The 72,089-nt window shown below is 37.6% G+C and overlaps 1 protein-coding gene across 1 annotated transcript; it reads left to right on the top strand.

The window, feature by feature from the left end:
• Positions 1 to 39,838: 39,838 nt before the first annotated feature.
• On the top strand, positions 39,839 to 69,667 carry LOC111158321 (F-box protein 33). Its single transcript, XM_022520299.1, has 4 exons — positions 39,839 to 40,452; positions 64,751 to 64,861; positions 65,381 to 66,066; positions 67,639 to 69,667. Exons 1-4 carry the CDS (start codon positions 39,839 to 39,841, stop codon positions 67,908 to 67,910), a joined length of 1,683 nt encoding a protein of 560 aa, XP_022376007.1. The 3' UTR covers positions 67,911 to 69,667.
• Positions 69,668 to 72,089: the final 2,422 nt, after the last annotated feature.

Below are 72,089 nucleotides of genomic sequence, written 5' to 3'. Positions count from 1 at the left end.
CCACTCCTATTTCCAGAAAAAGACCAACCATAATTCTAGAGGAGCTATCCCCAGATGGGATAAACTTATCATATGAAGCAAATAGATGATAATGGAAATTGTCAGGATGCACTATCCAGGACTTTTTTTTTTTTTTAAGATTTTATTTATTTGACAGAGAGAGACACAGTGAGAGAGGGAACACAAGCAGGAGGAGTGGGAGAGGGGGAAGCAGTCTTCTCGTCAAGCAGGGAGCCCCAATGTGGGGCTCAATCCCAGGACCCTGGGATCATGACCCAAGCCAAAGGCAGATGCTCAACAACTGAGCGACCCAGGTGCCCCTATCCAGGACTTTCTCGAGGACCAAGGCACTCTTCCCCAGGTATGAAAATACTGTATGCAACAGCTCCTAACTAGCTTCTCCCCAGGATTGCTCTCAATTGAAGGGAGCTTCCTCACCCAAGGTTATGCACCCTTTCCAAAGGAAGCCCACATCAAATAAACGGACCATGAGAGGCATAAGGGTCAACCCCCTGTGCCTCAATTCAGAATTCTGAAGGCCATCTCAGGTCCAGAGTTTCACATTTAGAAGATGAACTGCATCACAGTTCAACTTCTCTCTCTTCCAGACCTGCCTTATTCACTCCCTTATGGGTATTTTTCCCTAAAGTACTCTCACACAGATCTGCATGCACTCTTCCCTTTTGACAGGAGCAACTCTGACTTATGGCATGTTAAAACAATGCAGGCTCACCTTCTGCTTTTCCTGCCCTCGAATTAGTTATTTCTAAAGAAGTAGTATTCTTGAATTAGAAGAGAAAGAATGTAAGAGAAATTGGTGAATCTAGGTAAAAGCCTTTCAAATTTCTATCTGAAAAATCTTCAAGTTGAAAGCTAGAGAAATCTGAATACTTCTTTAGAACTTACAGTAAGCATTTTCCAACAGTCTGTCATTATTCAGTGAGATTGAACCATATACATACATATATATATATATATATATATATATATATATATATAGTCAACTTTGTTGCTTACCACTATTTCCTCTGTTTTTTATCTTCTCATATCCTACAGTTACTATTCACTTTTGTTAGGTTAACTCCTCAAGACTTCCCTAATTTCTGAATCCTTGCATATCTGTAAATATCTCTCTCCTTAACAAGTAACTGACAGTTTAGTCCACTATAGGATTCATGGGGTGTAGTTCCCTCACCACTCCTATCAGCTTCTAGTCTCCAAAGTTGCATACAGGAAACTCAATCTCAGTCTGAATTTTTTTCCTTTGCAAGTAACACGGTTTTGTGTTGTTGTTTTTTAAATCTAGAATCCAATTAAGATTTTATCATTATCCTTGGAGTTTGAAAATTTCCCAGGTATATAACTAATACCAGTTTTTCTTATTAACCCTAATTAAAACTCAGGTTGGCATGAGGAAATGGGGTACCCTCCAAGATACAAACTTGGGTCTTTCTTCTGATACAAGGTCTATTTTCTTTTTTCTTTTTTTTTTTTTAATTTTTGCGGAACTCCTAATATATCTTTTGGATCTATCAAGTCTGTTTTCTCTCATTATTTCCTTTTAATTTAGGTTTTTGGGGATTTTATTTTTTACAGAGTTACACATGTGCATCACTTAAAACTTTAAAAGACTTGTTATAAAAAACATTAGGCCCCACACATTTCAAATTGCTCACTCCTGAAGCAACTGCCTTCAACCCTTTCTGCTGGGCTTTGGTATTTAACCCCATTCTCTAAGTAACATTCTTATAATCTTACATTCTTACTGACTTCTAATTATAGGCATTAATATCTACTAATAATATTTATTACAAAAGATGAGAATTTAGCTCTCTTTCACATAAAACCACCATTCTCACCACACACACACACATGCACATAGTTCCTTTGTCCTTCCAAAACCCTATCAGAATGATAGATAAAAATCCATCTTTTTTCTTATTCAATCTCTCCTCCTGCTGCCCCTGCCACTAACCAGCCATTCTCGAGGCCTGTGGTACCAATATCAGATTCAATGCAACAGGATCCATAGCCATTGTTTAAATTAATATCCATTGTTTATAATGACTACGTAAATACTTCTGATACAGTATTTAACAACTGTTTACTACATAAAGTTTACTACAATTATTTTCTCTAGTTAAGAATTATTTTTTTCAAGTTTTGCTTTTCTGTATATTTAATATTTATCCATGATCTCTAAAACTTATGTAAATCTTTTCTCAATACACTCAAACCCATTAAGTATTTTATAAATTTCATCTTCTTAAGTCTCTCCTTGAGTCTTCTAACTTGTTTCAATCTAAATTGGTTTATCTGCAGGCCTGCTGCACAGCTGTCATTTGTTGTCTCTCTTCACCAACACTCAGTAAATTCCTTTGCCTCTCTTTCCTGTTAGATCCTATTTCTTATGTTTTGTTTTCTTCTCCCTTGGTTTATGCCATTATTTTGATAATGCACAAGTTTCAATAATTTCCATAGAAACAGTATGAGAAAATTGGAGTCTTTAACTCAATGTCTTTGTCCTAATTCATTTTTTTTTTTTTTTGTATGTATTTGTTCTTAGTTTCCAGATACTTCTTCCTCTTGATTTTTCCAACAGACTAATTCAGGCAGATCTCCAGAGTAACTTTTCCTTAAATTCATCTACTGATGAGTTACTGATGGTTAGTTTTATATGTAAACTTGAGTGGCCATTGGGTGCCCACATTAAACATTATTTCTGAGTGCATCTGTGAGAGCTGTTTCCAGAGATTAGCATCTGAATTGGTGGACTCATGGGATTGCTTGCCTTTCTCAGTGTGAAAGGGGATCATCCAATCTGTTGAGGGCCTAAACAGAATAAAAGATGGAGGAAGGAGGAATGTGCCCCTTTTATCCTGCTTCATCATTTGAGCTGAGACCTCTCATCTCATCTTCTCCAGACCCTGGACTGGGATTTACACCACTGGCTCCTCTGGTTCTCAGGCCTTCAAATTTGGAATGGATTACTCCACTGGCTTTCCTGGGCCTCCAGCTTCAGAGAGCAGATCGTGGGATTTCTCAGCCTCCACAGATTCTGTTTCTCTGGAGAACCCTGACTACGACAGATTTTTGGAACCAAGAGTGGGGTGCTGCTATAACAAATGCCTAAAAATAAGGAAGTGACTTTCGTACTGGATAATGAGTAGTGGCTGAAATGTTTAGAAGTGCAATCTCAAAATATGAGCATTAAAGGGTAATTCTGGTAAGGACCCAGAAAGAAAAGAGGAGAGCTGGAGATAAAACCTCAGTCATCTTAGAAAATATTTTAAAAATCCTGAATGGAATGCTGGTAAAAATATGGACCACAAAGCCCACTATGATTAGGTTTCAGATGGGAATGAGGAGTGTATTATTGGAAACTGAAGAAAATATGGTCCTTATTATAAAGTGAAAAGAACTTGGCTGAACTGTGTTCATGTTTTAGTGTTCTGTGGAAGGCAGAACTTGCAAGCAATGAAATTAGATATTTAGCTGAGGAGATCTCTAAGCAAAGTACTAAAGGAGTGGCCTGGCTCCTGACCACTTATGGTAAAATGTGAGAAGAAAAAAATGATTGGAAGACAGAATCATTAAGCAAAATGAAAAAAAAAAAAAAAAAAAAAGGAACTAGAACTTCAAGATTTGGAAAATTTTCAGCCTATCCATACTGCAAAAAATGAAAAAGTATTTTTGGAAGAGGACACTAACAGTATAGCAAAATGACCATTTGATAAGGAGATTAATACCTAAGCCACAGACCTAAAGCATTCATCTCAACAGAAGCCAGGTGCTGTTCTTCAAGACATGGAAAGAATAACACTACCACCACCACTACTACCGTCTACCAGGGTAAATTAGAAATCATCAGAGCTGCCACTGCCATCATAGTTTCAGAGTGCAAGAACTCGGGGGACAGAATGGTTTTGAAGGGTGAGGCTGCCTCTTTCCTATAGCAGTCTAAAGTAAGACAATACAGGATCTTACTTCACTCAATGACAGAATCTACATTTTAATTTGTTCATAGTTTTATAAAAATTTCCATAAAGCAAACTATAACAAATATTTTAAAGTACGTATATTACAGGCCATAGACACTGACCGTAATTCATTATTAGAGATAATTTTTAAATGGTCTGAAACATCTTAAGACTTGAAAATTAACTGATCAAAGAGGAAAAATCACAAACTCCATAGAAATTAATAAAAAAGTAAATACATAAAAATGTACAAAACACAGCAAAAGCCACACTTAAGATAAAAATTAATGTCCTTAAATCCTTTCATTATGAAGACAAATGACTACAACTGCAGAAATGTTGTATTTATCTTAAGGTTTTTTTGGGGGGGGGTTATTTTTAAGATTTTATTTATTTATTTGACAGAGAGAGAGATCACAAGTAGGCAGAGAGGCAGGCAGAGAGAGAAGGGGAAGCAGGTTCCCCGCTGAGCAGAGAGCTGGATGTGATGTGGGGCTCAATCCCAGGACCCTGAGATCATGACCTGAGCCGAAGGCAGAGGCTTAACCCACTGAGCCAACCAGGCACCCCGTGTTTTGTTTTTTTAAAGCACAAAATTAACCAAAAGAAAATATAAAGAGTGAATGAATAAAAATAACAGATATAATTGGTGATACAGAGAAAAAGTAGGAGAATTGATAATTCTAAAAGATGTTGTTTTAACCGCTTAAGGATATAAAACAAATATTAACAAGACTGGGAACAGAAGAAATGTATGACTTCCTAGAAAATACAAACAGCCCAAACTAAACCAAGTATAAAACCCAAACTGACAAATTACCAAAGACAAGACTGGAAAGGTGACTATTTTTTTGAAGATTTCATTTACTTATTTGAGAGAAAGAGAGATCACAGGTAGGCAGAGAGGCAGGCAGAGAGAGAGGGGGAAGGAGGTTCCCCGCAGAGCAGGGAGCCCGATACGGGGCTGGATCCCAGGATCCTGAGACCATGACCTGAGCCGAGGGTCGAGGCTTAACCCACTGAGCCACGCAGGAGCCCCAAGGTGACTATTTATTTTATTTATTTATTTATTTATTTATTTATTTGAGAGCGAGAGAGTGAGAAGACAGGTGGAGCACATCCCCAAGCTGTAGGAAGAGTGGAGGGAGAGGGACAAGCAGACTCTGCACAGAGCCTGATGTGGGGGCTCAATCCCATGACTTGAGATCATGACCTGAGCCAAAATCAAGAGTCTGACGCTCAAATGACTAAGCCACCCAGGTGCCCCAGGTGACCATTATCTTAAATAATACACCCAAAAAAACCTTTAAAACTGAGTTCTAATAGTTAAGGAACAAGTAATTACAATCTTATTTAAATTATTTCATACCAAATAAAAGATGAAATGTTTCCCAATTGATTTCATGAAACCAGCAAAACTTTATTACCAAAACTTAATTAAAAAACAAACGCTGAAACTATATACCTTTCTAATTATTTCAGTTACTATGGCTATATTAAAAATAAATAAATAAATAACCCTAGTACTTCCTGACCAAGACACCACTTACTTTGCCCATGAATGTGCAACTTAAACAGGTTTCAGAGGAGATAGCTTGTCTCTGCTCCACTCAGTATCAACTGGGGTGGCTCAAAGGCTGGGGGCTGAAATTAAAAAAGGCTAATTCACTAACACATTTGGTGGCTGATGCAGTCAGATGAAACCCTGGCTAGTTTCAAAGAGCTTCTGTATGGTGGCTAGGTTCCAAAGGTAAGCGTCCTGAGTCAGCCAAAAACAGTACCACCTATTATGATCCAGCCTGAGTCATACAGTATCAGCTCCTCCACATTCTATTAATCAGTTCAAAGGCCAGCCCAAGTTCAAGAGGAGGAAATACTCAGTTTCTAAGTGGCATGGTTCTAGCAGAACATGGACAACCACAAATACTGTTGAAACCAGTATGCAAAAATACCATATGCTACAGTCCACCTTCTGGTCACAGGAGTCCACATGCCTCCACATGCAAAAAATATATATACTTATTCCCTCCCCCAATACCCACAAAACTATCAGGCTCAGGCTTGAGGTCCAGGTATGGATGAACTTCTTGGGTACAGTTCCTTAAATATAGCCCCTTGAGTACAGTTCCTCTTGATCTGAAAAGCTGTAAAAAAGAAAGTTAAGTTATCTATCTCCACAAACATGAATACACAATGATGGAGCAGGCATACGTCCATAACAAGTTTAAAACCCAGTTGGGGGGGCACCTGGGTGGCTCAGTGGGTTGAGCCTCTGCCTTCAGCTCAGGTCATGATCTTGGGGTCCTGGGATCGAGCCCCACATTGGGCTCTCTGCTCAACGGGGAGCCTGCTTCCCCCCCACCGCCTGCCTACTTGTGATCTCTCTCTCTGTCAAATAAATAACTAAATAGGAAGATTTAAAAAAATAATAATAATAATAATAAATAAAACCCAGTTGGGCATATGCTTCTAGTTCCTCAACTAAGGAATGATCCATGTGGCTCATGTCTCTCCACTCTGGGTTGTAGGTTTCATGGTAACTAGCCATGTTCTTGGCATGTTTCTTGACTGTACAACTTTGAGATCCAACAGTCTTTTTTCATTTTGTATTGTCTCTGTGCCTTTCAGTCTAAATTGATATAATCCTTTTAAAAAACTATGTGGATCATGAGAATGAGAAAACAAGCCACAAACTCAGAGAAAATATCTGCAGAAGACTCATCTGATAGAGGACTATTACCTAGCATACACAAAGAATTCTTAAAACTCAACAATAAGATAATGGAACAACCAGATTTAAAACTGGCAAAAGACCTGCATAAACATCTACCAAAGAAGATATACAGATGGCAAATAAGCATATAAAAAGATGCTCAATGTTGTATGTTATTAGTAAAATGCAACTACTATACACCTACTAGAATGGCCAAAATCCAGAAAACTAACAACACTGCATGCTGGTGAGGATATGGAGTAACAGGAAATCTCATTCATTGCTGGTGGAAATAGAAAATGGTACAGAAACTTCGGAAGACAGTTTCCTATAAAACTAAACATGCTCTTGTAATACAATACAGCCCTTGGTATTAACCCAAAAGAGTAGGTTTATGTCCATACAAAAACCTACACAAAACCTTTATAGAAGCTTAATTCATAACTGCCAAAACTTAGAAACAACCAAGATGTCCTTCAGTAGGTGAATGGATAAACCATGTACACAACAGAATATTAGTATTTAAAAGAAATGAGCTATCAAACCATGAGAAGACAGGAAAGAAGTTTAAATGCATATTCTTACTAAATGAAAGAAGCCAATCTGAAAAGGCTATAATACTGTAGGACTACAGCTGTATGACACTCTAAAAAAGGCAAAACGATGTAAATAATAAAATTAGTTTGTGAGAGGCTGGGGGGAGGACTGATGAATTAGCAGAGCACAGAAGATCTTTAGGGCAGTAAGAATATTCTGTATAATACTATAATGGTGTATATGTGTCATTATACATTTGTCCAAGCCCACACAGAACATACACCAAGAGTGAATCCTATTGTAAACTACAGGCCAGGAGTGATAATGATGTGTCGATGCAGCCTCACTGATTTTAACAAATGTACCACACCAGTGTATGAGAGGGACAGTATTTGGGAACTCTGTGCTTTCTGCTTAATTTTGTTCTGAACCTAAAACTGCCCTTATAAAGTCTTCTTTAAACTGTATGGACTTCTTATCAATCAATTCATAATCCACTCCATTAGAAAAAAGCCACACCCATAAATTCCAAATTAACTCCTTGAGATTCCTATAATGTCCTAAGGGATACTGCTCTTAAAATTCTTAGAGAATCTTTTGCTTAATAAAGATCTATGAAGCACTGCAGATTCTCAGGTCCTTAAAGAGATTACTGTGTCTTTGTGAAGCATGACATTAAATTTCCTGAGGCCTCAAAAAAGAGTTTATAATCAGTCCCTTGGCTTCATTGTTAAGTGACAATACTCTAGATTTGATCTCTTTTCATTAGACGTTTTTCTTTTTTTTTCTTTTTTTAAGTTTCTATTTTATTTTTAAGTTTTTTTCCCATTAGAATTTTTTTAATTTGAGAAATGTCTGCCATCTGGAGAAACTAGAAAAGAGTTTTATTTTTGAACTCAGTAAGTTCTGGTTCTTTCATATTTAACAATTCTTTCCTTAGTTTATCTCTCTTACTCCGATCAGACTACTTTAACAAAATGTCAGAGTGGCTTATAAACAACAAAAATTTATTTCTCACAGTTCCAGAGGGATACTAGAACCCCAAGATTAGGGTGCCAACATAGGTGGGTTCTGGGGAAGACCCTCTTCTACACTGAAAACTGCCAACCTGTCACTGTATCTCTCATGGTGGAAGGGGCTAGTCAGCTCTGTGGGGTCTCTTTTTTATAAAAGCACTACTCCAATGTATGAGGGCTCCAGTCTCATGACCCTAAGTACCTCCCCAAAGGCCCCAACTGCAAATATAATCGCATGAGCATTAAGATTTAACCTAAGAACTCTGGGTGACATAATAAGCATTCATACCATAATACTCTCTCCTATCATATTTTATTACAAGCAGCAAGAAATAGCCAGAAAATACCTCCTGGAAATACCTTTATCATACAATTCATCATTATCATGGAAGCTATTTCCTACTTTCCACATTACCATAGGTGACAATGTTGCTGAACTTTCTGGTTACATATCAAGGATATTTTCACTAATTCCAAATGATATTTCTTCACTTTTTTTAAAAACTTCACAGACTTCCTCAAGGGCTATGAGGTTTCTACCAACAATCTTTTCAAAACCCTCCCATCTCCTGCTCACTGTCTAGTCCTAGTTTGGCTTTAGCTACTGCTACATTTTTAGGTTTCTGTTACATGGCACCCCACTTCCAAATGACAGAATCTATTTGTTTCTATAACTGCATAACAAATTACCCCAAAATTTAGTGGCTTAAAAGAATATTATTTATTTCGTTCAAGAATCTGCAATTTGGGCAGGGCTTTCTACTCCACTCAAAGAAGATACAAACAATAACAAAGAAGTATAGATGCTTATAACAGATATTAGTGTATATATGAGGGTCACAAAGGAGTTAGTGATTAATTCCATCTGGGAAATAATAGAAAAAGTAATCCTGAGCCAAAGCTGGGTGCTGACAAGAGGAGGAGAAGGAATTTCAAAACAGGGGGTCATACTAAATAACTGCAAGTGTATTGATATAAATAAGTCCACTGAGGAAGAACAGAAAGAAAAGAACTAGTTAAGAGTTGAGGCTAAAAAGGAAAGCTGGAAACAGACAATGTTTCTATAGAAACAAGAGGCCTGGGATCAAATCAGCTCAAACCATGGGGAGTAGATCAAACCATGGGGAGCAGCGGCTACTGGAAACTACTGGGAACTGCGAAGAACTACAACTACTTAAGAAAGGCCCCTAAGTTGTAAGAAAGCATGTCAAGATGTGCTCTCATAGAAACAGGCTGTCAAAAGATAACACTTTAGTGGTAGCTGATAGAAAAGCCGCCAGTAAGAAAAGCAAGAAATGTCTTCAGCTGAACAGCCGAGTCAGTCTGGAGTTCCCTATGCATCCTGTATCTCTAATTCAAACACCCAACCTTTTCCTTAGAGAGAAAGAAGGTTGTTCTCACTATCTACTTAACAGGCAGAGGTAGTAGTAACTATGAGAATTTCAACACAATTTATCTCCAAATAGTCAACAGAAACTCATGAGGCTTGCAGTTACTTATATAGACTGGATTATTCTCTCAGGTTCATGATAAAAAGCATAAAACCTGGAAAAGAAGGTGGTATTTCTCTCTCTTCCCCTGTCTATGTGCACATACGAATCTCTTTCTCTTTAACCTACCAGATTTCTATATAACCACAGATTAATAGCTTACTTCAAAGCCACCAGAAGCCAAGAGCATGAACCTTAAACTAAATCCTGACTAAATCTAGTACATGTATTCTCCTTAAAAGTGAAGTTTTTATTTGGCAGTGGCACTTTTTGGAATTGAAGTGAGAACAACATTTAAGAAAAGATTATTACTCTATAAAATAAACACTATCTTAGTAAGCCTTCCTTTCCAGACAGATACAAAATCTAACTGCACTCCCTGTCCCTAAAGGAGTCATGATAGCAACAGAAGATCCTGTCAGTTCTTATAGCTCAAGTGGACAAGAATTATAGTGGAAACTTCAAACAGAAATCACTGATGCAACAACTGTAGCCACTAAGATAAGGATTTCAAGTAGATATGTATAGAGAATGGAAGCAGGAAAAATTGTCTCATGTTAAACTGACAAACCAGAGCACTACTCCCCATAACCTAAACCTCACTTATACTTAAAAACAACCTTATATAAAACTTACATAGAATCTAATCAGATTAAAAAAAAATTTTTTTTTAAAATCTGGATTCAGGCAGGTCTAGCAGAAGTTGGTAGGTCTTAAAGGTCTAAAATAGAGATTTTACTGTTTCAACACAGATATGACTCAGTTATTTATCTGCGTTTTTCTGATTTCCGCTCCTGTAACCAACAGCCTATACTGTTGTACTTACTGTTAAAAAAAAAAAAAAATCATCCTCAACAAAGTAGAGACAGAGGAAACAGCTCAACTTCATAAAGGTCATACATGAAAGACCCACAGCTCCACAGCTAATATCATCCTCAACGGGGGAAAACCTGAGAGCTTTTCCTCTACGGTCAACAAAAGAGGGACATCCACTCTCACCACTGCAATCTTACATGGTACTGGAACTGGAAGTCCCTAACCTCAACAATCAGACAACAAAAAGAAATTAAAAAGGCATCCAAATCAGCAATGAAAAGTCAAACTTTCAATATTCACAGATGACATGATACTCTATGTAGAAAATCCAGAAGAGTCCGCCAAAAAATTGCTAGAACTGATACACAAATTTAGCAGAATCACAGGATATAAAGTCAATGTACAGAAATCTGTTGCATTTCAATACACCATTAATGAAGCAGCAGAAAAAGAAATCAAGGAATCAATGCCATTTACAATTTCACCAAAAACAGTAAGATACCTAGAAATAAACCCAATTAGAGATGTAAAAGATCTGTACTCTGAAAACTATAAACACTTATGAAAGAAACTAAAGAGGACACAAAGAAATGGGAAAAAATTCCATGCTCGTAGACTGGAAGAGCAAACACCATTAAAATGCCTAAACCACCAAAGCAATCAAGCCTTTAATGCAGTCCCTATCAAAATATCACCATCATTTTTCGCAGAGTTACAGCAATCCTAAAATTTGTACGGAACCACAAAAGACCCTGAATAGTCAAAGCAATCTTGAAAAACAAAGCTGGAGGCATCAAAATTCCGGACTTCAGGCTCTGCCGGTACAAACACAGACACACAGATAAATGGAAGAGAATAGAGAACTGAGAAATGGACCCACAACTATATGGTCAACTAATCTTCCACAAAGCAGGAAAGAATATCCAATGGAAAAAAGAGTTTCTTCAACAAATGGTGTTCAGAAAAGTGGACAGCGACATGCAGAAGAATGAATGGAAACCACTCCACTTTCTTACACAAAAAGAAATTCTTACACAAAAAGAAAGTCTTACACAAAAAGAAATACACAAAAGAAATTCAAAACGGATGAAAGACTGGATGCCTGGGTGACTCAGTCAGTTAAGCATCTGCCTTTGGCTCAGGTCATGATCCCAGGGTCCTGGGATCAAGTACCACATCTGGCTCCTTGCTCAGCAAAGAGCCTGCTTCTCTCTGCCTGACACTCCCTCTGCTTGTGTGCACTTGCGCGCTCTCTCTCTGACAAATAAATAAAAGCTTAAAAAAAAAAAATAGGTGAAAGACCTAAATGTGAGACAGGAAACCACGGAAATCCTAGAGGAGAACACAGGCAACAACTTCTTTGACTTAGCTGAAGCAACTTCTTACTAGAACTAAAAGACAGACTATGAAATGGGAGAAAATATTTGCAAATGACATATCTGATAAAGGGTTAGTATCTAAAATCTATAATAAACTTATCAAACGCAACATCCAGAAAACAAATAATCCAGTTAAGAAATGGGCAGAAGACATGAACAGACATTTCTCCAAAGAAGACAACCAGATAGCTAACAGACACAAGAAAAAATGCTCAACATCACTTATCATCAGGGCAATACAAATCAAAACCACAATGAGATACTACCTCACACCTGTTAGAATGGCTAAAATTAACAACACAGGAAACAACAGGTGTTGACGAGGATACACAGAAAGGGGAACCTTCTTACACTGTTGGTGGGAATGCAAACTAGTGCAGCCACTCTGGAGAACATTTTGGAGGTTCCCCTAAAAGTTAAACGTAGAACTACCTTATGACCCAGCAATTGCACTACTAGGTATTTACCCCAAAATAAGGATATAAAAATAAGGATTCGAAGTGGTACATGCACCCTGATGTTTATAGCAGCATTAATAACAATAGCCAAATTATGGAAAGAGTCCAAATGTCCATCAACTGATGAAGCAATAAAGAAGATGTGCTATATATGTGTGTGTGTATATACATATATAACGGAATATTACTTATCCATCCAAAAGAATGAAATCTTGCCATCTGCAACAATGTGGATGGAGGCAGACAGTAAGCAAAATAAGTCAGTCAGAGAAAGACAAATACCATATGATTTCACTCCTATGTGCAATTTAGGAACAAAACAGATGAACATGGGGAAGGAAATAAAAAAAGAGAGGAAAGCAAACCCTAAGAGACTCTTAATTACAGAGAACAAATTGAAGGTTACTGGAAGGGAGGTGGCTGGGGGGATATGCTAAATGTATGATGGGTATTAAGGAGGGCACTAGTTGTGTTGAGCACTGGGTGTTATATGTAAGTGATTAATCACTAAATTCTACTCCTGAAACCAATATTACACTATACTTTAACTAACTAGAATTTAAGTAAAAATTTGGGAAAAAAAAAATCAAAGAAAGAATGAATCTCACTGACCAGCAACTGGTCAGGGCCCCTATGAGGGCAGTGCCTTCATGGCAGCATCTTGTAGGCTCCTGACCTGGCTGCAGCTAGAGTGAGGAACACTGGATCCAACAATCACCAATCAACTGTAAATGAGTTGGCAGAGTATATGGAACTGCACAGATCCACGATATACCAGGAACTGCCTAGAACTGCTTCCTTGGCAGGGGCTGTAACCATAATGCGTTCTACACAGAGAGTATAGAGTATAGTATACTCTATATAAAGAGAAGTATATATCTTCTCAGCTCTTAAGACCTCAGCTCCAAATCAGAGGGAATAGAAAAGTCCCACTTACCAACTTACTCCATTAGTCTACTCTGAAATCTACATTAAATTATCTTTTAATTGGGCCGTCTGGGTAGCTCAGTTGGTTAAGCAACTGCCTTCGGCTCAGGTCATGATCCCTGAGTCCCAGAATTGAGTCCCACATTGGGCTCCCAGCTCCATGGGGAGTCTGCTTCTCCCTCTGACCTTCTCCCTTCTCATTCTCTCTCTCACGCTCTCTCTCAAATAAATAAAATCGTTGAAAAAATTAAAAAAAAATAAATTATCTTTTAACTATTTATATAGTAGTTCTATGTAATACCCTCTTCAAAATGGAAATCTTTGGGGGCGCCTGGGTGGCTCAGTGGGTTAAGCCGCTGCCTTCGGCTCAGGTCATGATCTCAGGGTCCTGGGATCGAGTCCCGCATCGGGCTCTCTGCTCAGCAGGGAGCCTGCTTCCCTTCCTCTCTCTCTCTCTCTCTCTCTCTCTCTCTGCCTCTCTGTCTACTTGTGATCTCTCTCTGTCAAATAGATAAATAAAATCTTTAAAAAAAATGGAAATCTTTGGATAAAATCTTGTAGACTGTTTCACAGCACAAATCCTTATATTCTTTTGATGTATGCAGTAGTTTCTTTACCCCAAAATTGTCCCTGGAAAAATCCTAATATACCTAAAAGGACTCAAAATCCACTCCAAAATAAATAAACAAGAAGTGCCCCCTTCTATCCAAAGGAAAATAAACTGAAAGTCTTTTGAAAGTCTTCTAGCTACAATAGAGTTACAATAGTTACCATTTGCACTAGATGATTAGAATCTTGTGTAATTTATTCTCAGGAGTGAACAAATATATTTTGGCTATTGACAAAAGGATAGACAAGCAGGAAAAAAAAAAAAAGCAATTGCGTTTGGCTGGTGACCTGGGTAGGAAAAGGTTGGGAGAAAAAAGAACCTTCCAAACTACAGTATTAGACACGTACTACAAAGCACACTCTCCCTCACTCAGCTTAAAGATTCTCAAAAACAAACCTATTTTCTGCAAAATCTTCCTAAGATACCTCACAGAACTGCAAAACTCATTTTGGAGGCAAGTGGTCTAACAACAGAGAAACAAGAAAATGGACACTGCACAACTCCTTGAAGAAAAAATAGGGGGAAAGCTCCTTGATATTGCTCTTGGAAATCATTTTATATGACACCAAAAGTACAAGCAACAAAACAAAAGTAAGTGGGACAACTTCAAATTAAAAATCCTGCTCAGCAAAAGAAACAATCAACAAAATAAAAAGGCAACCTACAGAAAGCAAGAAATTATCTGCAAACCACATAAGGTAATGGGTTACTATCCAATAGGAACACAAGGAACTCACAACTTAATAGCAAAAAACTATTTTTTAAAAGATTTTATTTATTTATTTGACAGAGAGAGAGATCACAGGCAAAGAGGCAGGCAGAGAGAGAGGGGGAAGCAGGCTCCCCGCTGAGCAGAGAGCCCAATGCAGGTCTCGATCCCAGGACCCCAAGATCATGACCTGAGCAGAAGGCAGAGGCTTAACCCACTGAGCCACCCGGGTGCCCTAGCAAAAAACAATTCAATTTAAAAAATGGGCAGAGGACCTTAACAGAAATTTTTCTAAAAGACGTAACAAATGGCCAACAGGTATATGAAAAGATGCTCAACATCACTAATCACTAGGGAAATGCAAATGAAAACCACAAGGAGATAACACCTCACACCTGTTAGAATGGCTAGTTAACAAAAAGACAAATAACAATTTTGGCAAGAATACAGCACAAAGGGAAATCCTGCACACTGTGTGATAATGTAAACTGCTGTGGCCACCCTGGAAAAATGTATGAAGGCTCTTCAAAAAATTTAAAATAGAAATATCATACAATCTAGCAACTCCACTTCTGGCTGTTTATCTGAAGAAAACAAAACATCAATTTGAAAAAATATATACACAACTATCTTTACTGAGGCATTGTTTACAACAGTAAAAATATGGAAGCAACCTAAGTGTCCATGAAAACATAAATGGTTAAAGAAGATGTGGTAAATATACATATACAATGGAATATTACTCGGGCTAAAAAAAGAACAAAACCTTGCCATTTGTAACAACATGGATGGGCACAGAGGGTATTACACCAAATGAAATAAGTCAGAGAAAGGCAAATACCATATGATTTCACCTTTTGTGGAATCTTGAAAAGTGTATATGTATACATTTTTGTTATATACATATATATATATTCATACATATATATGCATGTATATATGCACATATGCATATTTACATGCATATATATACACATGTGGGAAGGCAAACAAACAAAACAGAAACAGACTCATATATATAGAGAACAAATGGGGTTGCCAAACTGAGCGGCTATAAGGAGTTGGCAAACAGGTGAAGGAGATCAAGAGATACAAACCTCCAGTTAAAAAATAAGTCACAGAGTACAGCATACAGAATATAGTCAATATTTTAATAATGTTGTATGTTAACAGATAGTGACTATACTTATTGTGGGCATTGAGTAACATATATAAATGTTGAATCACTACTGCTTCCTGAAACTACTACTGTGTGTCAGTTATACATATAAAACACAAGTATATGTATATACACATATACATATATAATTACATATGTGTGTGTGTATATGCAGACACACACGTATACACAACATAGTATTATTCAGCCATGAGAAGGATATCCTGTCACTTATTCCAACATGGATAGATCTTGATGGCATTATATACTAAATGACATAAGTCAGACAAAGAAAGACAAATACTACATAATCTCATTTATATATAGGGCATCTGAAAAAAGCCAAGCTAACAGAAACAATAGAACAGTGGTTGGCAAGTGCTGTAAGGTGCTGCAAAGGGCTGCAAGTTGGGGAAAATGGGAAGATGTTAGTCAAAGGTACAAACTTCAGTTATAAGATGAGTAAGTTCTGACGATCTAATGTACAGTACGGTGACTGTAGTTTAAAAAAGTGTATTATGTATTTGAAAACCACTACAAGAATAGACCTTAAGGGGTACGTGGGTGGCTCAGTCAGTTAAGCATCTGCCTTCAGCTCAGGTCATGATCCTGGGGACCTGGGATTGACCCCCCACTGGGCTCCCTGTTTGGGGGAGAGTGGGGAGTCTGCTTCTCCTTCTTCCTCTGCTCCTCCCCTTCGCTCACGCGCACACGCACAGTCTCTCAAATAAGTAAATAAAATCTTAAAAACAAAAAAAGAATGTATCTTAAATGTTCTCACCACACAGACACAAAAATAGTGACTATGTGAGGTGATAAAGGTGTTAACTAACCCTACATGGTAGTCATTTCACAACATATATGTACCAAATCATTACACTGTACACCTTAACCTTACACAATATTATGTCAATTGTATCTCAATAAAGTGGGGGAAAAAAGAAAATGATTAACAAAAAAACAGGTGTCTATAACACACAAATAATGAGCAATTAAAAATGTCCATTAATGGGGCGCCTGGGTGGCTCAGTGGGTTAAGCCGCTGCCTTCGGCTCAGGTCATGATCTCAGGGTCCTGGGATCGAGTCCCGCATCGGGCTCTCTGCTCAGCAGGGAGCCTGCTTCCCTTCCTCTCTCTCTGCCTGCCTCTCTGCCTACTTGTGATCTCTCTCTGTCAAATAAATAAAATCTTTTAAAAAAAAAAGTCCATTAATTTTATAAATGTATCCACCTGTGTTAAATCTGTTTGCCTTCACTAACTAAACATTAATTTAGAAGATTATCTTCTTGACTGTAGGTTCTTAAATGTATACATTCAAAACCATGCCATACTAGAAACTGTCTGGCTATCCCACACATTTATACATTTCTCAGATCTCAATAATAATAGCATTTTCTTGTAAGCTTCCTTCACCTTCACCTGTCACAAAAAGTTATTGATACTTTTTAAAGAGAAGAGGATGTGACTAGATTTGCAATATAAAAAGAAGACCCCCAGCTGTAGTGCAGAGGATAAATTTCTGGTTTGGGGGGTGGGCTACAAGGGGTAGATGAATGATCCTTATGTAAAAATTGGGTAAAATATTATTGCCATGGTACATGAGTAGAATCTTGGATAATAATCTATGTCCAGATTATTATTATGTTAGTGTGGTAGCAGCAGGAAAAAAAAGGATGAATTGCAGAGTAAATAGTAAAACTGACAGGACTTGGCTTTGCATAGCATACAGGGAATGAGGGTGAGAGAGCTCTCAAAGACAGACAGCTGACCCTTAAACAAGGTGGCTTGAATTGCAAGAGTCCACCTACATGTGGATTTATTTACAGTACAGTAATGTAAACGTATTTTCTCTTCCTTATGATTTTTTTTTTTAAGATTTTATTTATTTGACAGAGAGATCACAAGTAGGCAGAGAGGCAGGCAGAAAGAGAGGGCGAAGCAGGCTCCCCGCTGAGCAGAGAGCCCGATGCAGGGCTTGATCCCAGGACCCAGAGATCATAACCTGAGCCGAAGGCAGAGGCTTAATCCAGTGAGCCACCCAGGTGTCCTTTCCTTATGATTTTCTTAATAACATTTTCTCTACCTTTCTGTATTGTAAGAATACAGTATATAATACATGTAACATACAAAATATGTGTTAATCAACTGTTTATATTACCGGTAAGGCTTCCAGTCAAGAGTAGGCTATTACGAGTTTTGAGAGAGTTAAAAGTTGCATGCAAATTTTCAACTGCTCAGGGTCAGCACCTCTAACCCCCACATTGTTCAAGGGTCAACTGTATACAATTTATACAGATACATACATACACACATACAGACACACACACACATACACACACACACATACATAAAGGAAACTATAAAACTTTATTTTCAAAAGTAAAAAAAATTTAAATATATAATGTAATATATCAATTCCCTGGAAAGGATGGCTGAACCTAATTCTCTACCTCTGAACTAATACCCTTTGCAATATGACTTCATAGCTCTTCCCATCAAAAGGTACTGTCTATTCCCTTATTCCCCGAATCTGAGCTGGCTCTTTCGCTTGTTTTGCCAAGAGTCCAACAAAAGTGACACTGTAAGTTCTAAGCCAGTTTTAAGTCTGTACTTCAGAAGTCCTTCCAATTCTGCTACCTTGCTTAGATCCCTGAAACTGTCAAATGAATCAGTCCAGGTCAGCCTGCTGCAGGATGAAAGAGCACACTAGGCCCAACTGCCCCCAATGCCTCAGCCAAAAGCTCATCACCCTCCTAACACAGCCATTTAGTTAAACAGCTGAACACAAATACATGAGGGAGCCAAGCTGAGACCCAAACCATCCAGCTGATCCCAGCCTGATCTCATCCACAAGATGGTGAGCTAAGTAAATGGGTGCTGTTTTAAGCCACTATGCTTTGCCAAACCTTAGGGGAAAGTTTCCTACACAACAAAAGACAACCAATAAATCTATCTAAGCCTTTCAGAGATTTATACTGGCCAGATAGCTAGATTTAGTCACTGACAGAGTGATAATAACCAGAGTAAAGTCAAAGAGCAACAAAGGAACACCAGAGATCAACCAGGCCTCTGCCTATACATTCTAAACTAAAGCTTTCCAGTTGATATAACTCACCCACAGAGACAGAGCTTTCAGTCAGGCTCCCATTCAGAAAGGAAACCCACCCATACATCAATGTATCATTTACTCTTAAAAACAAGTTTGAAGAATTTCCAAACATATGAAGAAAACTAGGAGTAGGTAAGAGGGGGAAAAAAAAAAAAAGAAAAAGAAACTATTTTCAGAGCTCATTCCCAAAGATTATTAGTCCCAAAGAATATTCAGGGAGAAGACAATGTAAAAAAATAAATTCTAACTAGTATCTTTACAGAATTTTAAGATAATGTATCTATAAAACATGAACAGGATACCATAGAAACAAAGAACACTAAAGGAACAGACTTTTATGAAAATAAATGACTGCTAAAAACATTTTTCAAAAGAAGGACTGAAAAATAAAGACAAGGACATAGAACATACAGCAAAAAGAGAGAAAAATATAGAACAAATGACACAAGAAATGGAGAATAAATCTAAGAGATGCAGCATCAGACTAAGAGAAGTTCCAGAGAAAGAAAGGCAAGAAAATACACAGAAATAATCAATGTGAAACAGGAATCCATCAAAACCCTAGAGGAGAACACAGGCAGCGATCTCTGACCTTGGCCACAGCAGCTTCTTACTAGATACATCTCCAGAGGCAAAGGAAACAAAAGCAAAACTGAACTATTGGGACCTAATCAAGATTAAAAGCTTCTGCACAGCAAAGGAAACAATCAACAAAACTAAAAGGCAACCCACAGAATGGGAGAAAATGTTTGTGAATGACGTATCAAATAAAGGGCTGGTATCCAAAATCTATAAAGAACTTATCAAACTCAACATCCAAAAAAAAACAAAAAATCTAGTCAAGAAATGGGCAGAAGACATGAACAGACATTTCTCCAAAGAAGATATACAAATGGCTGACAGACACAGGACAAAAATAAGATCAATATCTAGACATATTCTTTAGATTACTGAGCATGAGTTGTATAAGGAAAATAACTTAAAACATCCCAGGAAGGCAAGAAATAAGCAGGCATCAAGCTTCTCAATAACAACACAAAATTCTAGAAGGCAATATGGAAGGTCTTCAAAATTCTGAAGGAAAAATGTTTTGAACTTAAATTCTATAAGCACAGGTCCGTCAAGTAAAAGGATCAAACAAAAACATGTTCAGACACTTAGAACCATAAAGTTTGTTATCAGGCAATGTTCTGAAGATACTGAAAATGTTATTCACTAAAATGAAGTGAGAAACAAAGAAAATACTGGATCTAAGAAACAGAAGATCTACTCCAAGATCATAGCAAAGAAAAAAAAAAATTCAGAATGACAACTATGCAGCCAACCTAGAGAATAACAGATCCCAAGTGGATCAGACAGATAAAAGGCACTAAAAGGACTATCACGGGGCGCCTGGGTGGCTCAGTGGGTTAAAGCTTCTGCCTTCGGCTCAGGTCATGATCCCAGGGTCCTGGGATCGAGCCCCACATCGGGCTCTCTGCTCAGCAGGGAGCCTGCTTCCTTCTCTCTCTGCCTCTCTGCCTACTTGTAATCTCTGTCTGTCAAATAAATAAATAAAATCTTTAAAAATAAATAAATAAATAAATAAATAAATAAAAGGACTATCACCCAGAAGAAAGTGGATTTTTATAACCCAGTATGACAGAGAAGGCAAATAATTTTCAGAATGAAGCTATCTTATTCTTTTGTGAATCAGAAGGGAAAAACAGGTCCTAATGCTAAAAGGAAAAATAATACACAAGAAAGTCAAGGTTTAATCATAAAGAAAATTAAAATATTACATAATTTTGAGAAATTTATGTAGTATAAGAAAAAATCCATTTTATCTTGATCCCAGAGGCATTATCCTTAGGGTGATGACTCTGGACACAGACAAAGAAATGTAATCATAATTTACACTATCTGGTTCTGTATTATATAATCATAATAAGCTAAATAATAGTTAAATGTTGTTTACTGGTTTCAACTTTTAGAATAAACTGAAAGCATGCAGAGTTAACTACAATTACAGAAAAATTATAACACTAATAGAAATTATTCATACAGTACTTATTATGTACCAAGTCCTGTTTTAAATGCTTTACACATATTAAATTATTTAAGCATCATAATAATCTTGTGAAATAAGTACCATTATTATCCCCATTTTACAGCTGAGGAAAGTGAGACACAAAGAGATTGAATAACCTGCCAGTTCATACAGCTAGGATGTTCTATGGCCTAGATTTGAAACCAGGCATCCTGGCTCTAATGTCTACATTCTTTTTTTTTTTTTTTTAACAATTTATTTATTTATTGACAGAGAGAGAGAGGTTGCAAGTAGGCAGAGAGGCAGGCAGAGAGAGAGGGTTCGGAAGCAGGCTTCCCACCCAGCAGAGAACCCGATGTGGGGCTCGAACCCAGGACCCTGAGATCATGACCTGAGCTGAAGGCAAAGGTTTTAACCCACTGAGCCACCCAGGTGCCCCTAATGTCTACATTCTTAACAACAATGTTCTACTGCCTTCTTTAAACAGAATGTAACTATTACCAACTGATACTTTTAAAGTAAAGAGATATCTGACAGAAGTTAAAAGGCAGAAAGGAGGTGAAAGAGTTGAAGTAAAGGGTATAAGTGATATCCGTACTTTTAGAAGAGATAGTGCTAAAAGTTAGTGGAACATGAAATAGAGGTTTAGGTATACTGGAATTACAAAGATAAAGGAAATAACATCAATAATATATAACCATATAAAATTCAAAGTAGCACAAGGGTAGCATAAATGAACTAAACCCTCATCAGGTCACCAATAGTTCTTGCCTTAGATGATGAATCAAGAAACAGTAATTTAAGTATACTATTTTAAATTATAGAGACATCCATTAGAGGACAAAAATAATTAAAATTTGCTTGCAGCATTTCAGATAGGCTAGTATAGTACAGCATTTAAAAGTGTAAGTTCGGGGTGCCTGGGTGGCTCAGTAGGTTAAGCACCTGCCTTTGGCTCAGGTCATGATCCCAGTATCCTGGGATCAAGCCCCACATCAAGCACCCTGCCCAGGGGGCAGTCTGCCTCTCCCTCTCCCTCTGCCCTGCTCATACTCACACATGCTCTCTCTCTCTCTCTCAAATAAATAGAAAAACAAATAAAATCTTAAAAATACATATATATAAGCTCTGGATCACAACTTCCTGGGATTAAAACCCAACTCCTCTACTTAGTATTAATAGCATTACCGAAGAAGTGGCTTGTTGTTAAGCGCCTGCCTTCGGCTAAGGTCATGATGCCAGGGTCCTGGGATAGAGACCCACGTCAGGCTCCCTGTTCCGAGGGAAGCCCACTTCTCCCCCTCCCACTCCTCCTGCTTGCGTTCCTGCTCTCGTGGTGTCTCTGTCAAATAAATAAATAAAATCTTTAACAAAAAAAAAAAAAAAAAAAGTTAGGGGCGCCTGGGTGGCTCAGTGGGTTAAAGCTTCTTGCCTTCAGCTCAGGTCATGATCCCAGGGTCCTGGGATCGAGTCCTGCATCGGGCTCTCTGCTCAGCAGGGAGCCTGCTTCTCTGTCTCTTCTCTTCCTGCCTCTCTGCCTACTTATGATCTCTCTCTGTCAAATAAATAAATAAAATCTTAAAAAAAAAAAAAGGTTGCTCACTCTTCTCGATTTCCTTATCTGAAAATGGTTAGTTCATTTGGATATTATGATGAAAAGTTAATACCTGGAGAGCATTAGAACTGTGGCTAGCCCATGTAAGTAAGCCCTTATGGTTAGGTATCAGCTATGAATTAGAGGAAAGGACAAATGAACAAATATATACATGCACACAAGTTTACAATTAGTTCCAAATTTACTCAGCCAAGTATCCAAAATCTTATCAGCAGGGATACAGACAGAGCAGGAATACTGGTAGAGCATCTCAGCACTGCTTCTACTGGCCTCTGGAGTCCAGCACTACCAGCAAGAGAGAAGCAGAGGGTCTAGCAATATTCAACAAGCTGAACTGTTAGGGTTCTACTCTTCTTTTATGCTCAGGGCTTACATCTAAAACAAGCCATATCCTTTAATGGGAAGAAATTACAAACATCTGGGTTCTTGTTGGTTCTTGAGCCAAATCCAGTGCCAATAAGGCCGAAACTTTATCCAAGTGGAGAAAATAGAATCAATATCCAGATATCCTGGAATATCCTTCCTTCCTACAAGTTTGTAGTGTTTGGAAAAACTGTTTCTCCATAGATTGCCTCTAAGGAGTAGAACTGGGGTTCTGATCTCTGTAAAAAACACTAAAAATCATGGCCCCTATATCTCATTAGCTCACTAGGAAAAAAAGACACATATAAAAATATGACGAACTTTACAACACAGACAAGATAAAGGGAATGGAATAAAAGATACAGAATTTTGCAAAATGAAACAGTAAAGAGAAGTCAAAGAATTCCAAGGAAAAGGAATACAATGAGCAAAAATATGGAAAGCAACAATGCAAAAGGAGAGCTTGTCAACATAAGTACTTCAGTTTGACTGAAAGAAAAGATTTATATGAAACTACACTGCGAAAGGCCAGGGAAAACCTGCAGCCTTTGGGGATATGCAATAAGCAGAAATAATCAAGGAGCACAGTATTTCAAAGTTTAATCTTTCTTTCTACATTTATCTCTCTAGATGACTCAATGGTCTCATACTCTTAAATATTATCTCTATGCTGATGACTTCCAGACCTCCTTCCTAAACTTCAGTCTAATACACACACATGAACCTAGGCAGTCTTGCTCAGCATGGATGTCAAGAAGGCATCACAAACTTAGCACATGCCAAGCTTACCTCCTGAAAATCCCCTGTCAAACCTGCTCCTCTCAGAGCCACCTACATTCCCAATTAATGGCAATTCCAGCCTTTAGTTCCTTGGGCCAAAGACCTTCAAATTATCTTTGACTCTTCTTTTCCTTTCACACCTCACATCCAATCCATCAGAAAATTCTGTTGGCTCTACTTCAAATATTCCCAAACCAGAATACCTCTCACTACTCCTACTGCTATCACTGAGGTCTGAGCCACCATTATCTCTGACCAGAATTGGTATCAACGATCCTAACTTATCTCCCTACTTCCCCGTGCTCCTCAATATGGGTACCACAGTGATTCTGTTAACGTGTAAGTCAGATCATTTCACTTGTTTCATTCAGAGTGAAACCACACTCCTAATTGTGACCTACAATCTGTGTCTTCCCACTCAAATCTCTCCTCTTGTTTCCTATTACTAATCTTCCAGCTCACTCTGTTCCTCCCCAGCATTCAAACATGCCAGGCACGCCTGCACCTTGAGGTCCTTTGCACCTGCTGTCCCCTTTGCCTGAAACACTCCTTCCCCAGATATTCCTTCCCACTCAAGTCTTTATTTGAGTGCCACTTTTACAGAAGCGCTTTCCCGGCCATTTTATCTAAAATGTCACACTTTCATCCTTGATAATCCTTTCATACTCCCATCACTTATTTGTTTTTCTCCTTTGCAGTTATCACCATTTAACACACTATTATTTTGCTTGTCATTCTTATATTCTTACTAGACCAGGAGTCATACATATCTCTTTGTTTGTTGATTACCAAATCCCTAGCACCTAAAAGTCCTTGATACATAATAAGCACTCAAAAAATATTTGTTTAAATGAATGAAAGAACATGACAATACTGTATAAAATCCATTAGAAGGAGAAGTTATAGTTAGAATACCATATTCCCCAAAAACTTTTGTTGACTACCAACCATGATGCAAATCTTTTGCGGGATACAAAAATGAAAAAGACAATGATGAGAAAGAGACACAATTAACTATAATCCAAAATAGCTGTTCATAACTTTCATGTGAAAGTTACAGAGAAAGTGGAATAAAAACTCAAGAGAAAATTCTATTGTTAAGAGACTACTGCACTAACACAGGCATCAGGTGATCAGGCACTAGATAGAGTGCAGTTAACAATGGAAAGGGTCAGATGTGATAATGATCATAAAAATGGACAGAAATAGTAGGATTTGGTGACTAGCTGAATAGGCAAAGACATGACCACTAAGTGTCAAACTTAGATAACAAGAAGAATAGAAGTACCATTTAGAAAGGAAGGAAGGGAGGGAGGGAGAGAAGAAAAAAGAAAGAAAAGAAGAAAAGAAAAGGAGGAAAGGGGGAGGGGGGAGGAAGGAAGGGGGAGAGAAAGGAAAGGAAAGAAAAAGAGAAAAAAGAAAAGAAGAGGAGGTTTAAAGTGGATGGGAAAAAAAAATGATAAGTCCAACATTAGACACATTTTGTCTGAGGTAACAGCAGACCATATAAGAGAAAATTTCAGGACACAATTCTAGATTCAGAGCTGTGACTCAGGGTTAAGAAATACAGACTTAAAGGTTATTTTCCCACAGAGAGATAACTGAACTGGAAAAGGTAGGATTTTTAAGCAAAAGACTAAAGGCAAAAGCCATGGGAAATAGGCAAACTTATAGACAGGGGAAGGAAGAGGTACAAATGAAGATGACAGAGAAAAACTTGAAAGGAAGAAATAAAACCAGGACACCTCACTATTTATAGATAGATAGATAGATAGATAGATAGATGGATAGATATACCTATACAGATATATAGGTATATAGTAGCCATGGCTATAAAAATTTATCCTGGCTTTTAAAAAAATAACAAGTTACCATCTATTTTCATGTTTAATAATGTTCATTAGGTACTCAAAATCCCAGATGAAATCAAAGCAATATTTCCGTTCAGTCTTATCTTAGAATTGTCAGACTGGTACAATAAGACATTTTCCTGGTAACCTCTGAAACAAACAAACAAACGAAACAGCTGTACTTTTGCACATAAATGGAGTGTGGATGTAAGAGAAAGATAAAGATAAGATAAAGAATATGATACAAGACTGTCACCTAGGAAACCACTTAATATCATGGCAAACTGCTCAGCTTTATAATGTAATTTAACCTTGCTCTGCATTTGCCCAGTTCTATATATAAGAAGTATTCCATATATATTCATTTATATTGATAGCAAACAGGACAAGTAACAAAACGTAGAAATAGGTAAATTTTAAATAATTGGCTGACGGCAGAGAAGGGAAATAAATGGGAAGCCACTGTTTAATGGGTACAGAGTTCCAGTTTGGAATAATGAAAAAGTTCTAGAGACGGGTGGTGGTGACAGTTGTACAATGTGAATGTACTTACTGCCACTAAATTATACATTTAAAATGGTAAATTTTATGTTATGTATTATTTTTCTACAATTAAAGAAACAGCAAGTTCACCTCATATTTTGTGCTACAAGTACAATGTTAATTCTCCAGAATAGTTTTATTATTTTTTATTGTTTTAAATCCTGCATCTCTGAATTCATAACAATAATTCAGTAATGAGAAAATTTTGATCCAAGATGAAACTGACAAAGGAAAATAGAGAACAAGATGAAAACAGGTTTCTTTTTTTTAGCATTTGTACTTTTTTTTTAACTTTTTATATTTTAAGTAAGTCTATGTACAAGTAGGGCTCAAATTCAAAACCCCAAGATCAGAAGTTGCACACTCCACTGAATGTGCCAGCCAGGCACCCCCCCAAAGCAGGTTTTTTAAATTCAAAATAATTTTTATGGTTTATTCTTCCTTAGTTTATTTTGCTTACTTAGCTTCATATTAAAGCTAGAATAAATTTAGCAACAATATACCAATAAGCCAACCATCTAAGTTTTTAAAGGCTGAATTAAAAAGAAATGTTTCAAAGAGGCAAAATTTAAAATGTACTCACTACTACTAGTGCCAAGAGAAATCAGCAACAGACATATAGGAATGAACGATCGTTAGCATACAACAGCTCAAGCAGTCACTAAATAAATAGGAAATACCCATGTTAGGTAGTAACTGGTCAGCTCTCTGTGCCCATGATTTTTAACTCTGTCAGGGCTCTTCTCACTGACACTTCCTCTGTGGTACAAAACATATTAACAAATCTCCTCCATTTGTAGTCCAAAACCTTGTTATCCCTCCTGAAAATGATGCAATGCTTTACAACCATCCAAATCCTATTCACCCTTCAAGAAGAGATCTCATCCTCTTGAAATCTTTTACCAGCCCATACACTGATCTCTTCATTGCTCAATTCTCATATCCTCTGTAGTCTAAATTAGTGCTTAGTGCTTCCTGAACTATCTGTAGTGAGATGCCGTTTTTAAAAATTTTCTAATCCATTTTGGACTAACAGTTTCATAAAATGAAATTACCACGAATTTTTTAAACGTGCAAAATAGAAGTAACATTTTTAATTATAAATTCAACAGGTATAAAATTACGGTCAATTTTCTTTTTTTAAAGATTTTATTTATTTAGCAAGCTAGAGAGAGTGCACATACACACAAGTGGGGGGATGGGCGGAGGGAGGGAGGGAAACAAAGAATCTAAAACAAACTCCACACTGAGTGTGGAACCAGACACAGGGCTCAATCCCAGGATCCTGAGATCATGACCTGGGCAGAACTCAAGAGTCAGACACTTAACCAACTGAGCCACCCAAGCTCCCACTATCAAATTTCTATAAAAGTTTCTAAAGCTAATTCTCAATTTACAAACTTATATTCCAGCACAGTGGTAAGAGTCAGTGCGCCAGCATCAGCCTGCAGTCTGCACTTCAAGTAGCACTGATTTAAACAACTCAAGGCTTCAATGAATCTTTATTACATATGTGGCAAGACCTCTTCACTATACTAGATACTAGAGGGTAATCAAGGAGGTACATACCATAGACTTTTTCTTTAAAACCACAAGTTTACCTCTATTTTGCGGGAAAGAACAAGAATGAATCAATGATAAATAATACAGATAAATAAGCTTTGTTTCTGTTCAAAGGAAAAAGATCACTTAAGTCTGGAGTAGTAAAGACAGTACACTTAAAAAAAGTGAAATCTTAAATCACCTTCTGTATTTAAATAGGACTCAGATATGAAAAAGATGGTAACTCTAGAGAGTGGAGATTACATGTACAAAGGCAGAGAAGTGAGAATCAACATTGTATGTTGATAACACAATGAACTGTACAGCTCTCACTAGATAGTCAAGCACTGATAGGCAGGAACTGAAAGCCTGGCAGAGTTACACAGGGAAAAACAAGCAATGCATCAAAGTTTCTCAAGAAGTGCCACAACACGGGCGCCTGGGTGGCTCAGTGGGTTAAGCCGCTGCCTTCGGCTCAGGTCATGATCTCAGGGTCCTGGGATCGAGTCCCACATCGGGCTCTCTGCTCAGCAGGGAGCCTGTTTCCCTCTCTCTCTCTGACTGCCTCTCTGTCTACTTGTGATCTCTGTCTGTCAAATAAATAAATAAAATCTTAAAAAAAAAAAAAAAAAAAAAAAAAGAAGTGCCACAACAGAATTAGTGTTCTAGAAAGGTAAGCCAGTACTGGTATCAAAGTTGGAGTGGAGCAGGTAGAAATTCTTCACTGGCAGGGATCATACATTATACTTTTTTACAAATCCTATAGAACCTAGAGAAGTGCTCAGCCATGGTGGATAGTAAATGCATCTTCCTTAAGCAGCACATATTAAAAAATAATTAAAATTCTATTAGAAGTACTAATTGAAAATATTCTATCTTTACTTCACCTAACTCCTGAAGATTAAAATAAAAAACAATGTATAGATACTTAAGCCTGTATAACAGTAAAGAGAACTCAGCTTGGAAAGAGTTGGTCATTGGCCAGCAAGAGATTTCAACAAGTTTCTCAAAGACAAAAAGTAGATAGGAGAATACTGACAGCTTAAACAGAACATAATATATTAGAAGGAAGTTGCAACAGAGGTGACAGGTGACCTGCTCACTGGAAGCCCAGTGAGATTCTAAGTTCAGAGTCACTTTGTTCCCTAAGGAATATAAGGAAAGGGGTGAGAAGAGTAGCTAAGAACAGAGATTAATTGAAGACCTCAGTAGAGAAAAACTGTGCCTATCAAATACACCACTTACCCTCCTCCTCCAACTATACCCACAAAGAATACAAGGAGCCTAATATTTACCCCCAGCTAAAAACAGTAAGAGTATAATTCTCCTTTGCAGCAAAGATGGCCATCTGTTGACCAGAATTCATACAACTCCTCCTACAGTATAAAGTTGTCCCTAAGAAGTAACTGCTTAGCCAAAAATAGCATCTCTCAGACCCTCCTGCAAGTAGGTAGGTACATGTGACTAGTTTTAGCTGATGGAATATAAGAAGAAATAATGCCACTTATTTACCAAGACAATCAAGTGCCTTCTCCATTCTTTGCCCCTTCTAGTAGGAGAAGACAGAGAATCACAGGCATTTCAAAGATCACAGAACCTCAAGACAGAAGGAATTCTCAGCAGGCAGAGAAAAGCTGCCTGCTGAAAGGAAGGTCCTCACTGAACCATTAAATAAGTAAAAAACTATTTTATTAAAAATGGAAATTTTCGGGACGCCTGGGTGGCTCAGTTGGTTGGACGACTGCCTTCGGCTCAGGTCATGATCCCGGAGTCCCGGGATCGAGTCCCGCATCGGGCTCCCAGGTCCACGGGGAGTCTGCTTCTCCCTCTGACTTTCTCCTCGCTCATGCTCTCTCTCACTGCCTTTCTCTCAATAAATAAATAAAAATCTTAAAAAAAAAAAAAAAAGGAAATTTTCAGGTTTATTTGTTTCAGCAACTTGTAGCTTATTAATTAGAGGCCTTCTCTTAAAAGGAAAAAAGAGAGGGAGGAAAAAACGTCATCATAAAAATTAACGTTACACTATGGTTTTAGTGACTGAGAGACAGGCGTTCCTCTTTGTGGCATTTGGAAGACCAGCAGCCTCACAGCTTTCTGTCCACCAACACTAAAGGAAAGACTGCCAACTGGCATGGTCCACCATACATACATATTAAGATGACAAACTAGGCAAATGGAATAGAAATGATATGAATAATCAGGACCCAAGAGGTCAGATACAGTAGACTGAATTGTTCTTATACCTTATCCTGTAAGGTTATAGGCAACCAGCTCATGTTCTCAGTATTCTGCCTTGAAATTTCCTTGCCCAATACAAACTTCATTAGTCACATCTGCTGTCTTCTATGTTACTACAGACAACAGTTTTATCAAATTTTTTGCTACTACATAATACAGTTTACCATTTTTTCCAGCCTTCTATAATAGTTTTCTTGTTGACCACCCAGTCCCAAAACAAATGACACATATTTTAAATTTCTGTTACAGCAACACTCTACTTCTAGGTACCCATTTTATATCAATCAGTTTTTAATGCAAAATAAGCAAGCACAAAATCTCAGTAGCATACATAAAATAAGCATATATTTCTCACTTAGAAATAAATTCTTTAGGTGAATTGAGGAAGCTCTGTTTCACACTGTAGGTCAAGTTGACATCTTCTCCATGTCTCTCTACCAAGGGCTCAATGGGGGCCAAAAATGACTGGGACATGTTTTATTATACAAAGGCTAGAAACTCCCTGGGTGACAAATTAGAAACATTTAATGCCTCTTAAGGCCTACACTTAAAACTGGTGCAAAGTCACTTCCTACATTTTCTTAGCCAAACAAGTTGTGAGACCAAGCCTAAAATCATTAATGGGGGTAGAAGGGAAATTATACTCTTCCCTTGACAGTGGATGAGAGAGAAGTGAGTAAGTGCTGAACAGTTATCTAATCTGCCATAATCTACCCTCCTGTACACAAAAGAATGTGATACTGTGCCGCAAAAGCTGATTAATCTAAGAACCAAGAGAAAAACTAAACTCATAATTAATTATCAAATATTAGTCAAAAGATTGGGAAAAATGGAGGAGTAATTAATTGAACTAAGTCTTCATCTTTTGTAAGAGGAAGTAGACAGACGATGTTTAATCAATCAAGGAATGCAGGAAAAGCATGTCACTTAAAGTTACCTGAAGAACAAAACACCCAAATAGTTTAAAACGTTTGTTTCTGGGAGTAGGCCTGACAGCGACAGGCAAAGAATGAGAAACTGTTTCTCATCAAAAGTATTTTGTTGTTGTTGTTACCATGTTCATGCATTACTTCAGTTAAACAAACAAACAAAAAAAAATTATGAACTTTCTACTAGAAACTTCTTGCATAAAGACTAGATTTTAGAAATGTTAAAATCTTCCCGTATATAAAGTAAATATCATGAAAGAAACTGTATCCTTCAAGCGAATGGAAAATTTACCGTATTTTCTTTGTGGTATAAAAGTATGAGTTTCCCTCACCCCACCGCTCCCCTACTAATATTCAATATAAGTAGTAGTTCATATTCCTAAAGAATCCAGTTAAGAGCCAACCAATTTTTATATTGAAAAATTTATTTGATATCACTGTGGCTTTTAAAAATTCTTAATTTGAGAAAAGTTACTTATAAAATTTAATACTTACGGGATATGCCACTATTCACGATATAAGGAATTGGCACAAATACAATCCACTGAAGAATGTATTATACAAATAACAAAAGGAAAGCAGAAAACAAGCACTAATCTATTGTATCATTTAGACAATTAACTCAGACTGGGGACAGAAAATATAGGTCACTCAGGTCAAGAACTGCAGCCATGACAGACATCACCATCAAACATGGCACTCTTCCCAGTAGAACAAGAGAACAATCTCAAAATCCAAAATCCTCAACATAGTACTTCTCAGCCTCTAAAACTGATTACAGTCGGCCTGGCAAGTGACACACCTTTGCCCTGGAGCAAAGTAACACTCCAATTAATGTTACTGTATGAAAATATTCACTTCATTTCTCCTTTTCAGCACCTAATAGGCTTAAGAGATTTTCCCAAAGGATTAAATATTAAATTCTGCAATGAGAATACTGCAGTAACTGACCATGAAGTATACAGGTCTTCATGACAAAGTCTTACAGCTATTCAACCTGGAATGACCTGGAAAAGTCTAGTGGGTATTCCAGCGCTAGGAAAACCAAAGAAACTATTTGAAGCCTAGTCAATAACTATCTAAAAGGTCAGTTATCAACATAGGGCATTTTTGTTCAATACAGAGTGCAAGGCTTCTCTGCATTAAAAGTCACTGAGCCATGGTACCCACTCTACTGGATAGATTTCAGAGTGGTTGCTGGCCCACACCCTGAAGAAAGCTTCCTCCCTTCATCCGTAATCCCCATATCCATCTGTACAAAGAATCAGCACATTACTCCATCTTCCTAAATTCAGCTAATTGGACTAGGGCAATGTGAAAATTAATTAATGGAAACCTCACTAAAATAGAGTCCGAGGTTCCACACAGGAGTTCTCATGCCCTACCACTCATAATCAATTGCAAATCCAACAGGAAGAGATGGACCCCACAGGTGGATACTACTCCACTGCCCTAGAAAGAGTTTGAAGAAAGCCCTTCCTCCTCCACTGGTAACAGCCCAGCCAGTGAGAGACAGTTACAGCTTAGCCAATGAAAAGCCACTATACTTTAAACTCCCAGGTTACTACTTTTTGTTTTAACAGTGGACTTTTTGTTTTAGCAGTCTTCCCAACTTCCCCCTTTCGTCTGCAGAAGAGTGTTCCTCTCCCTTTTCAGGTCCTGCCAATACAGTTTTGCCATAATTTGCTTGTCCGAGGTTGTAATTCTCTGCTATTCCTGAATAAACCTATTGTTTGCTCATAAAATAACTGGCAATTTTATTTTTAAGGTTAACAGCAGGAACACTTCGTTTTAATCAATAAGAATACCACCAACTTTTTTAGTATTCTAGACCCAGATAACCCAAAGTCTCTCAAGAATTTCAGGTGGAGACAAAGGACAAATTTGCAAATGAAAGTGGACACTTGAGATAGAAGACCTTGTAGACCAGAAAGAGTCAGCAGTTTGGGGCCCTGGGCAAAAGAAAAATCGAAGAAACCCTACTGAAAAAAGAGACTACTGAACTCAGAGATGAAGAGAGTAAGCTTAGTTCCTGTTTTTATTTCCCCCTTCGAGTCGCTGGGAGGCTCAGGTATGTATGCTCTGATATGTGTTTATGGATGTCCTCTAAACTCCCTTTAGTTTCCATGAGAAAAGAGAGAAAGAAAGAGTTCCTTGATTAAACTACTTAAGCAACCAAAGGAATCCAATTAAGATGATTAATTAGAGACAGTGCCCTTTGAGTAAAAGTCCTATGTACCCCACTGTGGGATACTACAAAGCTGTGTAACTCCAACTAAAACCATTAATATCAAACAGTTACCGATTTTAACAAGAAGCCAAGGAACTCTATTGGTTGAATCTACTGCATCAAAAACAGCAATACTTAGTATTTATTAGAAACTAAGCAATACTTAGTTTCTAATAAATTTTAGCAACACAAGGTACCTCTGAAAACACCCATCCTGCTCTTGAATAAAGGCAAGAAATCAGCATTATTTTAATGCTATAAAATAAACATGCTAAACCTTTTTTTTTTCCCTTTAAATTCTAAAAGGTATAAATGGGGGGAAAAAACAGCTCTGGAAGTGGACCTAAAAGCATAGGAATTACCTAGTAGGCCTGCTATTAGAAGACAAAGTGGCTCCAGCCCACATGTATGAGAGCTCTTAGGTAAAGAAGTTGTAACCTGGTATCCTACAGGAAATCTGGTTTGGTTTAGTCCACAGAATGTTTCTAATGTGAATGAGCTAATAACAATCAGGACATTTCATCTTTTAAAAAAATTAGTATTTTAGTGTCTCCTGAAAATCTAGAAACTTTCAACTTCCCCAGTTAAATATCCTCTGGTAAGTTCCAGTCCTCCTCACTCACTATCACATGGCTCAGGACCCAATTCTTCTCTCACTGCCTCTGTCTCATTTAGAATATGACCTATCAATTCCTGCTTTATGGATACAGATCTTCCAATTCAAAAACCTGTACAACAAATTTGTGAGTGGCTCAGTTAGAGTAAGTTCTGCTATCAGCAACATGGTGTACCTAGAGGGGGAAAAAATTGATCCTTTGTCCTGCAGGCAGCTCACCAGGGCAGACTTTCCCTACCCTAAAGATAAATTCCCTTCAATCCTTCTGTAATGTGACCTCACTAGGAACCATTCCAATCCAACAGACAAGGATGGAGAGAAAGAAATCAGGTTCCCAATTCTATTTTCCCAGGAGGCTCCTGTGCCTCTAAGTAAATTTATGGACGCATGCTAAGAGATAATTCAAAGGAAGTTATGTCATCTCTATTTGCCAACAGTATCTGAAACCCAAACCTTGTTCAGAAAAAAAAATTTTTTTCAAAAGATGTCTCCATTTAGGCAGTTTGCACATTCACTGATAGTCTTGAGCATCTTTTCATGATGTAGCTAAAATAAAATCTGTCATGTGTTATTTTTTCTGTTATAATATTGCAAATGATTCAGCATAAAAAAAGTTATATATTTTTAACTACTGTTTGACAACTTGCCAAACACTGGAAAAAAGGCTACAGTACAAATACATTTAATATCCTAATAACCTAACAGAAAAAGCACTCAGTGTGGCATGTTAGAAAAGAAGAATACTAAATGTTCCATTTCTTTCCAAAAAAATACATTAATACAAATTAAGATAACTTGGATAAAACTTTAATCAATCATAATAAACATAGTAAGAAAAATGGAACAAACACTTGACGACAACAGATCAAACCACATCAACCCACCAGGGCACATATCTATCTCGATGTTATAGTCTTATCCACCATTCGTTGCCTGGGTTTCAGATCCAAATAAGTATGGGTAGTTGCTATAGTGACAATATGCCACTTTTGGAACCAGGAGCTTAGTACTACTGAGTATTTATGAGCTTTATAACGTCAGTACTTCCTCCCACACTTTGAATCCAAATTCAGACATTACAACTTCACAATATGCAATTTCATTCTGCTGTTTAGAAGTCAATTTTGTTGGTTTATCAAAAAGTTTATAATTTAGTATACATAAATGTCAAGAGAAATAATCTAACTTGTTAAATTAACATGGTAAGAATATACATTCCCAATAAATATTTGATTAATGTTAAAGATGTTGGCTTAATAAAATAATCAAATTGTATCCCATCACTGGAATTTACCGTTTTATTATAGTAACTAGGCAAGAACCATATCTTATTAATTCATGTCTTAGCTTATTTTCATGAATAATAGTATTACTACCATTCTTCATTTAACATGAAAGTAAAAATAATTTAAAAAAAATGAAAAGCTTTTCAGGGCACCTGGGTGGCTCAGTGGATTAAAGCCTCTGCCTTCCGCTCAGGTCATGATCCCAGGGTTCTGGGATCGACCCCCACATCGGGCTCTTGGCTCAGCAGGGAGCCTGCTTCCCTTCCTCTCTCTCTGCCTGTCTCTCTGCCTACCTGTGATCTCTGTCTGTCAAATAAATAAATAAATAAAATCTTTTTAAAATAATAATTAATAAATAAATAAATAATAAAAAATGAAAAGCTCTGGAGCACCTGGGTGGCTCAGTGGGTTGGGCCTCTGCCTTCGGCTCAAGTCATGATCTCAGGGTTCTGGGATGGAGCCCCACATCGGGCTTGCTGCTCAGTGGGGAGCCTGCTTCCCCCCTCTCACTGCCTGCCTCTCTGCCCACTTGTGATCTCTGTCAAATAAATAAATACAATCTTTAAAAAAAATGAAAAGCTTTTATTTTATAGCAGATTGATATATTTTTATTTCCTTTAGGAACAATTTCTAATAATTAAAAACTAAGTATCAATGGTATCCGAGAAAAATGCAGTTTCTAGCAAAATGCTAAGAATAAGGAAAAATAATCTCAATCAGAGGATATCTCAAGATCATCAAAAAGTCAGAGCCCAGAAACCCTCATACATTGATTCTGGGAAGGAAAATGATACATCCACTTTGGAAAACAGTTTGACAGTGTCTCAGAAAGTTTTACGTAGGACTACCATACAACCTACCATGCACTTTCCTAGGTATCTACCCAAGAGAAATGAAAACCCATGTCCACAAAAGACGTTCAGAGAAATGTTATTCATAACAGCCGAAATCTGGGAACTATAAATGTCCATCAACTGGTGGGTGGACAGATTTTTTTTTTTAAGATTTTTTATTTATTTATTTGACAGACAGAGATCACAAGTAGGCAGAGAGGCAGGCAGAGAGAGAGAGGAAGCAGGCTCCCCGCTGAGCAGAGAGCCCAACACGGGGCTCGATCCCAGCACCCTGGGATCATGACCTGAGCCGAAGGCAGAGGCTTAACCCACTAGCCACCCAGGCGCCCCCAGATTTTTATTTTTTTTAAAGCAGCGGGGAAGGACGTCCGGGGGGCTCTGTTGGTTAAGCGGCTGCCTTCGGCTCAGGTCATGATCCCAGCGTCCTGGGATCGAGTCCCGCATCAGGCTCCTTACTGAGCAGGGAGCCTGCTTCTCCCTCTGCCTCTGCCTGCCTGTGCTCACTCTCTCTGACAAATGAAATCAAAACAAAACAAAAACAAAAAAAGGGGGGGGGGTACTATTCAGCAATAAAAAAGAGTGAATTAACGACACTTGCTACATCATGAATGAACCTCAAAAACATTATGCTAAGTGAAAGAAGACACAAATCATATATTGTATGATTCTGTCAACATGAAATGATCAGAAAAAGCAAATCTATAGAGACAGAAAGTGCATTTGTAGCTGTCTGAGGGTAAGAGTGGGAATTAGCTGTAAATGGGCACAAGGTATCTTATTAAAGGGATGGAAATGTTCTAAAACTGTCTTACAGTGATGGCTGCACCATTTGTTAAAATTACTAAAAATCACCAACTTGCATACTTCAAATGGGTGAATTTTATGATATGTAAAATATGTCTAAATAAGTTTTGTCTTCTTAAGTCAGAGAATATCAGAGCTGCAGGGAACCTTATCCAAACTCTATAGAGATGGACAAAATAAGGCCCAAAGAGTGTTAAGCAAATTGTTTAAATGTTTAAACCTAGCTAGATCATAGCAAAACCAAAAAATGATAAAAATCTAGCCTCACTCTCCAACCCAGTCCAGTGTAACATCTATTAAAAATGCTCAAGGAGTTTTATTATAATAATAATCACATAGAATTATTTGAAAGGCACTCTAAAAGCATCAAATTTGTGAATCCAAAATAACTAGGGGCACTTGGGTAGATCAGTGGACTAAGCTTCTGACTGCATGTTGGCTCAGGTACTAACGTCAGGGTTGAAATCAAGCCTCCCAATGGGCTTGCACTTAGCATGGAGTCTGCTTGAGACTCCTTCCCTTTCCTTCAGCCCCTCCCCCTGCTCACACTGTCTCTCTTTAAATAAGTAAATAAATAACCAATTAAAATATACCAAAAATCAATGAGTACACGATGTTCAAAAAATAAATAAACAAAAGCTAGAAAAACTCATTTGTTGCTCCTTGAGGTCCTAAAACTTACTTTCAAAATTGGTAATAAAAGAAAACGAACTAAGCATTTTTTTTTTCTAACTCTCCAACAGAAGCTGTATTTTGGAGTAACTAAATGTTGCCAGTTTATAAAAGAAAGCTTCTACTATCCAGAAAAATGAAAATTAATAAAGATAGATGAAATTAAAGAATTAGAAACTACCATTTTGCAACCCGTAATAAAATTGTGATTCAGGCAAGAATTATCAATTATTATTAAGGGCATTAAGTGAATGGTTGATGGGAGAGTTAGACATTTTTAGGAAGCCAAATAACACCTTAGAGATTAGTTTTAATGAGAAAAACAAAACATAAATTTAGGAGGGAGCTCAAGATGTCACCAACTTAATCAAACCTGTACCATTAATGTTCAGGTTTATTAGAAATTCAAGGACCAGAGAGGTAAGCTAAACACCAAGAGAAAATAGACAATTATAAAAGAGAAGATATTTTTTGCGATAGTAAGTCTCCTCTCTTCAGTTAATCAGAGAGGAAAAAAAAAATGTGTTGGGTGATGACTATTCTAGATTAAGAGACTTGAAATACATAAACAAAAACAAATGTGGTCTTTAACTGGATTCTGGTTTGGATAAAACAGCTGTGAAGGTCATTTGGGAGATAAACGGATAAATACGAAGACTTATAATATTAGGCATTAGAATACTAGATAACATTAAGGTTATCACACTTATTTAAAGTGTGATAATATTTTTGTTATATAGTTAAGTACGGTTTTATGGAGATGCATACTGAAGGTCTACTAGTATATCTAGAGGTCTATGGTTCATTTCAAAATACTTCAGTGAGTTTAAGAAATAAAATTAAGGGACGCCTGGGTGGCTCAGTTGGTTAAGCAGCTGCCTTCGGCTCCAGTCATGATCCCAGCGTCCTGGGATCGAGTCCCGCATCGGGCTCCTTGCTCGGCAGGGAGCCTGCTTCTCCCTCTGCCTCTGCCTGCCACTCTGTCTGCCTGTGCTTGCTCTCTCTCTCTCTCTCTCTCTCTGACAAATAAATAAACAAAATCTTAAAAAAAAAAAAAAGAAATAAAATTAAAATCCAGGTCTCAAATTCCTACATTCACTGCTTCCATAAGTGCTCATTATTCATAAAGTGTAATAATAATTACACAGAACAACCGCAGGAAGAGGTTCACAGAACTGACCTACCATGAATGATGGCTTTTTTTTTCTTACAGGTACTTCGCTGATGAGAACTTACAGGTAACAACACGATATCGTTTGGTACATGCACACAGGCACCAAAAGCCATCTTAAGCAGCATGAATGGAGAGTTTTAACCCCAAAGAGCTAAAACTATCTAGAACCGCTTCTTGGTATTTACTAAAAGAAGAAGGCTTTTCCAAGATCATAGTGAAGGCTCTGAAGCGGCAGCTTCACTAAAGCAATCCTCAATTATTACATAAAAATCACTTATTCCTTTCTGACTTCACCGTCCTTTACAATCAGTTTACTACTTCCCAAGTTGTGATCAAGTTAAGGGACATTGTTTTAAAAATCCTTCTCTGAAATTACGGGCGCCAAACTGAAGAAAACGTATACCATAACCATCAGCTTCTTTTCAACTAGTGCCTTTAAATCTCAGAACCAGGCACTCCGAGCCTCCCTCAAAGAGCCTCCCTCAAATCCCGGAGAAGAGATTGATAATCAACCGGAGATAGAACTCATTTGCCTTCACTTCCCTCTCCCTCAAAATCCAAAGGGTGGCGCTGTCCTCACTCCTTCCCCACAGACCAGGTGCGTGCAGAGGTCATTCGCACGAGCGGACCAGTGAGGTGGTCCGCCTGCGGCCTCGGTCTGTGCTCTCCGCCGCCCAGCACCGCGCTTCTCATTTCCCCACAGAGCCGGTCCAAGTTAGTCCGCCCGCTCCCTCTCCTTAGTGGCGCTCCCTCTCATAAACTCTTAACAGTACTCTGGGCGGGTGGGTCAGCTCAGAAACACCGCGCACGCCGACACTTTGGCTCTGAATCCTCGGGCCCAGCAACTGAGAAACTTCGAGACCCCTCGCACTGACCCGAGTTCCGCCACTGCCGCCGTCTGAACGTTCAAATTAACTGACTTACACACTTGATGGGACTCAGCCGCCACTAAGAGATGGGATGAGCCGCCTAGCGCCGGCACTAAGCGCACTTCCCGCCCCGCCCCGCCGGCCTGCGTGCGTCCCAAGTCACGTGCCGCGTCTTCCTTCCTACCGGCAACTGGGCGCTCCTCTCTTCCGGAAGTCGCACTCCTTCTCGCAGGGCTCCTCCCACCACCGGTGACGTCAAATTCAGCTTCTACCACTGCTCTGCCTCCGCCTCTAAGCGCGGGGAGGTCTGTCGTTTCTTGACGAAAAGTTCTGCCACTTTCTGGGCTCTAAACATTACAAGCGAGGGTTTTGAAGTTATTGAGTATGTAGGCCTTGGACTCGCGTGAGTACAGCTTAGGGGACCAGAAGCTGGCTATCTGGAAGCTACCCTTTCAGAGACCATCCCCCCTCTTGACAACTTCTGCTACACTTGGTTCCGCCAAGACCCACGACGGTTCCGCCCCCTTCTTCCTTGTCATTGATGTTGTTGTTCTTGTCAGTGCCGCAGCCCCGACCGCCGGGAGCTCGAACCCGAGCGGGGGCCGCCCGGGTGGCGCGGTGGCGGCGGCAGCGGCTGCGGCTGCGGCTGCAGCAGCTGCGACGGCTGCGGGGGCTGCTCCGGGGACTGCGGGGGCGGCCGGGGGCTGGCAGCCGGCGGCGGGGCCGGATGGCTCTGTGCGGGCAGGCGGCAGGCGCCGCGTCGCTGCCCAGCGAGCTGATCGTGCACATCTTCTCCTTCCTGCCCGCGCCCGACCGGCTGCGGGCCTCAGCTTCCTGCTCGCACTGGCGGGAGTGCCTCTTCTACCCTGCTCTCTGGCCCCAGCTCCGCATCTGTCTCCGCGTCTCCCCTACTGAGCAGCCTCGGCTCGAATTCCTCATGCGTAAGTGCGGCTGGTTCGTGCGAGAGCTGCGTGTTGAGTTCGCGGCTGAGAATTACCTGAGCGGTGGCGGCGGCCCGGGCGACGGAGGCGGTGCGGACACCGGGACTGGCGGGGAAGAAGTCGAGGCCCTGCAGCTCTCAGCCCGTTGGCTGGAAGTGCTGCGCACCTACTTAGAGCTGGTGCTGTGTGTGCTGGTCAGCATCCGGAACAACAGGTAGGCTTATCATGGACCTTCCATCCATCCTCCTTTCCCCTGTCCCTTCTTCCTGGCCCTCTTATCGCTTCCTACCTCGCACCCCGAAATAGATTCAGTGCGGATACGCCCGGCCGGATTTAGTGTTGCTTTCTTCAGTGACTGCGGGTGTCAGTTCCAACCCGGCGATTTCCTTGAGGTGGGAGGGCATAACGGGACTCATAATACTTTATAATCAGTGATGGACTTGGTGTTTGCCAGACACCACTCCTGGTGCCTTTCAAGCACTGTCTCGTTCATCCTCTCTGTGGCCATGGGATGGAGCTGACAGGCGCCGTCATTCTTCATCTTAGAGATGAGAGAGCTAAAGCTTGAGGCGGGAGGGGGGGGGTGGGGGTTGAGCCCTCCGAGTCTTGAGAGAAACAAAATATAACCTGGTTTTACTGACTCTGAACCTGTCCACTCAGAATAGTTCGTGATGCGGGGAAGAAGTAGGTATGCCACTAGTGTCTCATAGTTACAAGACTCTCCCTAAAAGAAATCTTTGACAGCCATTTTCTTCCCAGGAATAGTTTTCATTAACTGGGCCAGGCACAAAGAGTAGGAGGAGTGTTTGTTAAAGGGATGGGGGAAGAGCCTGATCATCGGGGTTGGAAGTCCCTCCCCTTGCACCTCCAGACTCAACTTATCTCCAGTGATTCACCTAAAAGTAGCACAGTACAGCTTAGTGTTTGTGTGTGCTGGGGGAACTGCCCAGTGTCTGCAAAGAGTAAGCACGTAACTGTCCTGGTTTTGCATCAGGACTTTATTGTAATTCTGGGACTAACGTCCTATGTTCTGACCTGTTATCTTTATCAATATTGTCCTTTATTTGTCATCCTCTTCAAAATCCTATAAATTTAATTTTTTTGTATCTGGATGTTCTAACTAGTCTTACAATTGAACTGTTCGTCGGGGAAAAGTTCTAAAAGGAGCAACTTTTAATAATAGTTATTATTATATAGTAATTATTATATAGTAATAATAATTGAGCAGTTTACAAGTACACTATCTTATTTGATCCTTTCAGTGACCCTGTGAGTTAGGCAAGGCAGCTATTATCCCTATTTTATAGAAAGGAAACTGACACTTAACAGGGTCAAGTGATGTGCACATTGTCATACAGCATCATTTTTGTACAAGAGCAGTGTTCTTCCTTTTGCAATAAATACATTGTGTTGAACATCATGCATTATATTGAACAGGGTTTAGAGAAGGTACTGATTTAATATAAATTCTGTTTCTGAATCAAAAGAGTGAGATAAGCATGTAGCTCCAAGTTGTACCTGGAGCACAGCTCCATCATTCCAGTGGCCTGTGTATTTCCCCAGCTTTTCACACCAAGCCGTTCTATTTTCTTACTTTGCTTATATGTAGCAAGAGAGGCTGTTTGAAGCTGTAAATTGGAGACTCTCAGAGTTGAATATATGACTAGAGGACCAAATGACCCAGAGTTTGAAAGATTAAGAGTCACTGAGCCCTTAAACTACTGATGAGACCAAGAGTGGGAGTGAATTCAGTGAGTACTAATTAGATTTTTCTGTTCTGAGATCAGATGGTCCTTCTGAGCAACCATCCAAAAAAAAAAAAAAAAAAAAAGAGAGCATGACTTTGGTCCAGTTCCTTGTATGTGTTTTAATAACTGGTTGGTTGGATGGATAACGTTCTATAGGCAAAATAGTGGTATATCACCTCTTTCCTTTGTGTATAATTCTTCTCTTCCTCCTTTCCTTACCCCTACCACTTTTTTTTTTTTTAGCTTTATTGAGGTATAAATAACAAAAGTGTACCTACCACTTTTATTAGCATCCCAATCTACCTGTCTATAATGTCACCTTATGCCTGCTCATTTAGGTCAGCTCTTACTTCTATACAAATACGACACACTGTTATCTCTGATTTTAAGGTTTTCTTATCTCTTATAGTAGAGGTGGTACTGTGTGTTGTGCTGCTTTGGTAGCACATTCGTTGTGTGTGTCTGAAATTAAAGTGTAGTATTATTACATGTGTTATCTGTACTAGTGATACTTCAAAGGGTTTTTAAAAATAGATTATAAGTTTGGAAATAAGTTAATTTAACCTTTATTTTTGAAAATGTCTTGAGATGTTCTAATAATATTGAAAGTGCTACCATGAATATTAAAAACATAAGCGGGAGTAGTTTTCTTTCAATTTTAACAAATTTGAAATGTTTTAGATCAAATGGTTTATTTGGTAATTTTGTTAAAGCCTATACCGGTTACCTTCCATAAGCACTTAAACTATAGACTCAGGTTCAGTGAAGAAAAAAACAATTTCATTTAGTGTTTTTTGGGTTTTCCAAAACCACTAAATTTACTGAGAAAAATGAACATTAGATACTGTTTTTTTACACTTCCAAGTTAAATTTGCAGTTATTTTAGTTTATGATTTCTGCCATTATTTCTAACTACTAAGGAGGATATGAAACCTAACAGTTCACAAGCCTGATGCTTCCAGGCTTTGTGGTAATTTCCTTTATATAATCTATACAACTCAAGACTATTACTTTGTTGTGTTCCAAATATTTCATGTCCCCCAGGAAAAGAACTAAAACTATAACCTTGGATTGTGGGAACTCTCCAAGGGTACTCTTTCAAGAGAATAATCTTTAGTTTTTGCTTGATTCCTGGGTTTCATATGCACATGTCCTCTCAGAATGACTGTAGCTTCTTTACAGATATGTTAGATGTTAGGAACAACTGATGAAGATCAAAGAGGTGCAGAAATGCCTCTCAAAGGACAAAACACAGTCCTCTAGGTTTCAGAGTTCCCTTCTTTACGGGAGGCTACAATATCTGCCAGTATTATAAGAAACAGAAAGTAAGAACTGAAATGCAATAGATATTTCTCATTCAACTGTATTATAAGTTAAATAGGCTGAATTTCTTCTGCAGTTGTTCCATAAGAAATTGTTCTTAAAAGTTCAAAACAAACATGTTAATATTCATTTTTAGGATTTAATTTGGTTGTTGAGTACTGCCTGTTGAAATGCTGTATTTGACTACTTAAGAAAAATGAATTTGTGGATAAGATTTATGATTATAGTTAATAGACTCAATCACTAAAAATACTTATTTTTTTTCAAAGATTTTATATATTTATTTGTCAGAGAAATAAAAAATGAGCAGGGAGAGTGGCAGGCAGAGGGAAAAGCACTCTCCCCACTGAGCAAGTAACCCAAGGTGAGACTCAATCCCAGGACCCTGGGATCATGACCTGAGTCAAGGCAGACCCTTAACGGACTGAGCCCCCAGGCATCCCTTAAAATACTTATTTTTAAACAGCAGACATAAGTACATTGTCATCATCCAGTTTATGCTTTTCTGGACTGTGTAAGTATTTTTACATTGAGCTTTATTGGATGAAATTCGAATTTGGGGGCTGTATTTTTTTTTTTAAGATTTTATTTATTTGGCAGAGAGAGACACAGCGAGAAAGGGAACACAAGCAGTAGGAGAGGGAGAGGGAGAATGAGGCTTCCCGCTGAGCAGGGAGCCCAATGCAGGGCTCAATCCCAGGACCCTGGAATCATGACCTGAGCTGAAAGCAAACGCTTAACTCACTGAACCACCTCGGCACCCTGGGGGCTGTATTTTTATTAAAGAAAAATACTGCCATAGGCCAGAGAGATTTTGTACAAGGGAGATTTTCTTGTTAAAAATCTAGGCTACAGCTCCCAGCTACATATATGTACATTGACTATTTCGTGGCTATGCCTGCTTACATAACCTCTTAGTAGTGTAAGTTATATTAGTAATTCTTAGATTTTGTCTTATTGATTGGCACGTGCAATGAAGAAAAGTCTTACCTTTTTATTATTTTCTCCGCATCAGTCTACCAGGATCCAAAAACAGATAAGGCCATTTAAAAATGCATCTTAAAATAGATTAAAATTTCTTTGGACTTTTCATATTATTATCTAAGATGGTAGGAGGTGCCTGGAAGGTGTTGTATTCAACAACCCGCAGCCTTATTTTTCTTGAAATATCTTCCTCTCTCATAATGTAGTCAGTACATGTAATAATAGCATCTTTTTTTTTTTTAAAGATCTTATTTATTTATTTATTTGACAGACAGAGATCACAGGTAGGCAGAGAGGCAGGCAGAGAGAGGAAGGGAGGCAGGCAGAGAGAGGAAGGGAAGCAGGCTCCCTGCTGAGCAGAGAGCCTGATGCGGGGCTCGATCCCAGGACACCGGGATCATGACCCGAGCCGAAGGCAGAGGCTTTAACCCACCGAGCCACCCAGGCGCCCCTAATAGCATCTTTTGAGAGCTTTCATTATTTGTGTAAAAAGCCCATTTGCAGAATAAATATTAAAATATATTTGGGCTCTGAGATGTGTGGGTGGCTCAGTTGGTTAAGTGGCTGCCTTCGGCTCAGGTCATGATCTCAGGGTCCTGGGAACAAGCCCTGCATCAGGCTCCCTGCTGAACAGGTACTCTGCTTTTCCCTCTCCCTCTGCCCCTCTCTCTGATCATGTGCGCTCTGTCTCTCTCAAATAATATAATCTTAAAAAAAAAAAAAATCTACCGGGACTCTGACCAGTGTATACTGTCCAAGAGGTGATTGCCCACAGAGAAGAAAGGTGAGATCATGCATATCCAACAGACTCCTTACCTTAAATCTGACAATATAAAGTGGTTCCATAGGCCATTGAGAAAGGAGGAGATCTAACCTGTTAAAGAAACTAACCTCCTGGGAGGGCTGATGAGAAGAATTAGGGTTCTCTGTAGACCATAGGTACATTCTTACAATGACTGAGAACTGATAGATGGAGAATATGAAATAAAACTCAGCAAAAGATTGGTAAAGTAAAATGTTATTTTTTCTGTGTTAAATGAAGCTGTGAAGTAGCTTTTGAGTGAAGTTATTAAATTATTTCCATTTTACTATGCTAGTTCTAAGGCAGCCTTGAAAGAGCTCACCCAACTTGATTGATTTACTTAGGGCCTAAAATGACAGTTATTAAAAAAAAAATCTGTTTTTTTTCCTCCAAATATTAAGAGCCTACTATCTGCCAAACAGTGAAGAGAAACTTCCCATTCTCATGGAGTCAGCATTCTAGAGGGGAAGGAAAGAAACAAGTAAATAAATGAAAGAAAGATTATTTCAGTTGTGAAATAAAAGAGGACTATGTAATAGTGACTGGGTGGCAACATTAGAGTAGCAAGGGAAAACATGTATGAGAAGGACACTTGAACTGCAATGTGAATGATACAAGTCACCCACCTAAAGATCTGGGCAAAGAGCATTTTAAGCAGGAAAACAAAACAAAACACTAAGCACCAAGGCCTTGGGCCAGACAAATTTTTGCCCTGTTGGAGCAGTAGGAAAGAAGGTATGGCAGGACCATGAGAATGAAAGTGGGAGGGGTGTCATGATGCTTTCTGAAATGTAGAAGGAGGAAGGAATGGGATTAGTTACGTGGGCTTATGGAATAATGTTTAAGCTATATTCTAAGAATAAAAGAAATCACTGAAAAATATTTAAGGGCGAGAGTAATTTAATTTGCATTTTAAGACACTCATTGTGGTTGCTGTGTAAAAAAATGAATTATAAGGGAAGAACAGAGGACACAGGGAAATTTGGGAAGCTTTCAATAATCTAGACAGAGATGATGGTAGCTTAGAGTATGATGGAAACAGTGGAGATGAAGAAAAGTGGATAGATTCAGAATATATTTTGGAAGTAGAGACAAGAGGACTTGCTGCTTAGATGTAGAGAAAAGGGAAAATCAAATATTTTTTCTCATTACTCCATAAGAATCCCTCAGTTTTCTTGCCATTAGTAATGTTAAGCATGTTCAATAAAAATCTTAAATGTCAGTCTTATTTAAATTTTTTTGTGTAATCTCTGGGATTGGAGAGGATAATGGTGTTTCTTAGAAGGTAATTAAGTAAGTGAATTGTAAACCAAATGCTAGGAGATTGCTTTTAGTTACCAGATCCTAATAAAACTAAAAAGGAATACTATGAGAAGCTGATGACTTATTTCTGATCCCAAAAAATCTGCTGTACAGTTTGGTAGCCACTAGTCATGCATAGTTTTTGAATTTTTAATTTCTTAAATAAAATTAAAGATGTTAGTCACACTAGCCACATTTCAAGTACTTAATAGCCGAATGTGGCTAGTGGCTTCTGTTAATAAACAGCATGGAACAGAGTATTGCTGTCATGGCACAGAGTTCTATTGGACAATATTTCTGTAAAGTGTTTGTTTTTATTTGTTTCATTTGGCTGTGGTAATTCATTAGCATTTGTGAGAGTAAATATGTTATCAAAAGTGTTACATAGATGTAGACACACTTGGTATTGAACATGGACTGAGAATAGAATTTACCTGAAAGAATTTCTTGCAATGATGTAGATTATTTTAGCTTTTCTCAGCTTAGAAAGTGAAAACGTTACATTTTATGAGCTTCTTTACAGTACTGGGAAAGGTTTTAACCTTTTTAGGAACATTCTTTTGAAGTACCAAGTTTTCGTGTATGTACTTTTCCATAGGTAATTAGACTTGGCTGTATTATTAGTTCAGGATGTCTATGTTTTGCATTTTTCCCCTGATACTACTTATTACATCAAAGAAATAATTTGGGGTCATCTGAAATATAAGGAAACATGCCAGAGTTACTGCCACAGATAAAGTTCCCCAATTCTGAACCACAAAAGAGAGAACAAGGTCATTATGACCAAGATACCGAACTTTTGGGTTCCAGTTCTACTAAATAGTCCAGCAGAATCCCAGAAAAAGATGAAAGGTCTTTAGCCTTCTGTAGTTAGAACTTAAAGCATATTTCTTAGGTTCATAGGTGGTTGGTATTTTTTCAAAGAACTACCAAACTAACCCAATGAATACCACAGGCATACTTTGTTTTATTGTGCTCTATTTGCGAATTAACGTTTTGTGGCAACCCTGCATCGAGCAAGTCTGTCAACACCGTTTTTCCGACAGTACTTGCTCACTTTGTATCTCTGTATTGTGTCTCATATTTTGGTAATTCCCACAGTATTTTAAACGTTTTCATTATTATTAGATTTGTTATGGTGATCTGCAGCCAGTGATCTTTGATGTTACTACTGTAATTATTTTGGGGTGCCACAAACCATTTCCACATAGGATAAGAAATTTAATCAGTAAGTGTTGTGTTCTGACTGCTCCAATGACCAGCCATTCCTTCATTTCTTTCCTTCTCCTCAGGCCTCTCTTAATCTCTGAGAAACAACAATATTGAAATTAGGACAGTTAATAACTTTGAAATGGTCTCAAGTAACAGGAAGAGTCACACATCTCTCACTTTAAATCAGAAGCTAAAAATGATGAACCTTAGTGAGGAAGGCATGTCAAAGGCCAAGACAGGCCGAAAGCTAGACCCCTTGTGCCAAATAGCAAGCTGTGAATGCAAAAGAAATGTTCTCAAAGGAAATTAAAATTGCTGGGAACCTGGTGGCTCAGTCAGTTAAGCAGTTCCCTTTAGCTTAGGTCATGGTCCAGGGGTCCTGGGATCAAGCTCCAGAGTCGGCCTCTCTGCTCAGTGGGGAGTCTGCTTCCACCTCTCCCTTAGCTCATTCTCTCTCTCTCTCTCTCTCAAAAAATAAAATTAAATTAAATTAAAAAGTGCTACCCCAGAAAACACACAAATGATAACTGGAACAGCCTTATTGCTAATATGGAGAAAGTTTTAATGGTCTGGATAGAAGATCAAACCAGCCACAACATTCCATTAAGCCAAAGCCTAATCCAGAGCAAGGCCCTAACTCTCTTCAGTTCTTTGAAGGCTGAAAGAGGTGAGAAAGCTACAGAAAAAAAGTTTGAAGTTAGCAGAAGTTGGTTCATGAGGTTTAAGGAAAGAAATTGTCTCCATAACATCAAGATACATGGTGAAGCAGCAGTTGCTGATGCAGAAGCAGTAGCAAAATATCCAGAAGATCTAGCTAAGATAATTAATGAAGATGGCTGAACTAAGCAAAAGATTTTCAATATAGACAAAACAGCCTACTGTTGGAAAAAGATACTATCTAGGACTTTCAAAGCTAGGGAGGAGAAATCAGTGCTTCACTTCAAAGCTACAGAAGACAGGTGGACTCTCTTATTAAGAGCTAATGCAACTGGTGACTCTAAGTTGAAAACTGCTCAGGGGTGCCTGGGTGGCTCAGTCGTTGGGTGTCTGCCTTTAGCTTGGGTCATGATTCCAGGGTCCTGGGATCAAGCCCTGCGTTGGGCTCCCTGCTTGGGGGGAAGCCTGCTTCTCCCTCCCCCTGCTTGTATTCCCTCTCCCGCTGTCTCTTTCTGTGTCAAATAAATAAATCTTGAAAAAAAAAAAAAGAAAAAAGAGAGAAAGAAAACAGTGTTCATTGACCATTCCCAAAATCATAGGGCCCTTAAGAATTAGGTTAAATCTACTCTGCGTGTGCTCTATAAATGAAACAACAAAGCCTGGATGACAGCACATCTGTTTATAGCATGGTAATATTTTGAATATTTTGAGCCCACTGTTTAGACCTATTGCTCAGAAAAAAAAAAATCCTTTTAAAATATTGTAGCTTATGACAATGCACCTTTTCACCCAAGAGCTCTAATGGAGCTGTACAATAAAATCAATGTTGTTTTCATGACTGCTAGCACAATATCCATTCTGTAGCCCATGGATCAAAGAGCAATTTTGACTTCTAAGTATTATTATTGAAGAATACATATTATAAGACTATCGCTGTCATAAATCATGATTCCTCTGATAATGTGGGCAAAGTAAATTGAAAACTTTCTGGAAAAGAATCACCATTCTAGAAGTCATTAAGAACAGTCATAATTCACTTGAAAAAGTCAAAATACCAACACCAGAGGAGTTTGGAAGAAGATTCCAATCCTCCTGGATGATTTTAAGGGGTTCAGGATTTCAGTGGATGATTTTAAGGGGTTCAGGATTTCAGTAGTAACTGCAGAGGTGGTGGAAAAATAGCAAAAGAACTAGAAATAGAAGTGGAGCCTGAATATGTGACTGAATCACTGCAGTCTCGTGATAAAACTTTAATGAATGAGGAGGTGCTTCTTACCAATGGGCAAAGAGAGGAGTTTCTTGAAATGGAATCTATTTCTGGTGAAGATGCTGTGATGATTATTGAAATGACAACAAAGGATTTGGAATATTACATAAACTTAGTTGATAAAGCAGCAGGCTGGTTTGAGAGGATTGACTCCATTATAGCTAAAATGCTACCAAACAGCCTTGCATGCTACAGAAAAATAATTTGTAAAAGGAAGAGTCAATTGATGTGGCAAACTTTATTTTCTTATTTTAAGAAACTGCCAAATCCACCCCATCTTTCAGCAACCACAATCCTGATCAGTCAGCAGCCATCAACATGGAGGTAAGACCCTCCACCAATTTAAAAAAAATAAAATAAAAAGATAAATGCTCAGTTGATGGGTTTTTAGCAATAAAGTATATTTTAATTGAGCTATGTACACTTAGATGTGATGCTATTGTACACTTGACAGACTACAATATAGTGTAAAACTAACTTGCATATGCACTGACTGGGAAACCAAAAACTTCATTTTGACTTGGCTTTATTATAATATTTGCTTTATTGTGGTGATCTAGAACAAGACCCAGAAAGTCTCAGAGGTATGCTTATATGTGTTTAGGTTTTTATAAAAGGCTACTAAAAGTTGTGATGGTTGTTTAATTCACAGGGGAATTTTTATGCTAAAAAGCAAAAAGATAACTCTTTTTAGTGGAATTTTAATATACATATTTACAGTATACATGCTACAAAACACACAACTTAAATATGTCTATGAAAATTATATGTATATCAAAGCTATTGTTGAAAAGATCAGTGCACACAATCAGTTTGAGAAAAATAAGGGAGGGAGCGGCCTTATGTGTCTCTCTGGAAAGTGATTCCTAGAGTAAGTAGCAGCTCTACTATGGGACTTTGACCAGGGGCATGCTTAAGTAAAATAGCAGGAAATGCCTTGGGTTATAGAACACTGCCTACCACATAAAGGGGAAGATGAAGTAGTAATCAGTTGTAAGGACTTTGACTTTTACTGTGAGTGAGATGAGGAGCCATGAAAAAGTTTTGAACCAAGGAGTGACAGTTTCTAATATTGCAAAAGGAACATTCTAACACAACAAACTGATGGTTTCCAGAGGGAAGGAGGATGGAAGGATGGGCAAAATGGGTAAAGGGGAATAGGAGATACAGGCTTCCAGTTATGAAACGAATAAGTCATAATAATAGGCACAGCATAGGGAATATATTCAGTGATACTGCAATAGCATTGTGTGGTGGTAGATGGTAGCTACACTTGCGGCGAGCATAGCATGATGTATAGGGAAGTTGAATCTATTTTGTACACTGGGAACTAACGTAACATTGTATGTCAACTGTACTCAGAGGATTAAAAAAAAAGGAACATTCCAGATGCTGTGTTGGGAATAGTTTGTAGGGAATAGTTGTAGGACAAGGGAAGAAGCAACAGGCTGGGTCAGGAGGCCTTTGCAGCAATCCAGGCAAGGGATGATGTTGCTGTTGACCAGTATGGGAGCAATGAAAGTGATGAGTAGTCTGATTCTGTATTTTTATCTGGAGACCTTCTAGAACTAGAATGTAAGTATAAAAAATTAGACATAATTATTTAACTGGTATTACAGTGCCCTTTTAACTACTCCCTAAATATGTCTAAAAGTATTTTTTCCATTGGCTATTTCTATTCATTTTGTTTTCCTTTTGTGCTAAAGATTTATACTTTTTTTTTAAGATTTTATTTATTTATTCGACAGAGAGAGAGCGCACAAGTAAGCAGAGAGGTAGGTAGAGGGAGAAGAAGAAGCAGGCTCTCCGCTGAGCAAGGAGCCCAATGCAGGGCTGTATCCCAGGACCCTGGGATCATGACCTGAGCCGAAGGCAGCTGCTTAACCAAATGGGCCACACAGGAGCCCCGATTTATACTTTTTTTAAAAAAGAAAATAACTAGGGTTTGAACAGTTTGTTTTCTGAAAACATGGCTTATCTTTGCTATTTAGTGCTTTGTATCACAAAGTACTTTCACACAGTGCCCTGTTCACATAGGCCTTATGTAAATTTGGATCAGTTTGTTAAATAGCCCCAGAAACTTCCTGGTCTTCCTTTCTGCAGACACTTGGAATTTTCCTTTCACTCTTTTCTCCTTCACTTCCTGCTTCATATAAACCCTTTACTTCTTTGAATATGCTTCAGTCTGGCCCACATATGAATTAAACAGCCTCAAAATGGTGGGACTAAGTGGAAAGGAAGAAGCAAGTAGTACTCTGCACAAGGATTCTTTGCTGCATATCATTGGTCTCATCACTTGTAACTGTAAGCCCGGATAAATCTGTTTTCCTACCCAGACATTCATCATGTGTACTCTTCTATTACATCTCTTCAGTGGACAAGGAATAGGGGAAGAAACAAGGGCAGAATTGAGCTACCTTTTATTTAGGTGTTGCTAGTTACTTCAAAAAAGACTCAGACTCTCACTCTTAGAAACCTCAAAAGGACAGTCTTGATTCAAGGCTAAAAAGAAAGGTAGTCACCTGAGGCAAGAGACTTTGATCTTCCATGGCTCAGACCCACCTTTTCAAGCCCATCACCCTTCTGATACCAAACTCCAGTTAGCATCACCACAAGAGTCATGGGGCTGGGTAAGGTCCAGGCATATTGCCAGCACTGCAGAGAGCTAAGTAGATGTGTTCTTAACAATTCCTAAAATGCTAAACTAGTTTTCCCAGAGAAACAGCAGTATTAACCATAAGGGTAAGTAACATTATTATTGCTATTTTACAGATGCTAAAACTGAACCACAGAATAGTTAAGTTAACTTGCCAGTTATACAGAGAAATGACTGCCTGGTTTTCTTATTTGTTTAATGAAATTTTCTAACACACACAAAAAATAGTTAAAATGGACAACCCAGATTCAGTAATTTAAGGAATTTGTCACATGTGCGTTATTTTATCTTTACTGAAGTATTTTAAAACAAATCCAAGATACCAGAATCATTTTATACTATATACTTCAGTATAAAGCTCTGAAAATTATGTACTTTTTTTATATAAACACAGTGCTATTAATATACATTAACAGAGTTATTAATAATTCCTTCTTATCTATTTTTTTTTAAATGAGTCCTTTTAAAACCTTTATTTCTATGCCAAGAGACTAAACCCATGGACTCTGGGAGCTTAACTGCCATAACTTTTCACATCATTGACACATAATACATATTTTAATATTTGAATGAACAAAGACTAGGAGAGCAGTCTATAGGCTGAGTTTCTAAGTTGTAAGTACTTAATAATCTGACAGCTCTAGATCTAAAACTGATGGCTTTTTGAAATAGGATTAAAGAAGAATGCAATGAGGTTGAAGAAATTAATTCTCTTTTGGCAGTAGTATGGCCTATTACATGGTTCAGGAGATTGATTATCAAACATTGTTTATGATTTTGTGCTTTCACAACATATGTAAGGTGTGTTTCAGAGGCACCTGGGTGGTTTAGTTAGTTAAGCATTTGCCTTCAGCTCAGGTTATAATTCCAGGGTCCTGGGATCAAACCCTGCATCATGCTTCCTGCTCAGTGGGGAGTCTGCTTCTCCATCTTCCCTGCCCCTCCCCAACTCATACACATACTCATATATGCCCTCTTTCCCTCTCTTTCTCTCAAATAAACAAAAAATCTTAAAAGAAAAAGAGCTAAGGTGTGTTGCAAAGGGACTAGTAATAGTAAGTAGGTTGTATTCTATTAATATTACCTTAGGAACAGAGCTAAACTAATTTGAAGAATTGAGATGACAGAAAACTTTATAACCAACTGTAATGTTTTCCCAGTATGTTTTTATTACATACCTTTTGAGCAAGTACATGTTATGGACATTGTGCAGGAAAGAACCCTGTTTATTTCTTTAGTTCACTTGAAAAAGTAGGTCACAGATTTCATATTTAAGTGAAAGGATTTAGGCACAATTCCCTTGTTACTGGTATTATCTCATGGCCTCAAAATGAGGCATCTGTTTATTGTTATGGTTCAGTATATTCTATTCTAGTGTTATTGCCAAATATTCTTTTCAGTCCCATTTTTATCATCTGAAACAATGGTGAGTCACCTGGAGGCTATATGCAGTTTTCTTGGCTTCACTATATTATCTATAATCCTATTTCAACACAATATATTTGAAAGCTGCCATTGTGTTGTCAGTGTTCCCCCTTCCCCCAGAGGGAATCAACAGTAATTTAGAGGTTGCAGAAGAAAATATCAGCAATCTGGAAGACAGGATAATAGAAAGCACACAAGCCAAACATCAAAAAAGAGGGAAAAAAAATTTTTTTTTAATTAAAAAAATTTTTGAAACGAGGATCGATAGATCTCTTACACAAAATCAAGTCAACGAATGTTCACATTATAGGGATCGCAGAGGAAGAAGAGAGAGAAAGGTGTAGAAAAACATATTTGAAGAAACAGTATCTGAAAACTTTCCTAACCTAGGGAGAGAAATAGACATCCAAGTCCAAGAAGCAGAGTTCCAAACAAGATGAACCCAAGGAGTTCCACACCACAGCACATAATAATTAAAAAGTCAAAGGTTAAAGATAGAGAGGGGTGCCTGGGTGGCTCAGTGGGTTAAAGCCTCTGCCTTCGGCTCAGGTCATGATCCCAGGGTCCTGGGATCGAGCCCCACATCTGGCTCTCTGCTCAGCGAGGAGCCTGCTTCCCTTCCTCTCTCTGCCTGTCTCTCTGCCTGCTTGTGATCACTGTCTATCAAATAAATTTAAAAAAAAGATAAAGAGAGAATCTAAAAACCCGCTAGAGAGAAACACAAAGTTACCTAGAAAGGACAACCTGTAAGAATACCAGCTGATTTTTCAGCAGAAACTTTGCAAGCCAGAAGAGAGTGGCAAGTGCTAAAAAGAAAAACCTTCAACCAAGAATACTCTACCTAGCAAGATTAGCATTCATATTTGAAGGAGAAATAGTTTCCCAGAAAAGAAAAGATAAAGGAATTTATCACAACTAAACCAGCCTTGCAAGAAATATTAAAGTGACTTCTTTAAGTGGAAAAGAAATGGCCATAATTAAACATAGGAAAAATGAATAAAAACACACAAAATATGACAATATATACATAAAAGTGGAGAAGGGAGTAAAAAGAGAAAAGAAGGGGAAAAATCTTTTTTTTTTTCTTTTTAAGAAAAATAAATAAATAAATTCTTTAAAAAAAAAAAGAAAAGAAAGAGAGCAAGAGAAGAACAAAGAAGAACTACAAAAACGGCCAATAAACAAAGTTTTTAAGTGGCAATAAGTACATACCTATCAGTAATTACTTTAAATATAAATGGCCCAAATGCTCCAATCCAGGGACATAGAGTAGTGGAATGGATTAAAAAACAAACAAACGAACAAAAGACCTATCTATATGCTACCTACAAGAGACTCACCTCAGACCTAATGATGCCTAAAGACTAAATAAAAGTGAAGGGATGGAAAACATTGACTGTGTAAATAAAGTGTAAAAAAGCTGGAGTAGCAACACTTATGTCAGACAAAACAGACTTCTTTTTTTTAAGATTTTATTTATTTATTTGACAGAGATCACAGGTAGGCAGAGAGGCAGGCAGAAAGAAGAAGCAGTCTCCCCGCTGAGCAGAGAGGCTCGATCCCTGGGGCTCAATCCCAAGACCCTGGGATCATGACCTGAGCCGAAGGCAGAGGCTTTAACCCACTGAGCCACCCAGGCACTTCCAAAACAGACTTTAAAATAAAGATTGTGGTAAGAAACAAAGAAGGGCATTACATAGTAATGAAGGAATCAATCCATCAAGAATCTTTAACAACTATAAATATCTGTGCACCTGATACTGGAGCACCTATATACATAAAGCAAATACTAATGGACGTAAAGAGAGAAATCGATGTGATACAGTAACAGTAGTTAGAGAACATTTATACTCTACTTACATCAATGGATGGATCATTCAGACAAAAAAATTAGGAAATATCTTTGTTTTTGTTTTGTTTTAAAGATTTTATGTATTTATTATAGAGAGTGTGCCTGAGTGGGAGGGGCAGAGGGAAAGGAAAAGAGAATGTCAAGCAGACTTTGAGCTGAGCACAGATTTCATCTCATCTTATATGGAGTTTGATCTTACAACCCTGAGATCATGACCTGAGCTGAAACCAAGAATTGAACACTTAACCAACTGCACCACCCAGGCACCCCTAAGGAAGTAAGGTCTTTGGATGACATGTTGGACCAGCTGGACATAACAAATATATACAGAACATTCCATCCAAAAACAACAGAGTACACATTCTTTTCAAGTGCAAATGGAACATTCTCAAGAATAGATCACATATTGGGCCATAAAACAAGTCTCAATAAATTTAAGAAAATTGATATCATACCATACCTCTTTTCCAACACATCAGTATAAACCTAGAAATGAATCACAAGGAAAAAAAAAAAAAACAGGAAAAACCACAAACACATGAAGACTAAACAACCAATGGGTCAATGAAACAATCAAAGAAGAAATCAAAAAAATACATGATTACAAATGAAGATGAAAACACAATGATCCAAAATCTTTGAGACACATCAAAAGCAGTTCTGTAGCAATACAGGCCTAAGAAATAAGAAACAAGAAAAAACTCAAAAGATCAATCTTACACCTAAAGGAACTAGAAAGAGGCGAACAAAACCCAAGGTGAATAGAAGAAAGGAAAAGGAAATAATAAAGGTCAGAGCAGATGTAAATGGCATAGAGACTTCAAAAAAAAAAAAAAAAAAAAAAAAGGAAAGAAAAAACTCAATGAAACCAAGAGCTGGTTCTTTGAAAAAATAAACCAGATTGACAGACCCCTAACCAGATTCATTAAGAAACAAAGAGAAAAGACCCAAATAAATAAAATCAAAAATAAGAGAAAAATTAAAATAAAGAAATGAGAGAGGAAAAGTAACAACTCATATAACAGAAATATAAAAGATTATAAGTGAATACTATAAACAATTATATGCCAGCAAACCAGACAACCTGAAAGAAATGGATAAATTCCTAGAAACATAATCTTCCAATACTGAACCAGAAAGAAATAAAAAATCTGAGCAGACTGATCACAAATAATGAAATTTAATCAGTCTTCAAAAACAACCAAAGAATAAAAGTCTAATACCACATGGATTCACAGACAAATTCTACCAGACATTTTAAAAAGAGTTAATACCTATTCTCAAAGTAGTTCCAAAAAAATAAATAAATAAAAGGAAAACTTCTAAATATATTCTATAAAGCCAGCATTACTCTAATACCAAACCTGTACAGACACCACAGAAAAAGAAAACTATAGCCCAGTATCCCTGACAAACCTAGGTGCAGATATTCTCAGCAAAATGTTAGCAAACTGCATATAATGATACGTTAAAAAGATCATTCAGCACAATCAGGTGAGATTTATTCTCAGGATACAAAAATGGTTCAGTATTCACAATCAATCACCATGATAAACCACATCATAGAATGAAGGATAAAAGTCATATGGTCATTTCAGTAGAAAAAGACATTTGACAAGATTCAACGTCCATTCATGATTTAAAAAAAAAAAAAACTTTCAACAAAACAATGTTAGAGGGAACATACCTCAACATAATTAAGGCCATATATGAAAAGCCCTAGCTAACATCATCCTCAGTGGTGAAAAACTGAGAGCTTTCCCTCCAAGGTCAGGAACAAGATAAAGGGTGTCCACTCTCACTGCTTTCTCCAACATAGTACTAAAAATCCTAGCCACAGCAATCAGAAAAAAAAGGAAATGAGGCATCCATATTGGTAAAGAACAAATTAAACTGTCAGTACTTGCAAGCAACATGATACTATGCATAGAAAATCCTGAAGATTCCATCAAAAAACTACTAGAAGTACTAAATGAATTGAGTAAAGTGGCAGGATATAAAAGTTAATACCCCAAAATTGGTATTAATTAGGATTTCTATATACTAACAATGAAGTTGCAGACAGAGAAATTTTTTTAAAAACAGCACCATTTATAGTTGCACCAGAAAGAATAAAATACATAGGAATTAACCAAAGAGGTGAAAGACCTACTCTAAAAACTATAAAACAGTGATGAAAGAAATTGAAAATGTCTCAAAGAAGTGGAAAGATACTCCAAGCTCATGGATTAGAAGAATGTCAATATGTTTTTACCCCAAAACAATCTACAAAGTTAATGCAACCCCTATCAAAACACCAGTTTCCCAGAACTAGAATAATACCAAAATCTGTATCAAACCACAAAAGACCCTGAATAGCCAAAGCAGTCCTGAGAAAGAATAACAAAGCTGGAGGTATCACAATTCCAGATTTAAGTTATAATACAAAGCTGTAGTAATTAAAACAGTATGGTACTGGCACAAAAATAGATACCCATGAAAAACCCATAAATAAACCCACAATTATATGCTCAGTTAACCTTTAGGAAAGCAGGAAAGAATATCCAATGGGAAAAAGGTAGTCTTTTCAACAAGCAATGTTGGGAAAACTGGTCATCTACATGCAAAAGAATGAAACTGGACTACTTTCTTACACCATTCACAAAAATAAACTCAAAATGAATTAAAAGACCTAAATGTGAGACCTGAAACCATAAAAATCCTAGAAGAGAACACAAGCAGTAATTTCTCTGACATTAGCCATAGCAACGTTTTTCTAGATGTGTCTCCTAAGGCAAGGGAATAAAGGCAAAAATAAACTTTTGGGACTACATCAAAATAAAAAGCTATTGCACGGCTAGGGAAGCCATCAAGAAAACAAAAAGACAACCTACTGAATGGGAGAAGGTATTTCTAAATGATATATCTGATAAGGGGTTAATATCCAAAATATATAAAGAACTTAATAAAACTCAGCACACACACACACACACAAAAAAAATCCAATTAAAAAATGGGCAGAGGACCTGAATAGAGATTTTTCCAAAGACATACAGATAGCCAACAGACACATAAAAAGATGTTCAACATCACTAATCATTAGGGAAATGCAAATCAGAACTGCAATGAGATATTACCTCATACCTGTAAGAATGGCTAAAATCAAGACAAGAATGATAAGTGTTGGTGAGGATGTGGAGAAGAAGGAATCCTCTTGCACAATTGATGGGAATGTAAATTGGTACAGCCACTGTGGAATACCGTGTGGAGGTTCCTCAAAATACTAAAAAACAAATATCATATGATCAAATAATTCCACTGTTGGGTGTTTACCTTAGGAAGATATTTTTTTTCTATTCATTCCCCTTTGTTTATTTCAGCATTATTTACAATAGCCAAGAATTTGAGGCAACAGAAGTGTCCAGCAATAAACAAATGGATAAGGAAAATGTGGGGTGTGTGTGTGTGTGTGTGTGTGTGTGTGTGTGTGTGTGTATACAGTGAAGTATTACACAGCCATAAAAAAGGAGGAGATCATACCGTTTGAGACAACATGGATGAACCTAGGGATATTATGCTAAGTGAAATAAGTCAGACTGAGAAAAACAAATATCATATGATTCTACTCATAAATGGAATCTAAAAGAAGTCTATGAAGAAACAAAAAGCAAAATCAGAACTGTAAATACAGATGGTTGCCAAAGGGGCTTGGACAAAATGGGTAAAGGGGAGAGAGAGATACAAGTTTACATTTATGGAATTAGTAAGTCACAAGGATAAAAAGTAGAGCATAAGGAATATAGTCAATGATATTTTAATAGTGATGTAATGGGACAGATGGTAGCTATACTGTGGTAAACATAGCATAATGTATAAACTGGTCAAATCACTAAGTTGTACACCTGAAACTAATGTAACACTGTGTGTCACCTATACTCAGATAAATACATTTCTTTTGTGAATTTCCAAGTAATATTTGTTTGTAAAATAGGATATTTGAAAAATACAAGAAAAATAAAAAATTCACCAGAGATGATCACCGGCAAACATGATGTATCTTTTGCAAAACTGGAATAATAATCCATGTGTGGTTTTGTACCTTTTTCCTTTAATATTTCCTTAAGCTGAACATTTTTGTTGTGGTGGTGGTGATTGATAACTGTGACATGGGTTGATTGAAAAGTGGCATTTCTGATAGAAAAGTCCTTTTATTGGAATTTGAAAACTTACAAACAAAATTGACAAACACTCAGCACTTTAGGTTCAAAATAAATTAGGTATTTGTTCTAACATAAATGTACTTAATTTTTCTTCTTCTTTTACCTACTTTTGTGGGCAAGATTTCAAATATGACTAAAGTATCACCATGTTTAGAAGAATTAGGTGTTGCTAATGTAATAGGATTTTGTCTTTTTAAATAACTTAAAAACTCTTATTTCACACATAAGAAAACTCCAGTCAGTGGATTTTTTGCATTTTGGACACTTGATTTCTCACTTAGTGCTCTATCAACACTACTTTTATTTCTCCTGACCAACCCTTTAAAAATTTGGATAACATTATTCTTGCTGATTATAATGTGGTTTATGTTGATTGTCTCAATAAGTGACACTAAGTATTTCATTCAGACCAGTGTGGATAGTATATGAAAAAAAGAATTATAAATACTTAAATATATGACCCAAGCAAATGTAATATTTAACATTTTTGAGCATCATTACTTAATACTATGAGCTTCACAATGAGCATTATTTGGTAAATAGATTCCAGCTAGGGAAAGCTATTGGGCTGGGAAGGGATAAGTGTGATACGGGACTTAAAATGAATGGATAAAATCTTTCATATACAATTGTGGAATTGTCAAGTTCATTTTCGGGTAATATTATCTAATTATTTGATTACATACGGAAGCACGGAGTTGTGGTCTGAATGATAAGGAATTTTAAATTGCTGGGTACCTGAGGAAATTCAGTGCTGCTTGTCAATAAAATTTAAGTGCTTAAGAAAATGACATTGCAAGAATATCTTAGTCACAATTGGAAAGGAAAGCTGAGATAGAGAAAACTTTTATATTCTAGATTCAGTAAATCTAAGTACCAGCTGTGAAATTAATTGGGGCAATATCTTATTAAACTCTACTTTTAATTTTAAATGCTAATAGCTATAATGAAGATATCATCACCATTATGCCAAGAATTGTCAAAATGTCAAAACTTTTTGTTAATAGTCTTGGCTATTAGCCATGATTGTGAAAGACCATTCTTCTGCTTTTGTTTTTTTAATTTATGAGGACTTTAGTATTGCATGACTAGGAGATAGGTGCATTTTATTTACCACATGTAGTTCAGCAAAATTAAAATCACAGTTCATTAAATGAACTCTGTTCCATTGTGGCACCTTGATAAGTAGAAGTCTTTGATATTACACTTAAGGAAGTCTGGGGACTAAATGGATTGAAGGAGTAGAAAAAAGAAGAGATTAGAAGACAAAAGAGAGGATAGATGTCTTGGAGAATGTGGATAATCTCCCTCCACTGTAGCAGAGACAGCACAATGCAGGAAAAAAAGAGTTACCCAGAACTTGATGTCAGTGATGTAGTTTGAAATGTTTGGGAAAATTTAAAAACAAAACAAAACTAAACAAAAAAAGCACCAGCATAGTCATCTTAAATTCTGAGGGCCTAACTATAGTAAATATGTGGAGAAAACTCGCCATTTAGAGGAAATATATAATCCATGGTTAATTTCATTTCCCCTGCCCGTATGTTTTTCCATTCCTATTTCTCTCAAGAGAATGAGAAAATGAAGATTCCTTCCTCCTAGGGGAGGACTTGGTTTTGAATCAGTCATAGCTGGCAGTCTGCATTTTTCTAGGTCTGAGATAGAAACAGTGGGGATTAAATATGATGTCTTCAAAAGAAATGAGTTACAGTAAATAGAAAGAAATGACATCACAGGTGGAGAAAGGTGGTTTATATGCTCTATTCATTTAAAATGGTTGTCCTCTTGATTATTTGTACTTTTTTTTCAGGTTGTTGGCTTTGGTTTGTATTTGAGTTAATGGGAGAAATGGGGGAAGACCGTGGGTTTGACTATGTCTACTTTATATCTGTAACATATATTAGCAGTATAACCACGATGTGTTTGGAGTTATAGGATTTTTGCTTAATTATGGATAACATTTTCTTAAGTCAACTCCTACTTTTTTTATAGTTAAAAACTAGTCATTGGTCTTAGAGTTAGAAAGAAAGAAAGCTGAAAAATGGTGTGGACCTTCTATTAAATATTTTAACCATAAGAGCAGTAGTATTAGCTGTATACCCTTAATTATATTTCTGCTGATGACAATATGTTTTTAAATGAAACTAACCAGAAAACTAGAATATGCACATTATAGTCTTTAGAGCAGTACTGTCCAATAAAAATATAATATAGATTACACATGTAATTTAAATTTTTCTAGTAGTCACATTAAAAAATTAAAAAGAAATTATGAAATTAGTCTTACTATATTTAACCCAATATATCCAAATATTATATAACCAATATAAAAAATTTAATGAGATTTTATATTTTATACTGTATTCCAAATAATTTTTTATACTGAGAACACATCTCAGTTCTGACTACCCAAGTATTAGTAGCTATATTTCCTATATTGAATGATGCAGATTTAGAATATGACAGGAAGACTATTACTACTATGATAATAATAATTCAGGTTGGTTCCCATCTATCATGGGTCCCTTAAAAAGTCTTTTTATATGTGAAAATTTTTTATCAATATCTTTTCATAAATAATAAATTTAAATACTTTTATGGTAGTATCTTGGTAGTAAATTTAGTGAAATATTTTCTGCTCACCTGTTATTTATCGTCTTACTAGTCTGTGGAAATCTATGAAGAAGTGATTCTGAGCCCTTTGAGGTGCTAACCTTTTACTTAGTCTTTTTTTCCCTTTAAGGCAGATTTGGTTCTCTGTTTCATAAAAAAACTCCTAATAGGAAAAACAAAGTATTGGAGGACATAATTACTTGGAATAGCTGTCAATATCATAAACTCATCTTTAATTTCCCTTTGCATAGAAGATCTATCCAGAAGATAACTGTGTTATTTTTTTAAAATTGATTGAAAACATTACCCTTAAAATAATGTTCCACATGATGTGATTATCTTTCCAAAATCTATCCCAGGCCCACCTCCCCTTATGTATCTATGTCCCATTATTCTCATTTAATTATGGTCTTGATTACAATTTCTATCTAGGTAACTCTTGAAATTACCTTCTCAAAGTATTCATTTGTTTAAAAAATACTCATTGAACACATATCTTGTGCCACAAAGTATTGCCAGATTCTTATAAGAAACAGGAGTTTACCCTGTTTATATATATATATATATATGAGAAAGGTAAGAAATCACAGTAAAGCATATTAGTTTAATAAAAGCATTTTACAAGGTGCCTGGGTGCCTCAGTCACTAAGTGTCTGCCTTCGGCTCAGGTCATGATCCCAGGGTCCTGGGATCTAGGCCCACATCGCATTCTCTCCTTGGTGGGAAGCCTGCTTTTCCCTCTCCCACTCCCCCTGCTTGTGTTTCCTCTTTCTCTGTGTCTCTCTCTGTCAAATACATAAATCTAAAAAAAGAAAAGAAAACAAACAAAGGGGAAAAAAGCATTTTACAAAGTCCCATGGGATGGCTAAATCCACAGAGGCTGAAAGAATTGACTCAGAAAAGGCTTTAATAGAGTAGGTGGCATTCAGGATAGAAGGCTCAATAGTGGCTTACCAGACAGACCTGAGAGGGAATAATATTACATTTAAAAAATAGTAAGTAAGGGTGCCTTGGTGGCTCAGTTGGTTAAGCGTCTCCGTTGGGCTTGGGTCATGATCTCAGGGTCCTGGGATCGGGCCCCGCATCGGGCTCTCTGCTCAGCAGGGATCCTTCTTCTCCCTCTCCCACTCGCCCTGCTTGTGTTCTCTCTGTCAAATAAATAAAAATAAAGTATTAATTAAAAAATAGTAAGTACCCAGTATAACTTTTTTTGAACCACATTTTGAAGGATCTCATTGTACCAAGCTAGCCATTTGCCTTTTTCTTGGAGCCAATAGGGTGTGATCTCTTAAGGATTTTTAATCAAGGCAATACTCAAGTTTGTGTACAGCTATGATCCAGGAGCATTTCTACCTGCCTAGGAACCTTTGGGAGATACCTGTTTGTACCCCAGGGCAGACCCATTAACATTGGTCTAAATGGATCCTGAAGCAGCCCTGTGAACCACCTCCATCCCCACTCAGCCATGTTCTAGGGCAGTCTCACCTAGAAACCCAGCAGTTGGCATATCTGTCAGTGCCCCTGGAGACAGACCTGCAGAATCTGGGCCCAGCTCTGGACCCTGAAACAAGCCTGACACTCAGTTCTAGCCCCTCTCAGCTGCAATCCTGGGCACTCCTGTCCTTCCTGGGATCCACCCAGTAGCAGAACAGTGGCCTTCCCAGGGATCTGACAAAAACCACTCCTGCCCACACACCTAGTAATAGGCCAGCTGTCCACGGACCTAATGACATTGTCCCAGCACCAGCCCTACTGACCAAGGACTCAGAGGCAATCCTTTCCACCAGGAGACCAGACAGGATCCACGCCTGCCCAGGTGAATGGTAATGAGGTCCACAAACCATAGACCCCAGTGGAGGCCCAGCAGCAGCCATGTGACCCGGCCTCAGTCACCTAGAGGTGATCTCATCAGTCTGGAGACCCAGTAGGAGGAGATCGTTAGCAGCAGAAACCTATCTATAAAAACTCGAAGAGGTATTTGTTCCTCCAAATATAAACATCAGTTCAAAGCTACAAAGATCATTGAAAATCAGGCACACATGGACCCACCAAAGGAAACTAATAAAGCTCTAGTAACCAACCCCAAGAAAATAGAGATCTATGAATTGCCTGCCAAATCATTCAAAGTAATCATCTCAAAAGAAGCTCAGTTACATGCAAGAGAACACAGACGACTAAATAAAATCAGGAAAACAATGCATGAACGTCTTTCCATGGTCATTGAAATACTGAGTTTCTGAACTGAGCATACAGCTTAGTGTAAAACCTCAGTACTCATTCTGTAAAGCTTTTACTACTTCTCCTGTTTTATGTTGCTTTTCATTGTATGTAAAAAGCAATCTGAAAGTACTTAATTGGATTTTAAATGAGTTATAAAGTGGAAACTTTTATAAATATCCCTTATACATTTCTATTTTTAATATTCATATTTGTATATATTAGACAGTCATTTTAAATTGCTTTTTTTTGTAGGAACCTCCAGAAGTTTAGCCTTTTTGGAGACATAAGTGTTCTACAACAGCAAGGAAGTTTGTCAAATACATACCTCAGCAAAGTGGATCCTGATGGCAAAAAAATTAAACAGTAAGTTATATGGCTAGTGGAAGAGGGCTTATATTAATAATAATTTTAGGGTTTTTTTGAGAAATTGTAAGATACAGTCAGGAGAGTAATGATATTTTTCCCCAAAAATGTGTTCTATAAACTGAAAGTGTTTTAACTATGAAATATCCTATTCCACATCATACATCTTTAAGATAGATCAAAGACTTTGCTGGGTAATTATTGCTATTTAACAGTGTTACTTCTCTCCTTGCCTTCATTGTAACATAAATTGTATATCATCACTCTTTTCTACCATACTGGTACAAAAATGCTGTTTTTGTTGGTTGAAGAACTTATTTTTGGATGTTTAATACAGTTTATTCATTATATTTTTATGTGAATTTTAGTAGTATTTATGATAATGTTACTTGTGGGTTGGATTGAGAGAAAATGGATCTCAACATTGCATGCCATTTCATTGCCCAGTTTCAGAATTAAGTGTTAAAAGATTAGCACTAAATGTTAACAGGATCATTGTGGCATGTGTTTTCCATACAGAATTCAGCAGCTTTTTGAAGAAATACTGAGTAATAGTAGGCAACTGAAATGGCTGTCCTGTGGGTTTATGCTGGAACTAGTAACCCCAACATCACTGTCATCTCTCTCAAACTCTATTGCCAACACCATGGAGCACCTGAGCTTGCTAGACAACAATATTCCTGGTAACAGCACCCTTATCACCACAGTCGAACTGGAGCGATTTGTGAATCTGCGCTCACTTGCCCTGGATTTTTGTGACTTTACAGCTGAGATGGCAAGAGTCTTAACTGATAGCAACCATGTGCCTTTGCAGCGACTATCTCTCCTGGTCCACAATGTTTCCGTGATGCACAAGTCTCTGGACAACATGCCAAATGATGAGCATTGGAAAGCCTTGTCACGAAAGAGCACCAGCCTTCGGGTCTACATAATGGCCTTTGATATCAAGAGTGAAGATATGCTAAAGATTCTGAAACCCAGTATACCACTAGAGAGGATTCATTTTGACAGCTACATCACTTGTGTTTCAGGAGCTATTGTTGATCTTATATCCAGGCAGTATGATAAGTTCCTCACTCATTTTATACTAATGAATGATGTGATTGACACGTCTGGTTTTCCAGATCTTAGTGACAACCGAAATGAAGATCCATTGGTTTTATTAGCATGGAGGTGCACAAAGCTCTCTCTTCTGGCAATTCACGGTAGGTGATTTTTGTTCAGTTTGTTATTTATATCTAAAACATCTTAAACCAGCAAAAAGCACTGACATTTGTAGTGTTGAGTAATCTTCTAACAAGTTGAAATGCAGGCTTTTATACTTTTTAAAAAAAAAATTTTATTTATTTATTGGACAGACAGAGATCACAAGTAGGCAGAGAGGCAGGCAGAGAGAGAGGAGGAAGCAGGCTCCCCACTGAGCAGAGAGCCCGATGCGGGGCTCGATCCCAGGACCCTGGGATCATGACCTGAGCCAAAGGCAGAGGCTTTAACCCACTGAGCCACCCAGGCACCCCGGCTTTTATACTTTTTAACTTATAAGATACACCACTAACAAGTAGAAGGTCATATTTCCACTCTAAGTGTTTTGTTCCAGCTTCCGTGTTGCTTTTTTCTTCCACCATGGGGTTGATGGTATTTCATGAGAGTGGCATTTGAAATTAATTTATCCAAGAAAAGTTACATATCTACTTGCAGTAGATACATTTCTTCCTCTTACCACAAGATCTCTTAAAAACATAATACAGAAGGAAGAGAAAGTATGATTTCTTGCTTGCTGCCTCATCTTCTAGATTCTAGATATCAACATATTAATTTGTATATTTTTTTAAATGATGATTCCATTGATTGGGTATATGCCTTTTTCTTACTGGTGCCTTTCATCTTAATATTAACTATCCTCATTTAGAGAGAGTTGCTATTCTGCCAGAAGAACATTTTACTTCCTTTTCTGGAACATGTAAGACATTTACAGCATACAAAATGGACTATTAGTTGTGTTTCCTTATTTTTTAAATATCTTTTAGCCTGCATTAGTGCAGGAAAGTATGTGTCTTGCTCTTCAAGTTTTGCTTTTTAATTTGGCCAGTCATCAGAGATAGCAGCAGAGAAATGCATTTCATCTTGTTATACGATTACTCAACACTATATATTAAAGATTAATTTCAGCCAATCTAAGCTCTTTTTTTCTTACAAGAAATACGAAATAAAATGTTAGTTACAGCTAAAGCTCCTATACCCATTCCCCTTTATTCCTTCCCAAAGTTTATCCATGACTCTTCAATACTTTACATATTTTCTATTGGCAATTAACAGTTTAAAGTTTTGCTTCTTAACTTCAGGCTGTGAAGCATCATAGGAGAGGATTTTTTACTCACTAAAAATGTTTTCCATGTACTGTTAATGGATACATATATATGAAATAAAAGTTTGTTTTTTTATGATACAGCACTATCCAAAGCTGTAAAGTTTTACTTTACATGTCTTCAGTCTTACTAAATGTACTGATATCGGAATAGCATTACAGCATCTACCAATTCACCAGCCACAGTGATGTTGTTGGAAACAATATCAAACTTAGTGGGGTTTTTTTTGTTTTTTTGTTTTTTTTTTTTGGAACTAAACAATCATACTTCCTTTTTCAATCTCGGTATATTTTTAAAGGAAAAGGACCAAAGTGGTCAGTGAGATACAAGTTTGTGGAAAAGCCTAACTTATCAAATAGAAAAAATAAATTACAAGGAAATGACAGTGCTTGTCTTTTATTTATTTTGAAGGTTACACAGTGTGGGCGCACAACCTCATTGCCATTGCTCGTCTTCGTGGCTCTGACCTAAAAGTACTTGAAGTCACTGAAGAAAGCATTGATTTTGACCAAGGTGAACTGGCCGACCAGGATGTGGATCCAGTGCATAACCTTATTGAGCAGGTATCCCTGGGTCTGGGTCAACCTTGGCATGCGGTCATGGACATCGAATCACTCAGTGTCTTCACTGAACCGAATCGTCATTTTTACAGAGAGATGCAAAGCTTCAGCGAAGACATTTAGCTTTTTTTTAAATGTACAATTCCTGTGGTTACATATGCAAGTAGGGTCCTATTATGTTTTTTTTCAGTAGTGTGAATTAATCCCTTTGTGCTGTGTTTAATCAGTATTAGCTTTATAGAATTATATACGTATATTCTACTTCTTGATCAAAGAACGTAGTCGGGTATTGGTTTAGAAGTTCAAAGTGACAATGTTTAGGGCTTTCACGGTTAATGGACTTGTTATCAAACCTTAAGGATATACAACCGAAGGTTGTCTGAGGTTGCTGGCTAACTTTATTTTTCACTGAGTTACTCTGCCTTTTGATGTTTTTATTCTTTGTGTGTCAGAGTTCAGAGCTCAGGAGCCAAAATATTTTTATACATATAAAGATATATATCCATAGCCTGGTGGATTTGTATGCAATGCACTGCATTCATGCTTTATAGCATTTCATTAATTTTTTTTTGAAATGGAAGAAGGGAGGATAGTATGATCCCAAATGAGTGATCTTTAACAGAGAAGCCAAGACTTTTATTACATATATAATAGTTGATATCACCAATTACCATTATGAATTTTGTGTATTAGGTTAGAATACTGCTTAATCCTTTTTTTAAAAAATGCATTTACATAAACATGAATACTCAAACTGTTAGACTTTTTTTTAAGCTGTATGTGACATAATTTTATTCATCAATTACATTATACATTCAAGTTAGCTTTTTAGCCCAGATTTCAAATAGTGGAGGAAGAAACTGTATTCCAGGGTAAAACCTCCTTAAAAGAAAATCAAAAAACAGAGCCGTAAACACACATGCTTGCAAACAAACATTAGTCGTGAAATCCCTAGCAACGAGTCACTGGATTTTTCTCTGTCAGCGCGCGTGTCAGCTGCCAAAGAATAGACTTAACTGAAGAAGTGCCCACATGCTGGCAGGGGCCGGCCCACTCTGGCCAGCCAGATACTGCTAGATTGTAATATTTAAGGTCGAATTTCGACCTGTGGTACACAGCTGTGCTGTGGCTCAGTCAGCAACCTCAGAACTCTGAAAAAACAAAACAAAAAAAAGAAAAAAAAACCATGCACCTGTTTCACTGTGAATAGTGAATGTAAAGGAAAGAAAGGAAGAACTGAAAGCTTGTTCTATCACAGGTATGAGCTGCTATGATACATGAAGAACATTCCATGAAGTATGTTTTAAAACCTTGTTATATCTGAGAGGCTTTAAAAGCCGACTTAACTGTTTCAGGGCAACCGCGGTACAGACGTGGTCTCTGTGAGACTTCCACCTGACCCCAGTTTTAAGTGGTACGAATGTTGTGCATTTAATGTTAAAGGACAGTCTGCAATAATAAAGTAAGTAGCCAACGTGGGTGCCCAGCAGTGCTGAGACCTGGCTGCTCTATTGTAAGCTTTGGAAACACAATTTATGCAACAGATGTCCAGATATGATTCTATTTATGGAAAAAGTTTATATGTATTTTACAAATGGTTTTACCATCTTATATTAAAATGACCTTTTGACAGGTGTGCACTGTTTTGTCTCCAGTGAGCACATACCATGAGGATTTTATATGTACATCAGTAGTGTGAATCCACTGGCACAGTGTGTGTAAATGCCAGATGTGGTGAGATTTTATCTTACAAATGTGATCAGATAAAATAAATCCTGACAGAAACTGTAAGGAAACCAGCTGAATGTTTGACCTGATGACTGATGTTGTATGGTTTATGTTAAATGTATATTCTTTTAATCAATGAATAAAGCATTAAAAAGTGACCATTGTAATATGTTTTATTGTATATAAAGCATGAAAACTTTTAGCGTTAAACTGTAATAATCCTTTATAATCATGTTAGCTACTATTTTAGTCTGGTGCAGCAAAGCTTAAATTTGGGAACATTTCATAAAAGGTCCTAGGTTAGGGGCACCTGGGTGGTACAGTCAGTTAAGCATCTGACTCGATTTCAGCTGAGGTCATAATCTCACAGTCCTGGGAACGAGCCCCAAATTGGGCTCCATGTTCAGCAGGGAGTCTGCTTGAGATTCTCTCTCCCTCTCCCTATGCCCTTCCTCCCCCTGTTCACTCACTTTCTCTCTCTCTCAAATAAATTTTTTTTCAAAAAAGTCTCAGTTTAAATAGTTTGAAGGGTTTTAATTTTTTTAACTAACTTTGGCAAAATACAAGCTTAAAAGCAAACAATAGACTGGTTATCACAAAACTCAAGTGTATTATGCATTTAGAACATTATTGATATAGTAAAACATAATTTATAGGCTATAAGAACTTTATACAATTCCTATACTGGATGCAAAAATACTTTGGTATGCCAGTATTAAATAGTTCATAAAATCCTATATTGCTTTAGTTTGGCTTTGTAATCTCTATTCTTGTTTGTTGAGACAAACAGCTATCAATAAGATAGAAAATGGCTCTTTTCCTTCATCTGTCTTTCCCTAATCATTGCAGACACTGACTCTTCTTCCAGACACTGCCTCCTCACCTTGGAATAATCTGGTATTCATCAGCTTCCTTGTTTCCTAGGCATATCTAACTCTTTGGGGTGAATCAACGTGTTTATTATGTAAAACACAAAAATAGTACCCAAAATGTATGAAAAAAGAAAGCCTATTAATATATGTGAATAGTATACAAATGACGGTTGGTATAGTAAAGCACTAAACTGGGAGGCTCGGCATCTGTTACACTCTAAGCTCTGACTCTAATGCTACAGAGCTTTAGCATTAGAGTCATCTGTAAAATGAGGAATTGGACTTGATTATCTAAAACTCTATTTAGATTCAGTTTCCTCATCTATAAAATGAGAGATTGGACTTGATTATCTAAAACTCTGATTCTTCTCTAAAAGTTTTAACTGTTGGCCCAACGGCTCAGAGACATACATAAGATCATCTTTGAAGAAATGTATTAAATAAAACATTTTCAATACATAGCTCACTAAACTACATGAGATTTACATAGCTAAAACTGCTTTCCCGTTTCCCCCACCACTCTAGGAATAAAGAAGATAGAGAGTCAGTTGGGTGGGTCTTGGGAAGGACAGACAAGACAGTGTGCTTATGGCTAAACACAGATTCAGAAACTAACTTGCTAGGGCCTTATGGCATGCATCGGATGGGACCTTTATGAAGCCAGTAACATAAAGTGGTCCTAATGGAGTAACACACAAGCAGGGATGAATAATATACAACCGTCAAACTGCATCATCTATATCAAGGCTTCCCAACCTTTTCCATCCTCTGACATATACTGAAAATATTGTACAGCACACTGGTATAAACTGGAAAAAAACTGTGCAGGGAGAAAAGTCATTGTTTTGTTTATTATATAATTGATGAGACAAAATGCAGAGAATTGGGGGAAATACTAAATTTATATAGAACTTTCAAATAAAATCTTGTCAGCTTTAACTGATAACCTCTTCAAATTTTTAACATTGCCACCAAGAGAAACACCCCACAAATAGGTGATGATTTTTAAATTTTTTCACAGCCATTCAAAAATTTATGCTGCTGAAATTATACTTAAGAAGTCTTCAAAAAAAAAAAATGTTTAATAACTCTAGCGCCGCCTGCGTGGTTTTTGTTGGTAAAGCATCTGACTTCAGCTCAGGTCATGCTATCAGGGTCCTGGGATCAAGTCCCATGTCGGGCTCCCTGCTCTGTGGGGAGCCTGCTTCTCCCTCTGCCTGTCTCTCCCCTTGCTTGTGCTCTTTTTTTAAAGTTAAAAAAAGTTAACATCTCTGAACAAAATGGTAAATGTAATGTTGAGATTTCTTATAATGTGAATTAATTTCAAATTCAAGTGATTTTTCATTAAGGTATTTCAAAATCATGATGAAGCTCCCCCACATAACCCTGCTGCTAGTTTAGCCACCACTCAGAGCACACATCAGTCACCAACAGACAGAAATACCTGATTTCTGTGAAAGTAGTTAGAAGCCTGCAGGGTGCCCTCCTCCTGCCCCTCAGGTCCAAGCCCCTCACAGCCAAGCAGCTACATCTGGAGATTCACACCTGGGCTTTCTACCTGCTTCTTGGACATCTGGGACATACTTCTCTAACAGCTTCATAGACATTCCTTGCCTGTGATAGACAATGGAGTGTCTGCCTCTCACAGGTGAGTAGTGAGTGCCCACAGATGCTGTGTGTGCAAAGCACACGGTCAGACCAG

This window comes from Enhydra lutris, unplaced genomic scaffold (assembly GCF_002288905.1).
Source record: "Enhydra lutris kenyoni isolate GAN:26980312 unplaced genomic scaffold, ASM228890v2 scaffoldscaffold4, whole genome shotgun sequence".
Lineage (NCBI taxonomy): Eukaryota > Metazoa > Chordata > Mammalia > Carnivora > Mustelidae > Enhydra > Enhydra lutris.
The sequence above is the reverse complement of the archived record's forward strand: the minus strand, read 5'-3'. Positions and strand labels throughout refer to the sequence as shown.

What these genes read in the sequence shown, in the direction of transcription:
- LOC111158321 (XM_022520299.1), top strand. Translation starts at nt 39,839, where the DNA reads ATGTTGTTGTTCTTGTCAGTGCCGCAGCCCCGACCGCCGGGAGCTCGA. An exon ending in GTCAGCATCCGGAACAACAG is followed by an intron (nt 40,453 to 64,750) that starts GTAGGCTTATCA and finishes TTTTTTTTGTAG; the next exon opens with GAACCTCCAGAAGTTTAGCC. An exon ending in GATGGCAAAAAAATTAAACA is followed by an intron (nt 64,862 to 65,380) that starts GTAAGTTATATG and finishes TTTTCCATACAG; the next exon opens with AATTCAGCAGCTTTTTGAAG.